The sequence below is a fragment of the Heteronotia binoei genome, chromosome 11, assembly GCF_032191835.1.
Source record: "Heteronotia binoei isolate CCM8104 ecotype False Entrance Well chromosome 11, APGP_CSIRO_Hbin_v1, whole genome shotgun sequence".
In the NCBI taxonomy this organism is placed as follows: Eukaryota; Metazoa; Chordata; class Lepidosauria; order Squamata; family Gekkonidae; genus Heteronotia; species Heteronotia binoei.
Window position 1 is genome coordinate 33,241,264 of NC_083233.1, and position 62,865 is coordinate 33,304,128.

The following is a 62,865-nucleotide window of genomic DNA, read 5'->3' on the forward strand; positions in this document are numbered from 1 at the left end:
GCAACTGGTGCGCAGTTTCCATTTAACCTTTGTGGAAAATGCCTATCCTTTTTTAAAAAATCTACTTCCCCTTTAAAACCATCAAGCCTAACCATCTTGCCATATAATCAAATCTACTCTCAATCGAATATGCGGACTTAGCATTCTTTAAAGATCCTACACCAGACCAGCCACCTTTCCAGCACGACGGATGGTGTCGTTGAGACGAGTCATGCGGGAGCTATAAGACAGCACACCCGCACTGTACGGGTAGTAGTCACATTCTCAAGGCAAAATCCCCTACGGAGTTACTCCACTCTAAACCTATCTAAACGCAAGATCCCGCGCAGTGACTAGGCACAGAAACTGACTGTGCGTTATTTGCATAAATAATTTCTCTTGTAGTAGGGATTTCTCTTGTAGTACGAATGCATCAGTCAGCGCCGAAGGCGTAGCTGCCACACGTGTACACCTCTGCGTAGCGGCAGCAACCCCGGCCGATCCTTGCTTGCTACCCTTTGCACGCAGCATGCTCGTAACGTGGGTGCAGAAAACCGTCTAGTAAGGAACAGAACTATATCAAATGTGTGAAGAGAGGGAAATGCGAGTCCGTATGCATCGTCATTCTAATGGGACTGGATGAAACGGAGGAATAAAACTCCTGCTCTCCCTCTTCCACAGCTGCAGAAAAGGAACTCCTCGGGGCGTGTGCCGGAGGGCGTACAAATGGGATCCTCGTTTTCTTTCTACCCTCGAAGTCTTACAATAAGGAGAGGGGGGAGGAGATATCCCCATAGCAGCTCTCACCGGGGGAGGGGGGTGCAGCGCCGCCGCCCTACTAAGCTATTAGGTGAAAGACTTGGGTGGGGGGTCACCCTCCCCCCCACCTACGAGTCTGCTCGCCTACCTCTAGCTGCCGCTTAGCCCCCGTATTTGGGCACAGGTCCCCTTTCCAACCCGAGCCGCTCTGGGTTTTGGAACTCACCGCGCTGCCCTCCTTCCGAGAAGGCCCGCTGTCTCCTCCGCCACCAGCTGCCCAGATTGGCTCGGAGAGGTGAGAAAATGGCGGTTCTCCTGGCCTTGGGAACGTCCGACCCGGGCGGAGGAAGAGCGAAGCGCCTCCCTGCGGGCCTGGAGAGCAGCCACAAGCCTCTAGGACAGAGCGACACCCGGTGGCAGAGAAGGGGAACTGCAACTGACCTCCCTTCATCTAGCGCGAGTTTGCGCGGCCAGGTTCACACATCTAGGGGAGATAAGGTGACCTGAATAGGCAGAAAGGAATAGGATGATGGCACCCTTTCAGGCGACAGGGAGAGAACCAGAAGGTTTAGGTCGTAATGGTTTCTTATGTTTAAAAGCCCCGCTGCACTCCTTTTCTGTTTGCACGGATTTGCAATTTGAAGGAAAATTCAAAGATGGAAATATCAACCACCTGCGCTGTGAAGGGGTGGGGGATGGAGAGAGAATCCAAACATGGAACTGACTTCTGAGTAGACCTGTTTATTGTATTTTTCCCAAGATTCATTTTATTATCTCTTAGATTTGCCATCTCATTCTCCTGCCACCAGATACAATACAATCCTAAACAGAGTTGTGCCTAAATTCTTTGAAGAACATAGGCTTAGAAGGGTGCCACTCTGTTTATGATTGTTCTGCCATGCTCTAAAGGTGATGTGTGCGTATGTTGCAGCTAGCCTTCTTGGGGGGGGGGGGGGGGGTTTACATATACAAAGGAAAGAGGTAGTAGAATGATCCTTTGCATTTTTTAAAAAAAACCTCCATGCAATCAAGCAGCTGACCAGAGAGGAAGTTTTTATCTGCTTTTGTTTGTTTGCTGTGCTGTTTTTTTGTACTCACAGGGAGTTTCTGATGTCTTGAAGCTTTCAAAATGTGACTCTTTCTCCCCCCTGTGTCTGAAGTCCATTCTGTCACCTCATTCCCAGCATGCACTCCTGCATGTCTGAATCTGACCTGACAATTCTAAACACAATTATTTACTTAGGAATTTGTCATGTACAGTAAATGGTCAATGCTTTAACTTGGTCTGAGAACCTTCAGTGAAAGGAGAGTCAAATGGAATTCTACCATTAAGAGTGGCAGTTAAGAATGACGGTTGACAGAGAAGGAGAGTTAAGCAGAGGGAAAGGGATGAAGAAGGATCCTGACTCTGAGTTAGGGAAGTGGAACGAGTGGCTGTTTCTAGGGAAACAGCTCCTAAGTAATGGAGGTGATCCCTATCAAATTATAAGAAGGGTTATTGGAACTTGTCTGAATGTTCCTGCCTTCACCAGTTTAAGTATATTTGAGACAAACTTATGCTTGTTCATTTAAGTAGAAACTGCCAAGAAAACTCTCTCCTCAGTTTTAAAGACCTGTCTATATAACAAAACAGCTACATGTTTATGACAAACTATCAATTGGTTATATTTATATGAAGCTACCTCATCAGGCCCGTAGCTACAGGGGGTCCTGTGGGGGCCCTGCCCCCTGACTTCCTGTTGGGCACCCCGTCTCAGGTGCCCCTGACCTTCCCCCTCCCCCACCATGGGTGTAAAAGCTGAGAGAGTGGGGGCTCCCCCTCCTCCCCATGATTTAAATTGCATGGGAGAGGTACCTAGGAGCAGCCGCTGCTCTCCCCAGGCCTTTAAATGGTGTGGAGGGATGTTAATCCCATTGGCTGCCGCTTGGTACCTCTCCCATGTAATTTAAATAACTGGGGAGGGAGGAGATAGCCCCCAGCTTTCACCTCTGCTAGCCCCCAGGTGGTTGCAATGGTGGGGAGGGGGCAGAAGGGAAGGTGACTGTGTTGGGTGCCCTGGGTCAGAGCCATGGTGGCCAGGGGAGGGGAGCTGTTAAGTGCCCCCTGACTTTTTAATATGCCCCCCAACTTTTAAAATCCTGACTACGGGCCTGTACCTCATTCCTTTTGCTTGTTCACCTAATAAGTTCTAGACCTGATGGGGGTCATTTTGTAGAAAAAGAGGTGCCGATGCTCATTAGCACAACTTATTTGCATATGCCACACACCCGACATCACCGGAAGGTATATTAAATGATATCAGCTCAGCATCTACCTTAAAATGCTTCTTGAATTACAATTGTCATAATAAAACCTTATTCCCATCATACTTTTAAAATTACTTTCTCTTATGTGGCCACAGTGGCATGAAGATTTCCATCTGTCTGCTTTATATGTTTTGGTTATTTTCCCATTTTTGGTGGGGGAAAATATTAGAAAGTTTGGCAAATCCTAGAGTTCAACAAAATTCTCAAAGGGGGTTTGAACAATGAAGCTCAGAAGCAAGTGGGGGAGGGGAGAGAATGAAAGAGCACAATAAAATTTACAGGTTCCAGAGCTCCGATCCTATGAGCTCCTGCCCAAAATGAGGCCTACCGGATCATTTCCCCTCAAAAGTGAAATAAAGCAGTTTGTTAATTTTGAATTACCATCAGTCTCTTGTATGCCATTATCAAATAAAGACAAATTAAGAATTTTAGTTGGTCCCTCAGTTCCCTACGTAGGGTCAGCGTCTATCGAAATACATTTAATCAACTGGGTGGGCAGACAGAGAAACAAAGAAGAAAGAAGAGGGGCTGCTCAGCAAAGAAAAGGATAAAGAGAACCAAAAAAGAAGGAAATTGTTATAGAAGTCAATCCTATTTATCATCAATGTCTCTAAAAAGATGGTTAGGAGGATCAGGGCTGCATAATAGCAAGGAGGGGAAAAGGTGTATGTGGAAGCCTAAGGTACCACCCCTTCCCACCTCCCATATTTTTATAGGGGTGTGCAGGGGACTACCTTTTATGTGTGTATTCCCCTTCCTTCCCACAGCAATTGAAGTCTGATCCTAACTTTGTTTTCTTGGATGTTAATCCCATTGGTTTTCAATTAGATTGATGTCTAAAACAAATGAATTAGGACTACAGCCTTCATGCAGTTTGTATGCTATGTTGATTTCAGCCATATTCAGAATAGGATTAGCTGTGAATCTTGCAATCCTGTGCACACTTGCACTGTTGCACAAGTTGCATTTAGTGCACTCCAAAGTGCACAGGATTGGCTGCACAGGGATCAAAATCAGAGAATAGTATCCATTGTCTGTTGTGGTAGTTTTCAAAATGTATTGTATTCAGGAAATCCTTTTCTGCTTCAGCCTCTTTGGTGTGCCATATGTTTGCTGTGCAGTATTCTGGAGAGTATTCTAAGGTGCATGCTAATGAGTCCCTTCTCATATTATCTTTGCAGTATGACTCTTTCCCATGTTGCAAAGCTAACATCAGAAGCCTGGGGTCACACAGGAACAGACAAGGTTGTTCCAAGGCCCATAGCTACGATGGGGGCTGAGGGGCTAGGCCACTCCATTCAACTCCATTCCAGCTCTATGGTCCCTCCATTGAAGGGCCTCCAATCTGTCCCAGCATTGGTGAAGGAGTGAGAGAAAAAGACTTCTTCACCCAAAGGGTGATTAACATGTGGAATTCACTGCCACAGGAGGTGGTGGCGGCCACAAGTATAGCCACCTTCAAGAAGGGTTTAGATAAATATATGGAGCACAGGTCCATCAGTGGCTATTAGCCACAGTGTATGTGTGTATATAAAATTTTTTGCCACTGTGTGACACAGAGTGTTGGACTTGATGGGCCGTTGGCCTGATCCAACATGGCTTCTCTTATGTTCTTATGTTCTTAAGACCGCAGCAAGGGCATGAAGCGAGAGTGAGATGCTCCTATGCTAGTTTCTAGAAGAAGCAATACTTTGTAAGGTTGTTGTGAGGGTAAAAGAGTGCTGTGGGAACACGTATTCCATCCTGAGCTCATTTGGAAAGAATGTGGTATAAATAAATAACCAGGGCAGTCTCCCAATTAATGGAATCATACTTGTCTAAGGCTACAGTCCTAAGAATGCTTTCCTGGAGGGAAATCCAAATGAATATAATGGGACTTACTTCTGGGTAGACTAGTTTAGGATTGCTCTCTAACCATTTGTTTAATTCAGCTTTGGTAGACAACCTCCAGGTAGAACCAGGAGATTTCCCACAATCACAACTGATTTCCAGATGATGGAGGTAAGAACTTGCAGGAAATGGCTGCTTTGGAAGGTGGAATCTATGGCATACCCCACTGAGGTCCCTCCCCTCCCTAAACTTTGCTGCCTTCCAGCCTCTGCCCCCAAATCTCCAGGAGTTTCTCAACCCAGAGTCTACCAATCAATGGAAGTGGCATATATTTTTATAGAGGAAAGAAAATGTTTCAAATGGTGGGAAGCATACTAACACTTTATTTTCAGCTGATGAACACAGAAGAATGAGGTGGCAGAGACCTGAAGCAACAGGTCTTGCCACACTTCAGACTGCAGGGGGAGGGTCATGGGGTTTACATGTTGGAATGCTCCCTTGTGTTAAAAACTCCGTGCAATTGGAAAAACAGAACAGCAAGAAAAGGTGTGCTAGTTTTCTATTTCAGTGGCAATTTGTGTGTGAAGAAACAGGCAACACTGGAACCCACCATTTGCAGTCTACAGCAGTGCAGTCCTTTGGACATATGGACATATGAAGATGCCTTATACTGAATCAGACCCTTGGTCCATCAAAGTCTGTATTGTCTACTCAGACTGGCAGCGGCTCTCCAGGGTCTCAAGCTGAGTTGCCTGGACCCTTTTTTGGAGATGCCAGGGATTGAACCTGGGACCTTCTGCTTACCAAGCAGATGCTCTACCACTGAGCCACCATCCCTCACCGTCCTTTCCTTTCTAGCACTGCAGGCCTCTGCCTTCAGCATGTGTGAACCAGGCCTTATAAAAATGAGGCAGGCAAGTGTTGTAGCAAGCTTCCTGCGATTCACACATTCAAGGGGAAGGAAGTGGCAGAGTCCTGCCCTGTTAGAATGGGATGCTGTGGTGAACAGGAGGCTGTCCTGCCCCTGAAGGGGAAAAAAGCTACTCTGCTGAGCCTATGGGAGTGCTGCCCCAGCATCCAATCACCTGTCAGAAGGGGATGGAATGTTGGAAGGAGGCACAAGGAGAGTTGAGGTCTGCCTCACAAAAAGCGCATGGCAGAGAAGTCTGCCTCACAAAAAAGAGTGCGGCAGAGTAGTTCAGCTCTACCTCTGGGAGAGTACCCAATTGTTAGGCCTGTCTCTGGCAATGAGCTGACCTTGTGCCATTTAGGCTGACTCTTGGGAACGGACAGGCTGGTGTGGGTAGAATTCTGTGTGTGATAGAAATCCAGCCTAGTGGCTAGTCAGTAAAAGCTTGTTAGTGCTTGTAAGCATTAAAGAAAATGCATACCACACTCTGAAGCCACAACTGTGAATCACAGGGAACTTGCTACAACACCTGCATGCATCATCTTTATAAAGTCTGGCTCACACATACTGGAGGTAAAGGCCTGCAGACTCGACGGCATAACTGGCTTTTTGTGCCTCGGCCAGGTTTCTCCTTTGACCATCTGGAGACCTGTACTGCTGATGGAAATCAACCTGGAAATAAATAAATCTTCTTTGTATAACTCCTGCCCCAGTGATCCCTATGTTCTGCTTGCTCATCACATACCTTACTTTACAGCAAAGAACCCAGAGCCTTTGGACTTGCTGCCTTAACAACATCTGGTAACTGAGGGGAAGGCTTACACTTTAAAATCTGGTCCACCAAAATTCAAGGAGGCTCTGTGGGTCCCCTCAGTTGGCAGAAAAGGCCTGTCACAGGTGCACCAGCTCAACTGGTGGGTGAGAGACCACATCTGAACATAGTCCCCTGTGAAAACAGCCATAACCCTTAGCACAGCAAACAAAAAGAGGGGACAGGCAACTCTTTCCTACTGTGGTCGTTCTCCTCTTTGTCCGGAAAAGTTATATGTAGGGAGACATTCAAAACTGCAATCTGAAGCAGTCCATTTTCTGAATACCCTGCGGGTGGTGGTTGGGGGCAGGGCTATTTTTGTAGGAAAGGTCCAGCAGGAAATATTTGCATATTAGGCCATGCCCCTTGACATCACCATTGTTTCACATAGGGCTTTTTTGTAGAAAAAGCCCAACAGGGATATGTTTGCATATTAGGCCACACCCCTGACACCAAGTCAGCCAGAACTGCGTTCCTGCTCCCAAAAAAGCACTGGTTGGGGGCATATGTGGAGACTTTGGTCTCTGTGCCCTGCTTAGAGCGCTTCTGGAGTATTTGGTTGGCCACTGTGGGGAACAGGAGCCGGAACGCGGCAGCTCTTCAGTGCTGAAGCCCACGCTGCCGGCTGCCGGGCTTCCCCCTCCCTCCGCCCTGCTTGCAGCAAGCCCCAAGCAGAGCCATCCCCCAGACGCAGCCGAGAGGCGGCCTCTTTCAAGATGGCGCTCTTCGCCTCCGCGGCTTAGGCGACCGCTGGTTCTCGTCTTCCCGTCAGGCTCCGCGCGGCCTGCCCGTCGTCCCCTCTGACCTCAGGCCTGCCGTTCGCGCATCCGGGCTCTCAGCGCCACACAGGGAAGATGGCGGCGGCGACGGTGGCGGCGGCGCTCCCTGACGAGTGGATAAAGAACTGGGAGAAATCGGGCAAAAGCGAGTTGTGAGTGCGGGGCTCGGGAAGCAGGACGGCGGGCGGAAGGAATCGGGGTCGCCCGTGAAAAGAGGGCTCGTGCGGGGGAGGGGGGCGACCGAGTGGGGGGCTGCGAAGGGGTCGGGCCCATCTCCAGTAACGGATCCTTCCTACCCCTAGCCAAACGCCTCTAGGCACGGGACCGAGCCCCCATCTCCCTCTTCCCCCCCTGGCCAGTATTAGGCCCTGAGGTGACTCTTGGTTTCTCGTCTCTCCCCCCGCCCTCCATCCCCATCTAGGGTTGATCTTTAATCGATCGAGGCTTTCTCGCATTCTGATCCACCCGTCGTAGAATGTCGAACCCTTTTGAAAGAATGCCTTTTTTCTCCCCCCGCCATGAAAGCTGCGTTCCCTTTCCCCATTGCCATCTCTTTTTTTAAATGAACCATTTCCATTTCATGACCGATGTTTGTCAAAATCTGTCAAGTTTACCGAAAACTGGATGGCAGGATTTTGCCCTCGTCCCATACCGTTTGCCCGGTCCCTTTTGCCTTGTTCCCCGAACTCTAGCCCCTCTTCGAAGCTGCTCAGCTTTGTTACAAGTTTAAGGCTGCAGTTCTGTGCTTGAGAGTAAAATTGGTGGTAGGGGGGAGGCTTTGTTGTGGAGTAAGCTTGCCACTCCAGGAATTGTGGTCCTTAAGGTAATTCTGTGCATGTTTACTCAGGAGTGAGACATCAGCAGTTATGTGGGTTTTCTGGGGTGGAAATTCCCATTCAAATGTAACGAAATAAATAAAATATTTTGGTAACAGTGGGGAAATGTAAATAATGCTATCTTTTAGCATTTAAATAATGCACCAGTAAAAGGACTGGAGTTTGTCCATTCTTTGTATCTTGCATAAATGCATCTGACGTGATTGATTTGCCGCAAAAGAGCCCTGACAACTGTAGATAAACAGACTGTGTTTACATATGTGGGGTGGAAAAAATTTCCTAAGAAAAAATATAGCATTTATTTTTCCACATAACTGGACTGTATTAAGTGTAGGGCAATCCTACTTAACGAGAGAGTGAGTCCCATTGAACTTGGTAGGATTTACTGAGAGCCAGCATGGTGTAATAGCTAAAGTTCCAGATTAGGATGTGCAAGACCCAGGTGTGAATCCCCGCTGTGCCATGGAACCTTGTGCGTAAAACTGACTACAGTTTATAGCCTGATCTTTAGTACCTGCTTGGCCCTGTTTATGATAGTGTAATGTAATGCTGATTTAGGATTGTAGTCTGAAGGCTGAGCAATACTTACTAGAAAGTAAGTCCCATTGAACTCTGTGGGATTTGTTTCTAAAGACTGTGGGACAAGACAGTAGGATGGCAATCCTGTTGTACGCTTGGTTGGAAATAAATTGTCTTAAACTGAGTGGCACTTATTTATGAATAAACATTTATAGTTGAAAATCAACAGATAAATCACTTGGAATGGAAACTTTGAAACAATCACAGTAGCACTTCTGTGAATGTTCTTCATGGGCAGCTAACTTTAGAAAAGTGATTTATGACATTTTTATAGGTGTGGCTTTGTTCCTTAGTGTGCTGTGCACTGTTGATCTCTTTGGACTGAAAGCAGTGCTTGTGTTTAACAGATTAAGTTGATACCATAGTGATCACCCTGCTCTGATTTCTTTGACATCAAGGTTAAGTACCATTTACACTTCCCTTCCCTGTCCTGTCCCCTCACCTGCATACTTATAATTGGGTCCAGAAACAAGAGCTGCAGACTTATCTGAGTTTGTAGATCGCAGGGAGTATCATTCAAACCTCCTGAGAAGCTAGTTCAAGGCTAGCATTAAAAAAATGTGTGTTTGTGGCAGCCTGTAATTCTGTATTGGCCCAAACCCAGCATTGTCTGCATATGGCTCCACGAAGAGTAGCACCATGAAAGCCAGTCTCCAGATGCTTGTTTTGTAGATGATAATGTTCCTAACTAATTTAAGGCTGACTTTAAACTATTTCTTGTGTATGTTGTCCTTCTGCCTACATACACAGCTACTGCTGTTCCCCTGAGGATGTTTTTTATCCACTTTTTACTGGACATTTTAAGTGCAGATTTTAAACACTGAAGCTTAAATTAAATCACAAGCCAATGTAATGCCATTTTTTAAAAATGGAGTTCTTTCAGGAAAGTTCAAGCCTAAAACAGTGTCCCAGATAAATTGATAGAAAGGATTATTGAAGATAAAATTATTAAGCATATAGATTGAAGAACGAGCCTTGTTAAATGGGAAGCCCTTCCTCTCTAATCTGTAATTGTGTCTTACCCAGGCCTTAGATTCAGTGGGAGCTCACAGGAGCACAGCTCCTGCACCTTTCTGAGAGTTTCACCTCCTCCTTCTGAGAGTTCCACCTCCTTGTCCATTGAATAGTATATGCAGCTGCATAACAATCCCTGGAAAAGCTCCATCACCTATTTTTCTACAAAATGACCTCTGGTCTTACCAAATTTATAAGTAGAGGAGATCAGGTTATATAGCTGGAGTTTTAAAAAGTTTGACAGTCTCCTCCGAGGTTCAGAGAAAACATCATTTTTTAAAAAAGATTCTAATGGAAGAAATAGTTTTCATAATAGTAATTAGAAGCAGGGTTCTTTAAGGATCTGTGTAAGCAAGTTTGTTGACAACACCAAATTATACTGTGTGACAAAAGCCCAGCCAGTCTATGAAGAGCTCTAAAACAATTTCTCCACAAACTGCAGAAATTAACAACATTGTGGCAAATGAGATTCACCTGTATTTTATGCTGGTTTTTTTTTTAATTTTTAAATCTCAGCTTTCTCATTGCACCTAAAGAACTGGCTGTATTTAGTGAGGAGAAAGATATTAAGATCACAATGGATAGTTCAATAAAAACATCATCTGATTAGTGACAGGAGCTGAAAAAAGCAAGCTGCATGTTGGGAATTATTAGCCACTTTATTTTCATAATGCATTTATATAAATCTGTGGTGTGGCTGTACCTGCACTACTGAACTAAAAAATGTTACTGCTAGAACAGTAGCCAGAACAATTAAGGGATTAGAATACTTCTTCTGTGAGGAAAAGGATTTGCGTGGTGGTGGTAGTGGTGGACTTTTTATCTTAAAAAAAATAAGGGAGTAAATAATAGGGGTTAGAACAATAAATGATGTCAAAAACAAAGTGGCTGGAGATTTTTCATCCTTACAGAACTTGGGAATGCCAAATGAAATTGCTGGGTGGGAGTTTCAGGTCAGCAAAAGCAGAATGCTACTTTATACAAAGTATAATTAAGATGCAGTTGATGTTAGAAGACTGGTAATAATCACTGGTTTAGATAGCTGGTGGGGGGGGGAGGATTAGACAGAATCATGGAGGATAAGTATATCAACAGCTATTAGTCTTTACAGCTAAATGGAGCTTCCATGTTACCATAACTGCTTGAGGACATGCAAGGGTGAGGGACTGTTGTTTTTATATCCTGTACATTTCTTCTTAGAATAATCTTACTGGCTCCTATACTGAACAAGAAAGTGCTGGACCAACAGAGATGGAGGTTTTCTAGCAAAATTAGAATCAGATTTTGGGGGAATTATCCAGTGTCTTAAATAAAGCTTATTCTAATTTAACATGTTGATTTAATCTTACATGGGTAAGATAATAGTAATAATAAAATACTAAAAGGTAATAATAAGAATCTCATTAGCTTTATTTCCTAATAATGCTTGTAAAGTTCAAAGACAATATATCATATATTCCTTTACATTATTTAAGGCACTGAAAATAGTTAACATATTAGTTTTGGTACACCCCCCAAAAAACTGTGTGGTATGTCTTGGGAATGTTTGTCCACTTGTGTATTTCAACAGAATTTAACTCTTGTTCAGAGGTCATTGGGGCATCTCATTACTTGATGTTACTTGTTAGTTCCATATGAGAGTGGTGATTACAGTATCTCTTCTGCTATGTGAGAGGAGACATACAAGTAATAATTTTGACTTTGATTTTGTTTGGAGCTGCATATCAATCAGGTGAATTTATAACTTGATTGTTTGTGTTTATTTATTTGTGGTATCATCTCACCACCCATGGTTTACAAATCAATGAAACATATACTATTGCTAAAGACGATAACCTAAAACAATTCTAGTTTTAAAACTGTTAAATTTGCCCAATGTGCTTTTGGCAATGACATCCATTCACTGATGTCAATTTTATGAAAAAATGAATCTGTGGAATGCAGGAAATAATTTTTTGAACCACATGTGGGTTAGATGCATTTTGGTATGCAGGGATTCTTACTCTTTCTCTCCCTAAATTGTCATTCAAGGATTCTTCTATCCTTGCACCCTTGGTGTTTTAGAGATTTTAAAGCTGAGTAAGGTCTGAATGTGTAGATGATGGGTTGATGAAAATGAACAAACAGCTTTGGAGTTAAGCTAGTACATTGTGACATGAGTATTTAACACCTCAATTCTGATCCAAAACCCATAGTGACTGTAAGCTGGAGTCAGGCTGCTAGATGTAGTACAGAATGGACTGGCCCAAGTTCAGGCCTCACAATTAACTCCTTAAACTAGAAGAAAATTATATTATTCCAGCATGTAATTTGGGAAACTGAAATAGGTTAAAATACCATCCTTGTCATCAGTTAATTAGATCATGTTAGCAAATAACATCCTTTCATACCAGGATGGTTTAAGTTGCTAATCAGGTGTTAATGCTTAAATTTGGTTCAGTTCTGATTGATTGCCTATATTCTTGGGATGGGTAGAGCTTGGGTTAGGTCACCCAAACAATTTTAAAGTTCAGATCAGGTTTGGATTGCAAGTTACTCTTGTAAGGGAGTTGTTTCTAATCGATTGCCACAAGTGTTTCATTTTTGATAAGTTACGTATAGCAAACACAGTATCTTCGAAAAGATCAGCAAAACAGTTTTATAGTGTATATGAAATAACACTATTTGAAATAACACTATTTGAAATGCTATATGAAATAACACTATTTCATATCAAGCACTTTTGAGTAGTTACTAAGAATAATTGTGGACTCATACAGATGGAAGGGGCTAGACAAGCCATCTAGTCCAAACTTTCACTCAATGCTGGATCAGTTTAAGGATCCCTGACAAGTTTTCATCCAATTGCTACTTGAAGACTGTCAGTGAAGGGGAACTCACTATCTTCTTAGGCAGCGAGTTCCACTGCTAAACTACTCATACCATAATTCCTCCCCCCCTCCCAATATCCAGTTGGTATCTTCTGCCCATAATTTAAAACCATTATTGTGAGTCCTGTCCTGCAGCCAACAGGAATAGCTGTCTGTCCTCCTATGAGGGACAGCCTTTCAGATACTTAAAGAGAGCAGTCATATCACCCCTCAACCTTCTGTTCTCCAGACAGAACATTCTCACGTCCCTTAGTCTTTCCAGGCCTTTGTCGCTTTCTTCTGTGGCATTCTGTCCACATCCTTTTTGAAGTGAGACTTCCAGAACTGCACACAGTGGTCCAGATGTAACCTGACCAATGTGGTATACAGTGGGACTATGACATCTTGTGATTTGGATGTTATATCTCTGTTGATTCACTCCAAGACTGCATTAGCCATTTTTTTTCTGCGGCATCATACTTACTGATCATATTTAGCTTACAGCCAGTTCACACATTTGGACATATTAACTTATAACTGAGATACTGTTATCCTATGTCAAGTCTACTATGTCAGTTGTAATATAGAATTTGCCTGCCTGCTGCTGAAAGGTCGCAGTTACCATATTCACTTTTCCTCAAGAATTTTATTTCTTACAATTATTTTGGTTTTGTGGTCCATGTAATTGCTTTTTAGCAACCTGTATAGGTTAAATAAATGAAGATGTAACAGAATTTAATATTTATTAGCTTTGTTTATATCCTGTCTTTCTCCCAATGGGAACCAAAGTGACTTAAATCATTCTTTCCTTCATTTTATATTCACATCAACCCTATACGATAGGTTAGACTGACAGTGCGCAGTTGGCCGGAGGTTACCCAGCAAGCTTCCATGGCAGAATACAGATTTGAACCTGGATGTGATGGACAGGTTAGGTGCCGCCTCTCTCTAAGAGCAACCAATGAGAACTGACAGAATGTTGGGAGAAGGAGACTTAAGAGACAGGGAGCTGATAAGGACAGTTTGGATTTAGTAGCAAAGAAGTTGTTAACTTGGGAGCTGAAAAGGGGAAAAAAGAAGATATCTGACAGAGTGGAGCTGTGCAGAAGAGCAGACTGAAGATAGTAAATTTGTAACTAAAAGATCCCAGTTGTAGGAATAGGACTTTTATTTCAGAAGTTCAGTGGAAGTGAAACATTGTTTCATAAATACAAGTTTTCTTGTTTTAATTAACACTGTGGGTTGTGTGTCTAAGAGAAAAAAGCACACACACAACTTAATAGCTCCATCTATATACATATATTAGAGAACATGAATGAATGGTGGCAGCCAGTGATTGGAACATTGTGTGAACTCCAACCCAAATAGTTCTCTGGGAGTAAGGGGCTTATTAAAGGGAGCTGGGCTACCCTGTCTGTGGATGTCTCTGGGAGTGAGAGAAAGGACATGAGAAACAAGAAGGTTAGCTTGTGACATCCTGACCTAGGTATAACCAATAACCTTAGAGACAGATTTAAGAGGGTGTTAGGCCCTATGTGTGAGGGAAAAGGACATCATGCTAGGTCTCCCAGATCCTAGTCTAATACTCCAACCATTTGTTCATTAATTTTGGTAGCTTATTGTCTATTTTTTCCCCTGGTACCGCCTTTGGGTTTGCCTCTGTTTTCTTTATTAAAACAGTCTTAAGCATAGTTTCTTGATAATAATTTAGATAGTAATAATTCTTTTACTATCTAAATGAGTCTTTTAGATTATTTGTCATACTACTGCTACTACTAATCATAATAATATTCTTCCTGTTTGTAAAATAAATGGAATGCAATGGCTTTAGAATTTAATAAATTAGCAGAATATATGCTTGTTTGGGTTCAGATATTTTGAATTTGGCAAATTCATCTGATTAGGCATCTTTATCCATTGAGACTGTCAAAATCAGCCGGTTTATATGTTTGAATGCATTAACCTGTAGCTCACTTCATTTTCCTATGTCAGTTCCACTACAAAAAGCTTATTTGTGAAGTTTGTAAGATTTGATTGTTAAAGACGACATCATTACAGTGATTAACTGCAATCCTAAAAACACTTTCCTGGGAGTAAGTCCCATTGAGCAGATTTTAGTAGAATTCTGAGTAGACCTGCTTAGGATTGCACTGTAAATGGTTCAAATTGGTACTTGTATTGTAAATGGTTCAAATTGCTTTTGTGCAATAGATAACATTTTCATTTAGCTGTGGATTCATCCTCCAGTATTTGCAAAAACACCCTGAAAGTGTTAACCCGCTGGCCAAGAATGAGACGCAGTTATGATTCCTGATTCGTTGCAAATGTTTATCACCAGCATTGCCTTAGGATATGCACAGAGTATTCTTTGGGGAATGCACTTGGTACTATTTCCCAGATTCCTTGATTTAATTCTAAAGTGGCCACTGCTGGGTTTTCGTTTGGATTACAGCTAGGGGAATGGCACTAGAACACTGGGCTTAACCCTTTCTCCATCATCATTTCCCAGGTACAGATTTGTCTCTCCATCCTTAGCTGCTTTGTGAACACAGGCATCTGTATTTCGAGGGAAGTGGCTTCTATTAAAACTAATAGTGATATAGAAGCAACAGCAGAAAGGATTACTCTCCCCCATGTGCTGTTTTAAAATAAAAATAAAGACATCAGAAAATCTGTTTCAGATTGCTAGCATCTTATGTGGAGGCATCCTGAGCTAACCCTGTTTTCATGAATCACTAAAGCAGGAGAGTAGAAATGAATTCCTCTTAGTTTCTTCAACCTTCCAGCAAACTGCACATGAGTGTGCCCAGTGAGTTTCAGTCACCAGATATTTTTGTTTTACTTTTAAAGACCATTTGCCATGATTAAGACTGAAAAGAAGAAAATACATCATTAGAAAGAAACGAGTTAGACCATCCCACTTATTTATCCATCACATGTATTGTTTCCTATCTTTGGAGCAGCATACTTTTCCTGCAGTGTACATTTAATGGCAAAAAACCACAACATTTTTTCAAAATATATTTTGAAATTTCCCCAGGTCAAGCTGTGTTTATATTTCTCTCTTGATTTATTAGTTATGTTTATGCTTTGTATTCCAGCATGTTTTGACCCAGTTACTTTTCAAAGTCATCTGTCAATTGATGGAGCAGCTGTGTTGCTTGGATTAGATGGCAGCTGTTATATGTAGTGACTGGTTATGATTATTATGTGAAATTGTTATGGACAAATTGCCATCAGTCAGTTTAGAATTTCTCTCTAGAATTAAATAGTACTGTGTATCAGAGAAATAGGTGGGAATATAAACATACACTAGTTTTCATTTTCTCTTGGATAGTGGGGCAGAATATGTTTGCTTTTTGTAAAAACAAAGTCTTTCCAGTCTCCTAAATATTTAGCCCCCATATTTCAAACTGCTGCTTAGAGGCAACCTGCTTCCATCATGATTCTGTAGCAAAGATAATGCTGGATCTTGATGTTCCGCTAGAACCTCTCTTTGGTCATAGTTTTGCCCAGCCTGTCTCAAGCAGGTATTGACTTACTTGGGCCTGATAACTTGTATGGAAAGAGAGACCACCAATGGCTAGACCAAGCCTAAAAGCAAAACTTTGGATAGAGTTCTGCAGTCTTAGTCTTCCTTGTAGTAACCAGTCATTCAAGAATGTAATCCTACCAAAAAAATCTGCAATGAGAAATTAGGGAGTAATTCTTCTGACTACCCCTGGACATTTATATATTTGTAAATAACTTTCTTCCCACCCCCTCCAACCCTGGTCTTTCTCTGTTAGTGTGAATCTTCAGTGCATTATAAATTTACAAAACCTACCTTTCTGCCCTCATAAGGGTAACCAAGGCAACAGGAGTTCATCCATTTTTATTCAGGTTTTGTGAATGACCAGATGGTGAAGAATCTTGGTAACATCTGGCAAGTGGCTCCATTCTTCATAAAATAAGAAAAGCCATATTTGTAAAGGAGGTTCTTCTCTATTCAACCTAAAATCAAGTTATTCAGCAGATACATGTACCATGTACCATGTATCTGAAGAGTAGAGCACAAAGTACAAGAAATGGAGCAAATATTCAAAATGTTTTTTGATATTTTCTTGTGGGAAACTAACTTAAACGTTATTTTCAGTTTGGTGTTCATGCAGTGTATGTGTCCTGACAACTTAAATTGTAAGAATGCACAACTAAAGTGACTGTTTACACAAAATAACTTATTTGAAGTGTGAACTTCATCACAAGCTGCAGTTAATGAAGAAACTAAATGTTTTTTTTTCTTAATTTTAGTTTACAGTTATGTCGTTCTCTCTGTGAAAATAAAAGCCATGATAATATGACTTTGAGAGGTAAGTAACCATTGTGTGTCTCTGTTAAAGAAATGTTTCATTACCTTCAGGGCAGTATTGATTTTATCACACTTGCTAGAACATCTGTTTCAGACTGATTCCAGATGCCAAGGTAGCTTTGAATGTGTTTCTGTGACAGCAGCTCTCCCATGGGGTGTGTGTGTGTGTGTGTGAGACCAGTCACATTTGAAATGAAAAGCAGGTTGTCATTATATGAGAGTCTTATTCATAGGAAGAAAGTAAATAATCCCATAGGGTATATGAAAGCCCTTGGGCTTGTCTGAAGTAGCATTGGATGATCCTAGACTGTTTTGGTTAAGGAAACTTTATATCTGTATATAAAGGGAGAGTCTTTTTAAGGCTTCATAGGAGCTGGTCAAGTAACTCTTTTTTTGAGTTATTTTATTTTAGTCAGGTAACACTTAATTAACAGCATTTTATGCAGAGAAAATAAGGAATTATATGGACTTTATTACTTGTGAGTTGAGCAGTTTCATTCTCAAATACACACTAAGTATATTTAATTTGTTTTCTTCCTCCTGTGGTGAAGGAAATGTGGGATGTAGTTTGTAAACTGAAGACAGTCTGATTTCCCCAAGGTTAGAACCTTGAGGTATATTTTCTGAAGGGGATCGTTGTGACCAAAGGTCATGACTTCTTCCAAATGGGGATCTTTCTCTACATGGAATGCAGCCCTTTATATGGTTTTCTTTCCTTGCCAAGCTGAGCTGTACCTTTATGGGTTGATTTCTGGGCCATACAAACCTATGGAGGAGGGTGAGGGTGACAGCAGCAATGAACAGCACAAGGATCAGGTGTAGGGATGTTGTTCCCATGTCACCTGCTGCTGTTCACCTCAGTGTAGGTGTAGCCTATATGTCCTGAATGAATTAAGTGAATTACTGTGTGAAAAATCATAACTATTAGGAGTCAGATTTAATTTTCAGAGTTAGGTAGAGATTTATTGAAAAAAATAGCTATGATTTTTTTTAAGGATCTCATACTGTATAGCAGATGTAATTGCTGGTTTTTAAAATCACAATTCTTAAATAAATATATAGTTAATGAAGAAGTTTGGATAAATAAGTAAATATGAACTGAGAGGGAAATCTAACTTTTAAATAATAGGATTTTTTAAATATGGTGAAATAAAGGTAAATATTTTCTTGGTATAAATATGTTATAAAAATTCCCTCTTTCATCTTAGTTAACAGTGATATCATTTTAGTGCATTTTTATTACGTTCTACAGGTATTCAGCAGATTCTGTATGAACTTGCTTACCATGTTGTAAAAGGAAACCTAAAACACGATCAAGCATCAAATGTTCTCAGTGATGTTATAGTAAGTATATATTTGTAATATTGGTTAAACACATAGTACTTAACCTTGCTTGGTGAGCCTGCTGGATGAGGATCTGCTCTTTCCACTGTTTAGAGGCTGCTTTTAAATTTACTAATAAAATTGAACAAGTTGGTGATCAGCTTCTGTACAGTGTGACAGAATGTTCTATGTGGGTGGTTTGAATGTTAGTATTGCAGTATTCTAGCTTGTTAAATCGGGAGCTGTTTCTGATTCATGTGTATTCGGAAGTCATGGCATTGTTTTAGCTAGAAAAGCAGCAGTGGTTTATGATTAAAATTTCATGGCTGTGCTTTAATTAGCAGGTTGCTCTGTGTAGTGCCTTTAAATGGCATTTCTTGGTTTATTCATTTAGTTCATATGCAGCCCACATTTTTACTGAAAATCTAGGTGGATTACAAAATCTAAAAACAATCAGATAGCATAAGACATCCAATAAACAGTGCAGTAGTACTAGAATTACAGAGTTAGAACAAATGCAAGCAGAAAACTGGCTAAGGAGAAGCTTCGTATAGTTGCAGGCATAGTCTTTAATTCCATGTTTTATAATAGATTACACCTAGTTACCTCTACATTATACTGCAAACGTAGTCTGGCACTTATGTGATATAACATGAGTACTGCTGTATGTCAGCTGTTGCATGGAGACTTATCCACATTTGCAAAAAAGCTGTACTAATCAGGCAACTTTTGCCTTTTTAGGAATTGCGAGATGATATGCCCTCCATCCTAGCTGATGTCTTCTGCATATTAGGTAGGTTCCTTCTTGCTTTTACTGATATTGTCACTTTTCATATCAATCATCCACATGGAAGACAGCCTAGGAGAGGCCTGGTGTTTTAAAGGTTTCGTCTGAAGATGCTGCCATACATAATAATCCATACTGCTCTTCAGATAATATCATAGTTTGATTTCAACAGAATTTATTTAATTGATTTTTAGAAGCCAAGCATTTTGTTTACATAAGTACATTGTACAGAAAAGTAGTCCAAAATGTTATGTTTCCTAATATGGAGCAAACAGATCTGATCTTAAGCAGTCTTTGAAATATTATGAAAAGTTCAATTTCTCTCAATGTTATCACAGTGTCCAAACCCTTGTTTACAGATAGAAATCATTCAGCTGAATAATACTAGAGATTATTTTTTTTAAATGTCATGTGAAAGACGTAGAATGGTATATTCATTGGATTAAGAATTCTGCAAAATCAGTTTTTATCATGGAATGGTCAGACCAACAAAATACCATGTCAGTCATATAAACTAGGTGTGCTAAACTCATTTGTTATATGGGCCGGATCTGACATAAATGAGACTTTGTTGGGCCGGGCCATGTGTGTCATAAAATGTATTGCCAAGTAGCAGAGATATAAACTTTATAACAGACACAGACAAACACAATTAAAGATTTTGAATCTCTCCTGAGTGATCAAGGGAACTGTGCAAAGGGCACTCTAGCTCTTTCCCTCCCTCCCCAGGGGATGAGGGGGCAGAGCCTCAGCCAATAGAAGGAAAAGAGGCTTGGCTCAGTAGCTCTGCTGTGCAATTGAGAGAGCCTGGCAAAGCAAGCCCTCCCTCCCCCCCTTCCTCCCCAAGGGAGGAGCCTCAGCCAGTGGAGAAAATAAAGGCTTTGCTTTGTAGCTCCTTTGCAGTTAAGCAAGCCTTAAAAAGCAAGCTGTGATGCAAAAGGAAGAAAGAGAGGTTGAAGAAAGCAGACTTGGGGCCTGATAGGAACCCTCCAGGGGCCTAATCCAGCCCCTTGGCTGCACATTTGACACCCCTGATATAAACAGTATCTTTTATTATGCCATGGTTCTAATACATGGATAAGCTAAATGACTGTCAGGTTTAAATGCTTCTTATCATGCAGCCAGATGACTGGGTCTTTCTGCATTCATGGCAAATCAGAATTTTCTTGTGATTTCTTTCCATTCAACTCGGTGATCACTGGGACTTTTAAGCAATTAATGGAAAGCTACCTATGTTTATGCAATTGCTTTAGAATGTTTCCCTATTACTAAAATGGAACCCAGAAAGTCTAGCAACCCTATATGTAACCTATCCATCTTCATTGCTCAGTAGCCTAGAAGTCACAGCACTTGGAGAAGCACAATTCTATCTAAGTAGGGAGAAAATCAGCTCCTATCTGAGTTTTAAAAATTCAGGGTAGCTTAAAAGTGCTATGGTGAATGGGTAAAATGCAATTAAGGCAATGATTTCATTCGGAGTTTGGAATACCAGCATATCTACCTGACAAGACTGCAGATGGTAAAGTGTTAAGATGCATTTATATTTAGGATGTGTTAAATCACAACAATACATTGGAATACTGGTAGGGGAATGCCAACTGTGAAGGTTAAGCAAATTCTTCTTGACCCTACTGGTGTACTTTTATAATCCAGATGTTTCAAATTAATTTCAATCAGAAGTCTTAGCTCATTGACATTTACTCTCACCATCAATTCTTTTGAAAGTCCTAGGCATGTTATTGTATAATTCACCAATTTATCCCAGGTGTTTTCATGATTGTCTAATTTAATAAGACCAAGCAAACTTAACTCTGGATCAGATTGCAGGAACTTTAAGCTTTAAATTAAATGCCCTCCTCCATGTTCTAGCTTTGTAAGAGATTTCATCCACCCCAGCACTTAGAACAATACTGGCCATAGGTTTGCCCCCCCTCCGTATACTGTGAAAAAACTTAGCCTTCGATCATTATCCTCAGTAACAGCTTCTATCCATATGCCAGCCACATGTAAAAAATGACCAGCTACCTTGCAGTTAAATACTCTTTCCCAGTGCTATTTGCAGCTGTTATTACTGAAGTCACATGAATTCTTCACAAAAGATCAGCACTGAACAGTACTCCCATGTATTTAAACTGAGTGACCTGTTGCATAGGCAGACTAGCCACAGTCCATTTTTAACCCCTTAGTTTCTGTTTTCTTTAAAAATGACAACCTTAGATTTCGCTACACTAATTACTAAACCTTCCCTACAGCAGTATTTAGAAAATAGATAAGTTCATGAGTTGGGCTTGATTTAAATAATTCAGAGGAGACCAGGTCAGTGGCAGGAGCTTTACCTAACTTCATTTCTGTTATTAAAGTTTTAGCTTCTTCAGCTGAGATAGGAGGCCATGCATTGGTGCCAGAAGATAAAGCCAGCTGAGCTTTTGAGTCAGTCACAGATGAATCAGAAAACAGAGTTCTAAAATGTTCTTTCCAGCAGTCAGCAGACATATGTTATGAAACCAGAAGCCTAGCATTTTTTTTTCTCCATAGTACTCAAAACGCATTTACTGTCTTTCTACTTAACATCCCAAAGTAAACGGGCCCACTCCAGACACAGGGCCTTCTTTTTTTTAAGTTTTACAACAGCTTTGTATTCCCACTTCAGGAAGAGTAGATCCTACAGCATTTCGGTTGAGTTACAGGTTTTAAACTCGCAGTGCATATAATGTATTGCACACTTGAATGCTCTGTAGTTTGCATCAAATCACAAGCTTCCTGATCTGGCTCCAGTGCAAAGGACTAAGCTTACCATGAGTTTGCCTAAACTGCTCTTGGGATAGATAATTAGCTTTACCTGGGACCAAAGAGACTATTTCTAAAGGGAGATGATCACCCCCCAGATGCTCAGTTCTGAGAAATTCAATTAAGCCAAAAAATTCAAAGGAAATAATAAAATAATAATGCTGGCACTGCAGTGGTTTACACGGGTATTATCTCCACAGTTATTAACTTGATGGCAACTGTTGACAATCTTCAAACTGTTATTAGCTGTTAGGGAAGCTAATTTTTGCCTTGCTCCATTTATCTTAACGTCCTTTGACTTTCTTACCCTGACAGGGAAATTAGCTGCAGATTGGTCACCAGAGCTTTTAAGGAAAAGCCCCAGTGCATGCATTCAAGTTGCCTTCAGTGGCTATTAGCCAAGGTTTATTGTTGGAACTCTCTGTCTGGGAACGCTCTGTATTCTTGTGCTGGGGCGGAGCACAGTGGAAGAGCTTCTAGCCCCACTGGTGGACTTCTTGATGGCACTTGGAGTTCTTTTTGCCACTGTGTAACACAGAGTGTTGGACTAGATGTGATCCAACATGACTTCTCTTATGTTCTTATGCTTGTCAACACAAACATAGCCCCCAATGTAAAGAATATACTGAAAGTATTCATTGAATTTACTTCAGTATTTATGCAGAACTGTTTTATCCACATCAGGAGTGATATAGGGATTAATCACTATAAATGAGAGATGTTGAAAATTCAAGTAGAAGGCTGTTGTATGGGGGGATAATTAGGTAATAATGTAATTTCTATAACTAGTTTGTTGAGATAAGAGAAGCAATGCCAACCAAGGGACATCCCTTTTCTTGTGTTTTATGACCTCAAGAGAATAGGTGAAATAGCCTGAAATATATATTTTTTTCTACTGACAGAGTTTCCTGTATTAAGATCATATAGTTTTTAAGGAGTTTCCATGTTCCCTTCATACTCATTGTGATTGTTGTTTCACAGAATGGAGGGCTGAAAATTAGGAAAATGCTACTGTGATGTCATGCCAAGTTTTTTTTCTCATTTGTTTTTTAATAGATATTGAAACTAGTTGTTTAGAAGAAAAAAACAAGAGAGATCAATTCATGCAGCTGGTGTTAGCATGTTTGGTAAGTTTTATTTCCCTCCCCCCATTTAAAAGATAATTTCTGTATTGGTATGCTATGAATTGTTGCTCCCTTTTTGTTGGTTACTCTCTTGTTTTATAGTCCACGTTTAATGTGTTCATGCTGGATTTCATTCTTATCAAATAGACTAAATCATCCATTTGTGTTTAATAACACTCCTTTATCACCCCTCCTGGTTTCTTGAAGCTCAGTCTCACTGAGAAAGTAAAACTATTTAAGCTTTTGATGGTACCTACAAGATTGAATGCTTCTGTCTCTGATACAATTTTTTGAAGACTTGCATGTCAGTCTATGCTGGGAAATCTTCTCTCTTACATTTAGTTTTCTCTGTAGTAGATAAAAAAAATGAAGTGCATTGATGAATTTGAGTGCCCCTAGCACATGATCTAAAGTGGCCCGTTCCAGACCCTTTTATGCAACCATGAAGAGAACTCAGTAAAGAGACATAGTCTCTTTAATTTAGGCTGCACTTTTTTGTTGGTAAGCTAATCAGATGCTGCTGCCCATAATTAATACCTGTGCTATTCTTTTTTTTCCTAACTTAGTACTTAGTTTCAGACACTATACTAAAAGAGCGGCTGGACCCAGAAACATTAGAATCGTTAGGACTTATCAAGCAGTCTCAGCAGTTTAATCAGAAGTCTGTGAAAATCAAGACAAAACTTTTGTAAGTACAAAGTAAAATCTGTTCTAGTCAAGTCTGTTTCTGTGGTAGTTTTTAATATTTTAAACATGGGTCAAATAGTATATTTTTACATTGTTAAAGAATTTTTGGCTGAACATTAGACATATTCTGCTTTGAGCAAGGCATGTTACATAAATATCCCTGATGTTTTTAGTTGAGCATTTGAAGCAGATATATTCTTAATGGCTTAACGTTATAAAAACTGAATCAGCACTTGAAAAGAGGGGTAAGTCTCACATTTGCTTAGGCATAATGCAAAAAAATTCCAGATACATTGATGAAGAGATTACTGGTTTTGAATTGCAGCAAATGCTAACCTTTCATAGTGCACATTTGTCTTTGTTCTTTATCTAACTGTAGTTATAAGCAACAAAAATTCAATTTATTAAGAGAAGAGAATGAAGGTTATGCAAAGCTGATTGCTGAACTGGGTCAAGATTTATCTGGAAATATCACTAGTGAACTGATCCTAGAAAATATCAAGTCATTAATAGGTAAGGCATTTTTACCATGAGAAATGTATCTGAATCCTCCTCCCCCATACAGTTATAAGTTACAGAGGCACCTCAATATTACCTTTAATTCATGAAGCATATCTTAAAAGTTTTGTATAGTTTTTACACACTGATCCTAATAGAAATACAAGTTATGTCTCCTGTTTCCACCTTCTGGTATTTAGTCTAATAAAGATTCTGTATTTGTTACAAAATGCAAACCTGTAGGTTTGCTGATATTGGTATCCTGGCTTATTGAGAAGTTTTGATTAACTCACATTTCAGACTCAGAATATAAAATTATGAGTGCTCTCATGTACTTGATATGTTTATTTGTCTTCAGCAAAGGTAACTGTTTAACTCTGACCTTTATTATTTTAATAGGGTGTTTTAACCTGGATCCTAACAGAGTGTTGGATATTATCTTAGAAGTCTATGAATGTAGACCAGAATATGATGAATTCTTTGTACCTTTGATAGAATCCTACATGTATATGTGTGAACCACAAACACTCTGTCATATCCTTGGATTCAAATTCAAGTTCTATCAGGTAAAATAGATTTCTGCAGCTTAAAACTGCAGATATTTGCAGTTTAAAAAGCTATAGTGGTATTTCTGGTTACTTGGCATTTCAATATGAAATGATAGTCTTGTTTGCTCTAAGTGTACAAAATAAAGTTGACCTTTATCATTCTGATGGTGTTAGCTTTTGGCATTTTATAAAATGTATACTATTCAACACTGTTGTATTACAGCAGCGTTGGTTTGTGGAGGTTCAAAATAATAGAAGGGAAACAATCCTAACATTTCTGTTGTTTTTCTGATCTTATTTTGAGTCCCTTATTGGGGTTTTCAGTATTTTGAGAAGATGGATATAACCCATACAGGTGCTAAAGGTCGCTTGGAAATATACAACAAAATTGGAAAGTCACAGATTGGTTTCCAAATCCATGACCTTTTCAGTGACATGGATATGGTAGATAACAGGCCACCAACGGAAGAAGAAACATGTTTCACTTTAAGTTGGCTGTCACATATTGCTGGTCTCAAATGGTTAAAATTCTGTTTCTGTCTTATGACATCCATAAGATTAGAGAACAATAGAACCTGAAGCTGCTTTAATTTATGTCTACTGGAATTTTTCAGACATGGTCCTCTAGTATGTTCAGAGACACTGGTATAATGGTAAGTGTGTCAGTCTAGGATCTTGAAGTGGTGGTAGCAAGTGTCATCAAGTCACAGCTGATTTATGGTGACCCTGTAGGGTCTTCAAGGACAGAAACATTCAAGGGTGGTTTTCCGTTGACTGTCTTCGTGTTGAGACCCTTTTATTCCTTGGTGGTCTCACATCCATTTACTAGCCATTTACCAGGGCTGACCCTGCTTAGCTTTTGAGATTTGATGAAATTACGCTAGCCTGGACTATTCAGATCAAGGCAGGATCTTAAAGACCCAGGTTCAGATCCTTACCCTGCCATTGAAGCTTGCTAGGTGACCCTGGAACAGTCACTTACTTGAATCTACCTCAAAGAGTTCTTATTAAAATGGGAAAATGGAAAATGTTATAAGCCACTTTGGGTCTCTATTGGGAAGAAAACTAGGGCTTAAATTAAGCACATACTAAAATGATTGTGGAAAAAATGGAAATCTCAGTTGAACACATGGGATGGACATGTATGCACACCTCCTTTGGCAGGACTGGACAGGCTACCCTTTAACTTCTGTGCTCAAGTCAGACAATTCCAGTACTCAAGGGCAGCTGTCATTACCTGAACCCATGGAGCTAGAAGAACATAACAAGTGTAAAATATGTCCTTCTCTTTGCTTTGTTATTCCTGTTCTTCCCTGCAGAAGTATTCCACACATACCTAGAACAGTTGTACAAAGCTGATTTGAAAGAGTGCAAATAATTTTAGAAAATTAAGGAGAATTGCCGTATGGGAAAATATTTAAATATGTCATGCTTAATCTTTATTATTAATAACTTAATCTGTTACACTGTTGTAGGAGCTTTCATTTTAGATGCTTTTTTTGTCTGTGTCAAATTCAGCTTTTTTGTGTTTTTCACAATGGTAGCATTTACCAAATGGCTTTTCTGAAAATTATACTTTTCTCTTAGGAGCCAAATGGAGAGACTCCAGTGTCTTTATACAGAGTTGCTGCAGTTCTTTTACAACATAATCTAATAGATTTGGAAGATCTTTATGTTCATGTAAGTTGTTAAAAGCAAATCAAGAATAAAAATGCTCTTGAAATTATTATTATAGTAACTTAGAATAAGGTTTTATCTCATTGCTAGTTTCTGTGTGTGTGTGTGTGTTCATTCTGGGTTTCCTTATGTCATCAGTTATGCTAGGCTTACTATAATTTTGTCTCTGTTCAGATCAGGTATTCTCATATTAACTATATTTAAGAAAATGTTGTCGGAGCAGGCTTATGTATAACATGCAGTTTTAAATAATGCTATCTGTAGTGCTCATTTCACATAAATAGGTTAACATCAAAGAAGGGCTCCTTGATATATGGTCTTCATGGGAAAGGTCCCAGGAAAGTGGAAGGTTGTTGGGAAAAAAGGGGTTGCACCATTTGCTCATGACTAAGTACCTTTCACCAGCAGCAGAAAAAGATACTAGATTTATATCCATCCCTCCACTCCGAATCTCAGAGTCTCAGAGCGGCTCACAATCTCCTTTATCTTCCTCCCCCACAGCAGGCACCTTGTGAGTTGGGTGTGACTGAGAGGACACTCACAGCAGCTGCCCTTTCAAGGACAACCTCTGCCAGAGCCAAGGCTGACTCAAGGCCATTCCAGCAGGTGCAAGTGGAGGAGTAGGGAATCAAACCAAGTTCTCCCAGATAAGAGTCTGCACACTTAACCACTATACCAAACTGGCTCTGAAGTGATGTGCCGGTTGTGACCCATCTGGGACAAAGATAGCCTTGCCAGATGCCCTTTGGACTGGATTACTGTACTGCTAGGAAACTTCATCTGTTTCAGAGTACTGATCATTAAGTTGGGGTGCATTAGCTGTTCGAAATGTATCCATTTAGTTTTAAAACAGCTCTAGTGATTTTCACTTGTTTCCGAGCTCAATTAAAACTGACATTTTTTTTCACTCAAAGCTCTGTGCTGCTTGCAATCCAAATATCCAAAGGATTGCGTGTTCCCATGCCAGTCTTTTCTGGGGCCTTCCATCATCAGAGACTGAGTGGTGCTTTGAGATGGGGCCTCTTCTGTGATGACACCATGTTTATGTGGCTTCCCTAGAAATCGACACAACTGACGACACAGCTTTGGTTGCCTGATTAAGGCTATTTTATTCATCTGTGCTTTTAATGCATGACAGGTCAGATTGCCTCTGTTTGATTCTGATGCTGTTTTATTGGGTTGGTAGTCTTGTAGTTGAGTAAAGTCCTAAGCAGAGTTGCATTGTTTCAAGTACATTAATTTCAGTTGACTTAAAAGGGTGTAACTCTGCTCAAGATTGCAACCATATTTGAAATCCTGTATTGAAAGGTAGGGTGTTAAAACTTTGAATGACTAACGCTCTCAGTAAACTTAATAGGGGCAATTTGTTACCATGCTCCTGTAAGTTGGAATGTAAAGGGATCAAGAAGGGAGTTGCTTCCCCACTCCTCCTCATGCACCTGCTAATGTGATCTTGAGTCAGCAACAAGTTCTCTCAAGGATGTTCTGCTCAAGAACAGTTCTGGCAGAGCTCTCTCAGCCCCACTTACCTCACAGGGTGTCTGTGGTGGGGAGGGGAAGGGAAAGGAGATTGCAAGTCACTCTGAGACTCCTTTGGGTAGTGAAGGGCAAGGTATAAATCCAATCTCTTCTTCTGCCCTTGTTTCCCAAGGAGGTACCTCTCAAATGGGGGATCATGTAGATAGCTGAAGGTGTGCATTGGGGGCTCTTAAAGACAAGCATCTTTGATGTGTAAAGTGTGCAAAAGAATGAATTACATGGGCCATTGAATAAGGGGGTGGTGAAAGAAAACTCATGCAAATCAAATCAGAGACAAATTCTTGATTTGGGGTTATTTAAAAAAAAAACATAAAGGCTGAGATGTCAGAGAACCTGACAGACTGATTGTTGTAATGGTGACACATCACGTTAAATGTTGGGATTTAAGCAACCTGTCAAAATAATAAAAGCAGCAACATTTACCTAACATGAAATATGCAGGCTTCATTAATTGGGAATAAAATTTTAATTACCACAGCTAGTAAATTCCACAAATTTTAAGCTGTTTTTTCTGATTCATGAATAGGCCAAGAAGCTTTATTGAATGTCACAATTTCATTTATTAAGAAGGAAATTAAAGACTTTTAAAATATGGCACTGTGGTTCAGTGACGAAATAATCTTTTTCTGCAGATTTCTCAATAACTTGTATTTAAGTGGATTCATTAGTGAATGAATCTTTGCCAGACATCATTGAACTTAATTTTTGTTAATTTTGTAAATGAGAAAAATATCTAATATTTGAATAATTCCCTTATTGTATCCAATAATAAAGTGATCAGTCCCATGCCACTGACAAAAGCAGGAAATCCAGGCCACCAGTGGTCAAGGGAAGGGCGTTTACATAATCAGGGGATATTCCCCACTTTATAAATTATCCAAAAGGAATGAAGACACCCCCTCCCCCCGGCCTGATGAAGGCAGAGCATGCTCCAGCACCATTGATTGTTTAGAAAACAGCTGAGAGTTGGTTAAAGGAAGGAAAAATCAGGGAAATCAGCTTGCTCAGAGCCCTGGAACTTACAGTGGATGCCTTAAGGCAATTTTCCTGGGAGTAAGCCACATTGAGTAGGATTCTGAACACCTGCTTTGGGTGGCACTGTTAAGGATTCTCAGAGGGGAAGCTGTAGGAGTATGTTTGTGATGTAGCACTTTTAAAATTATCCCCCTCCTTCCTGTGATACCTTGTGGGTTTCCAGTTTCTTCCCTCTATTAACAAAGTGCATGGTATAGTGTCTGTAGCAAAAGCTGGAAAAGCATCCTGTGTCCGTGCAGATGGGGCAAGGAGAAAGGTCTGCATTCTTAAAGACTTCTTAAGTATGCAGAAGTTGAATTCTTTGAATGTTGAGAGATTTTGAGAAGTTGAATTCTTTGAATGTTGAGAGATTTTGAGAAGTCGCTTGTGTTTGTATGTGGGGGGAAATTGGCCTCAGCCTCCTAAGATGGTGTCCTGGAGGGGAACTATCTGGGCCTCCAACTTCTGTTTCAGATATTAACACTGTGATATCTGGGTATCTGTGATAAACAATGAACTCTAGAAAAGAGAGCATTTATAGGTTAGTAAATCTCCAAACTGCCTTTATAGCTCCTTCCAGCAGACAATACTATTCTTGAAGAACACAAACGAGAAATCGGAGAAGCGAAGCAGATCGTAAGGAAACTTACAATGGTTGTATTGTCTTCCGAAAAGACGGAGGAGAAGGAGAAAGAAAAGGAGAAGGAAGAGGAGAAGACAGAAAAGGTACATCTAGAATCCAGACAGTAGACTGTCTGGAATCGTAACTCAGGTCTGAGATGCTGCTGTCAGGCAGACTGGAAAAATCTGACACTTCAATCAGGCAGGCCCTTGCATGGCTGGGCAGTTCTGAGATCAATATAAATCTCATTTGGATCAAAGAGGGGAGATTCATATGGGAAAACAGGAATGTGCAGTAAGTCTAGAGATTTTCAACAGTCAGCAAGTTAAGTGCTAATGATCAGATCCAATTTCTGCTGATAACAAGAGGGAGGGAGGCCACTGATTGACCCCCAAAAGGTTGTGCCAGGCATCATGGGGATTGAGTATATAGAAAGCCAGGTGGTCTAGATATTGCAGTGAGAAATAGAATTGAAATGGTTACCCTTCCTTCTTTTGTTGGTGGAAAGCTGGTAGGATTCACCCATATATATTTTTCTTGAGTTATTTAATTCAGACCAATATTTCCTTCTGGAAAAGGGATAACTTCTAATTTATGCTTTAAAAGCTTTTCATACCACATCAGTCCACATACTGAGTGTTGTAAGTATCAAAACCGAGGGTAATTTCCTTTTTCAGTTCTTTTAGCAATTTTCAGATCCCCCCCCCAATAGATAACTATTTAATATCCAGTCAAGTTTACTCAGAACATCAGTTGGAGATAATTGGATAGAAGGTGGAGCATGATCAGTGTAAATTACTGCACTTATTTTGACCCTCTTCAAATATTTCAGCAAACAAGGATTCCAGCATTATAGTCTCACAGGGACAGAGGGGAAATGAAGCCTTCATGATTAGAATAAAATTGTAAATGGATAGCTACTAATTTTTCTCATTGCAACCACTGCTGGAAATTTCTCAGTTCTGTTCAGAACTGCTGTCCACCCTCCTTTGGAGACAGGTTCTCCTCTGGAAGGGATCACCTCAAGAGCAATTTAGCTGGACCTGCTGAGCTCTTTCAATTTGCCCACCCCAACACAACCAGAGGGAAAAGGGTGAACAGGCAGCAGGTGCAAATCAGCAGCTACCACCACTCATCAAAGTGGGTCTCTCCAGACTGCCTCTTCTAGTTTCTAAAACCGTTTTTTAATTCAGATTCTAATATATGTAGATTAATACAGTGACTTAACATTTCTTTAATAGAGTGAAAGTCCTAATATTTTTGATGTGCTTTCTTCCCGCTCTCTAGGAATAAACCCAAGATACAATACAACATATGGGGGGGGGGGGACAATTCCTGTGTTAAAAATGTTTTCTCCTGATTATGTCATCTTTTTCAGCCGCCTGATAACCAGAAACTGGGTTTATTAGAAGCAATGTTAAAAATCGGTGATTGGCAGCACGCCCAGAGCATTATGGATCAAATGCCTCCATTCTATGCGACTTCACACAAGCCTATCGCTGTCGCTCTCTGTCAGCTTCTTCATGTGATGATTGAACCTCTCTACAGGAGGTAAAGTGAACTGTGGCTATGGCAGAGAGATTATACAGAATAGCTGCAGCGTGCCTTACTTGGAAACTGACTGTTCATAGATCTGGCTTCACTTGAGCACTCCCTAGATGTTGGCTCAGGTGCTGAACTTTTCACTGAATGCTTACAAACATTCCAGCTGCCCAGAAGGTTTTTTAAAAAAGAAACCTATGGTCAAAAGTCAGGGTGCAGATGGGAACTGCATACCATTCGGCATTGCCAGTTCTGGCAAAGCCCAGTGCAGAGGCTGTACATTCTAAGATGTTTAGTTTTGTAATAATAATGCTAAGAAAGAAAACAGCCTTTGACTTTGGCTTTCTAGAACATGTCTCAAAAGATAAACCTGTTGCTAGTTTTTGGCAACCTTATTGCTTTGTAGAGAAGGATTAATCAGCAGAGGTGCATTTTTGCTTACATATGTGAATTTCCACTTGCGTTAAAGTAAGGATTTTAAAACTGCATTCTGTACACGTAGCTTCTCAGTTGTAGAGAAATAAAATTCATGGTCTGTAGGGATCTAAATTAATACTCTTTGCCAGGGCTTTTTTTGGTAGAAAAAGCACAGCAGGAACTCATTTGCATATTAGGCCATACCCCCGATGTCATCATTGTTTCACATAGGGCTTTTTTGTAGAACAAGCCCAGCAGGAATTCATGTCCATATTAGTCCACATCCCCTGACAGCAAGCCAGCCAGAACTGTGTTCCTGCTCCCTTTACTATATAATTCACTTCTCTTTTACATGGCTTATCAAAATTAATAGGTTCAGTAGTCCTGTTCTGGCTGATTGTGAATTGTGTGGAAGAGTTTCTGAGATGCAAGGATGTAGGCAAAACACAAATCCTATCGATTAAAGTAGTTTGAGACATTAAAGTGTGCTAAATGTAAGTGTTATGTAAACTGTAAAACTTGTGTCTTTTCTCTCTCCCAGAGTTGGAGTGCCCAAAGGTGCTAAAGGAACACCAATTCCTCCTTTACAAAACAAGAGAGCACCAAAGCAAGTAGAAAGCTTTGAAGATTTAAGGAAGGAAGTGTTTAACATGCTTTGTTACCTGGGGCCTCATCTCTCCCATGATCCCATTTTATTTGCGAAGGTGGTGCGTCTTGGCAAAGCTTTTATGAAAGAGGTTGGTGAGCTAGACCATTGAGCAAAGAAAAAAAATGCAATGGCTCTTTCTGTATCCAACAGAAATCTCCAGGGTGATGGGGTCTTCAGTGTATCATTTATGTGCAGAAGGGTGGCAGAGGAGCACAACCTGTGGAAAGACAGCTTTTCTCTTTCAGGAGGGTGGATGCAGGAAAGTTTTTCTTCATGGCTTTGATTCAGTAGGTAACAGGATGGTTTTTGAAGAAGCAAATCTGTGCTGATGACTGTATACAGTTAAGTGCTTGTAAGATGGAAGGATAGTAGTGTTAATAATTAACCACAGTGAAGATACTGAGAGAGATTTCTCCTGTTACTAGGAGAGTACTGTTGACTTATTTAGTCTTGGTCTTGCTTATGGCAAGGTAATTAACTGCAGGATTACACTTTTGGGATTCACATTTGCACTCTCATTTGCCTGGCAGCCTCCTGCGGAGCTCTGTCCTATGTGAAAGGGCTAATAAAGCCCGTGAGAAAAAGAAGCGTTTTCCTTTCTTAGGATTCCCTGACTTGATGAATCCCCTCCTCCAGGCTTTACCCCTGAATTATGCAGCCATTATAACCACTGAAGAGAATTGTTCAGTAGGAAGTAGAATACAGAACTAGAGATGTATATTTAATATGTAGCACAGTGTAGTGATTAGAGTATCAGGCTAGGATCCAGGAGACCCATGTTCAAAACCCTACTCAGCCATGGAAGCTCACATACTCTCAGTCTAACCACCTTCAGAGGGTTGTCGTGAAGATAAAACAAAGAATGTTGTTAAGCTGCTTTGGCTTTCCACTGGAGAGAAATGGAGGCTATAAATGAAATGAATAAATATCTTTAGCATACTATAGCCTAAATATTGTGTTGTAGTATTCTCAATGCATTCATCTTTGATGGTGATAGTTTGCCTAGTGAACTCTAGCTCAGATATGAAGTGCCACTGGAGGGAAGCATTTTGACATCTTCATGCCAATGTTTAAATTATTTTAAGGATCCATATTAAACATAAGAAGGGAGATGTTTCACTGTGTGAGGCAAGGAAGAAAAGCAGTAACTTTATCTGAATATCAAGTTTTAACGATGCTGTCGGCAACCTAGCAGCCAGCCTTGTTTTTACGCTACAAGTGTCTTCTTATTTTCCTTGAAATGTCTCTGTAGATAACTGAAAATGTTATGGCAGGAATACTGGTATGAAAGGTACCAGTTTAGAAGTCTGGAGTACAGGAAATGCTAAGCCCTCAGTAGTTTATTGCAGCCATCACTTCTTTCTTCTTCCATTCTGTTTTTACTCTCCAGTCTCTAGCATTTGTCTTTTAAATTGCAAGCAGGCTGTTTGGAAGGCAGGTGGCTAAAGAGGAAAGGCAGTTAACAAACATTTCCAGGGTCTTAAAATGCTAATCCAGACAATGAATAACATGAATGCATAAACAAGAGATAGTGATGGAAGCTATAATGGGAGTCTTCATAGCGAGGTGTTTCTTCAGGAATAGAATTACAATTGTATTGTGGTTGCATGTACAGATACTGTGCAATAAATAAATCTCTGTTGTTGCTTTGGAAGAAAAAATTACAACCCTTTTTGTGCAGCAAAGCATTCCATGTAATTTCACCGTTAAATATCTGACAGCCACAGTAGTTTTCCCGTTAGGTACAATGAAATTAGTCTTCTGACAATTACAAGTTGTTAACAGATGCTTAAGTACTTGGGTAAGCACTTGTAAATCTAAGCTGGAATTTGGCAGTTCTCTGACAAACGTCTCTGTAAATATCACCTTTATAATATAGTATGTTTTGCTGAAAAGCATCTGATGTAGCACTATGGAGACCTGATGGTAGTAAATTTGAACACTTGTTTCTAGATCTGCTTTTTGGCCTCTGAAGGAATCTCTACATCTGCCTATAGTAATTGCTGGCTTCAGCAGGTGCCTACAACAAGGCGAGAGCTGGTACTGCTCCTCAATCAGTTCTTCACTTTCTCTAAAACAGCAGAGAGGCCCAAACAATTGATTTTTTTTGCCAGGGTGTTTTGCTTCCTTGTTTGCTTTAGTTGCTTCTCTCAGTTGTGCCCTTGGTCTGAAACAATTATATTTGAACAGTGGTTTTGTTTTACTTCTGTAGTACCAATCTGATGGCAACAAGCAAGAGGATAAAGAGAAAATGGTGAGCTACGTTGAACTTTTTACATAATAGCTATACTTTTCCAGCACTGCTACCTTTGTCAAAAATACTCCCCAACATTTAGCCTAAAGCTGGAATAGGCATCATGAAAGCTGGGAACCCACTGAAGCGATCCTGTTAAATGCTACTCTCTTTGTCTTGAGAGCCAAGAATCATGGCAGAAGCAAATTGTACAATCTTTGTGACTCCCAAAGTAGAAGTCTAATAATTCAGATCCTGAGAACTGTATTCGTGTGTGCGTGCACATGGGCACATGCATCACTACACTCCCCTCCCCCAAGCAGGTCTGTCTATTCATTCAACTGGATAATTGGCTCTGGGGAGGAGTGCACTGCTCACAATTCAGTGTCCATGATTATAATTCCATCTCACTTGCATTATTTTTATTTTACTAGCAATCTTTGTTGTTAGGTTCAAATGTTGAAACATTTTCTAATCTGTTTACTGTCTGAGAACTCTTTGTCATACTTGTAATCTGCCTAGAGTCCCACTGAGATGGGTGGATGAAAATAACAACTTGAGGACTTCTGGGTTTTTCCCATAGCCTTCCCCATCATCAGCTCTTAGTAAAGATCACTTAAGCCGCCTGGTGCTACTGCAGCTGCTCCTCTGCCTGATATAGAGCATAGTGTTTTGGTGGGTGAGATTCACACAAACCTATCATGTAGGAAGTACATCATGACATTCTTGTGTGAACATAACCCACCAAAACACTACTCTCTGTACTGTTCACAGGGAGGACTGCAGTACATCCCATTTCCATTTGCCTGTGTTAAGGATTACAGAATTATCAGCTACATGGAGTTAGTGTGGTGTAGAGAGCTTAGTTTAACAAGAACTTAGTTTAATAAACTTGTAGAATTCTTGAGTAAGCAAGATAAATAGCTGTTCTTTGGATTTGTCCTTGGAATGGGATTTGTTTATTTTGTGTGTTGCAGTTGGTCTATATTTTTTTTGTTTTTATTTTGTTTTTCATCCCCCTCAGGAAGTATTATTCAGTTGTTTGCTGAGTATTACAGATCAGGTCTTGCTCCCGTCTCTTACCTTGATGGACTGTAATGCGTGCATGTCAGAAGAACTCTGGGGGATGTTTAAAACATTTCCATACCAGTACCGGTGAGTACTTGCTTGAAAAAGATGTATTTGGAAAATTATTTTTACAGAACTGTCTAAATCACAGTGTGTGTGTGTTTGTTTTTTATTTGCTTCTTACAATATCCGATAGGTACCGTCTCTATGGCCAGTGGAAGAATGAAACATATAATAGCCACCCACTGCTCGTGAAAGTTAAAGCTCAGACAATTGATAGAGCCAAATATATAATGAAGTAAGTCGGTTTTAAGTTTGTTCTTTTACTGGAGACTGTAGGTGAGATTCTAAAGTGGCTTTCTGTTTGCACAAACAGTTGATTATTAATAAAAATATATATATATTTATTTTTGTATAAAATAAATATATTTATTTTTTGTAAAACAAGGCATACCCTTATGGATTTATTATGCTTTCTTCAGTGCTTTTGCATTAGTAAAATGTTCAGGCATGATCCAGAAAAATTAAGCATTCTAAGTGACATTGCTTTGGGGCGAAAGGTTTAAGCATGCATTTACTCCCTCATTCAAATCAGCGGTACTTCAGATCACTTTGTCTGGATAGTACATGTAATAAAATCATTGCACAGGGCTGTATTCCTCATACATTATTGTAGCTCAGCAGGTCCCCTGTGACTGTAGTTCAGCCATGCTCTCTCATTGCTCATTCTGCTACATTCTTTGGCCACTAACACCCGAGTACTAGCACACAGTCGTGTATGTGTGTATATGCATGTGCAAGGTTATAGGGAAGTGTGATAGTCAGACCTGGGATGGAGTTCATCAGTGTAGGGAGAAATGGGAATGCTGTGCATGCATTGATCTCAAAGCAGCAACTTAGAAGCTGGGACAAGGCTACTTTAATTGTACTAGCCTACATGATAAGACAACATATACTTGAAGTAGTTCACATTTTACACCAAACTACAGATATTACATTAGTAAACCAGACATTTGCCATCCCTTGTGGTATGATGTACTGTAACTTTTGAACAGACAGACTGGTTTGTGCCTGATGAGTCAGAAACCCTGATAATGACGTTGGTTTGCCAGTAAGGCTTGACAGAAACAAAGACAAAAACCCTCATAGTCCATATGAACCTCTTCTCCCTGCCACAGCACATTGCGCATTGTGTCAATGAAGTCCCTGGGCTATTGTCACTTGTTCACCTATTTTGTCCTTTTTCTTGTGCCAGTTCAAAATAGTAAAGGATTGTATATGAAACTGTATATGGTTCCTCCCACCAGCAAGGAAGGAAAAAGTAGACTTACTCCCCATTTACAGGGAAATAGATGCACATGTAGTTGAGAGTGGAAATACGAAACAATGTATGAGGGAACTGAGTTGTTTTGATGTCTCCCATAGGCGACTAACCAAGGAAAATGTAAAGCCTTCTGGAAGACAAATTGGGAAACTGAGCCACAGCAATCCAACCATTTTATTTGATTATGTATGTGACAGATAAGTATGATGCTACATTGCTCTTTCAAAACCCCATTAAAGTTACCAGAGTTGACAAAATAAGCTGTGTATTTTTAAACATGTTATTGAATGCAAAATAGATTGCTTTTTAAAAGTGTGCATGGTGTGATATTTGACTTTTAAAAAGTCTGTAAACAGTATAAGTGGTCTCTGTAAGTATCTTGGGAGGAACTAATTTTTATTTGGTTTTTTCAGATTTTGTCTCAGATACAGAAGTACGATAATTTAATAACACCAGTGGTTGATTCGTTGAAATACCTCACTTCACTGAATTACGATGTCTTGGCATGTATCCTTTTGTCAATCTCATAGCTGTCTGCCTTCATTGGCCCCTGCTAGTCTTCAGTTTCACCCTCTGGTTGCTGCTGACAGTTTTTTATTGTTATGTTGAAGCCAAGGTAGAGGCTGATCGTAGCCCTTCCAAGTTTAATATGATAGTGCTGATTGTTGAAAGGCTTATCTTGTACCTTAATGAGGAGCTTGCAGTTTTCTTTAGGACATCTGGTCTCATTACTGTGGTGAAATAGCTGTAAACATTTCAAAAGATAATGTTATATTTCTAAATTTTCAGACAAGTGAACTGTGATTAGGGGTATCATTTAACAAGAACTCAGTCCCAGATTTCACTTGAGTGGTACATTTCAATCTGGTTGGCCTTTCCTTGTATGGGACTATTGCTTCTCCCAGAGCAATTCCTTAGGGTGTTGTTTGTTCTTGATGTAAGGATGGTGGAATACTTTTCCTGAAGGTACAGGCTGTATGAGCAAGTGAGTGAAAAAGAAGTTGTAAATGCTTCAAAATGACAGATCTTTTCTTGAGGTGGCAGCCATTCCAGGTTTATTTTGCTCTGATATCACGTCGCTTCCTGTGTGCAAATGTGGCAGTCCATTTATTTAAAAAATGGTGTTGAATAATTCATCCCTGCTGTATATAACTCATTTTGAGGGTGAATCTTGCTTAACTTAAAAAAAAAAAGATTGCATTATTGAAGCGTTGGCCAATCCTGAAAAGGAGAGGATGAAACACGATGACACTACAATCTCCAGTTGGCTGCAAAGTTAGTATTTTTAAAAAATAATCCAAATCTCTGTTTCATTGCCTGGGGCTAGCTGGAGCTAGCATTGCCTGTTGCTGTTAGCAGCTTGGAGCTGCTGCCCTGCATTTTCCTTCCCTTCTGCTTCAGTAATGTTTGCTTTCAGGGAAATGTACAGTTAGAGCCACATCACCAAATTGCTGCTCATGAGTCAGGAAGGAAAGCAGTGATCTCAATAAATTACCTTTAAAGTTGTAAGGATACCTGTATCCAGGCCTTGAATTCAGTAGGAGCTCACAGGAGCACAGTTCCTGAACCTTTCTGAGGGTTCCCTTCCTCCCCACCACCTACCTACCTTGTCCATTGAATAGTAGTTGCAGCTGCATAACAATCCTTGGATGAGCTCCACCACCTATTTTTCTACAAAATGACCCCTGCCTCTATCTTGCTTGCAACACTGAAGAAGCAGGTTTTTAAAATGCAGTGACCAAATTCACATACAGTACTTAAAAGCTGATTTTTACAGTGATCACACTTGGATATAAGCTGTGTCTTTTCTCCCCACCTGCTCTAGGCTTAGCTAGCTTCTGTGGTGCAGTTTTTCGAAAATACCCTATTGAACTTGCTGGTCTACTCCAGTATGTGGCAAATCAACTAAAGGCTGGGAAAAGGCAAGTAGACAGTCGTATGTCTTTGTTGCAGAAGTATGCTTTGTTGCAGATGTATTGATGAAATAATGTTTGCTTGCCATTGTGAAATGTAGGGCTAGCGATGTTTCAGTACAGTGGTCTTCAGCCTACAGATCAGGACCCTCAGGATGATTGTGCAGCCCCACCTGCTGGACTGTTTCCATAGAGCCAGTTTCCTTTTGGAAGGACCTGATGCATGCTGTGCAGGCATAAAAAGCAGACAAGTCCTCCTGCCTTACTTTAGAAGAAGAAAATTGAATTCATATCCCATCCTTCACTACCTAAAGGAGTCTCAGTTGTAAGGAGGAGAAGGGAAAGGAGATTGTAAACTGCTCTGAGATTCCTTTGGTTAGTGAAGAGGGGGGTATAAATCCAATCTCTTCCTCCTCCTCCTCCTTCCTCTTCCTCTTCCTTCTCCTCCTTACTATGGATAATTTCCTGATGCTTGGTTTGTCCTTAGTCCTCTTGGTCTGTTCTCTGTGGTCCTGACCTTGACCACTGGCATGTCATAAATCTGGCTGCCCCTCGTACTCACATTCTTGTAGCTTGGTGGGCTCCATGCTTTGGGGATCCTGACCTTGGAAAAGTTGAGGATACTTTTTTAGTGGATATATTCTGGCGTGGTTGCATCCCACAACTCAAGCAAGGTGTAGACGGAATACCTACTACAGTTGTGCAGATCTAGATGCAAACCTGCATGTTCAGCCACATTGCAGTGCATGCCATTTTCATCAGCTCTGCACTGTGTGGATGCTGCTGTTCAAGAGAGTTACCCAGCTGCTACTGATTGCATGCAGCAGCTTCTTGCCCTTGGCCATGTCATCTGTGCTTCATCTGTAAGAAATTTTGGGAGGATGTTGGTTCTTTTTTTTTTTACAAAGCCCCCTGAAAGAACACTGTGCAATAACTACATTTTCAAAAGCATGCATGCTAAAAACCCAGCCACATGCTTCCAGTCTATGATAATTAGCACCTTTAAATGTCTTGATACTACTTAACTGAGATTACAGTACCGTGAATTACCGTTTGCGGTGCTCACACTTCAGTCCTTTTTAATGGTTCTCATTTTTTCTCCATAGTTTCGACCTACTTATTTTGAAAGAGGTAGTACAAAAAATGGCAGGGATAGAAATCACTGAGGAGATGACCATGGAGCAGCTAGAAGCCATGACTGGGGGAGAACAACTCAAAGCAGAGGTGTGTTGGCAGTTAATTTTTTTGATGACTTTGGCAAAAGTGCAGTAATAGAAGTTTGGAATGTTTCACTTGTGAGTGTGTCTGTGTTTAAAAAATTATTGATTGACTCAACAACAGAAGGAAAAAAAATACTGGTAACTAAAGTTTCTTCAAAGCAAATAGAATAAACATGTATACTCATGACTAGTCATCTTGTATACAGCCAATCTTGAGGCAGTTGCACTGGTTGCCAATTTGTTTCCACATTAGGTTCAACTGGTTATAACTGTTAAAGCTCTAAATGGCCTGGGACCAGCATACCTTGAAGGACCACCTCTCCTGATATAACCCTCCATGCTGCTTATGCTTATCATTGCACAGTTTTTCAGGAAGTCTGTTTTACATACGCCAAGGTGAGGGCTTTTCCCATCATGGCTCCACCCTGAACGAGTGCTTTATCAGAGGAAGCACGTGCCCTGCGGGACCTGTCAGGATTCCACAGGGTGTGCAAGGCAGAATTGTTCCAGCAGGCCTTCAGGACCGCCTCTCCTCATATGAACCCCCCTGGGCTCTGAGGTCTGCTGCTCAATATCTTCTCATAGTCCCTGGTCCTAAGGACGCCCAGCTGGCTTCAGCGGGGGCCACGGCCTTTTTGGTCTGGACCCCTACCTGGTGGAATGAGCTCCCGTTGGAGATCCGGGCCCTGCGGGACTTATCAAGGTTTCGCAGGGCCTGTAAGACGGAGCTCTTCCGCCAGGCTTTTAATTAATCCAGCGGGCATCTTTGAAAGTCATCACTTCCCCCAGCATTTCACCATTATGGTGTTATGTTATTCTGTTAACCATCAGCTACATGCTGTTTACCATCTATGTCTGTAAGATTGTTTACTGTGCTGCTCCTGTTTTGTAATGTCTATTTTTATGATATTATTTTAACTTTGTTATTTAATTGTTGTAAGCTGCCCTGAGCCCACTTGTGGGATAGGGAGGATATAAACCTAAATATTAAATTAATACTTCTGTTTTTAACTGTTACTGTTTTGCCAGATGTTTTCTCTTTTGAATCGTTTCTAGGTTCTGGTAGAATGTCAGTTGTTTTAACTGTTTTGATGATGGCGCTTATAATTTTGTTGAATTTTTAAAAATACCGTGAGCCAGCCTGAGCCCCACATTGCAAGAGAGGGATGGGATATAAATCTCAAAATAGTATACGCATAATAGTCCCAGTCCCTTAACAACAACAAAAGAATTTATTTGCTAAATTTATACGCTACTCTTCTCCCCATTGGGGATCCAAAGTGGCTTACAACATTTTTCCCTCCTCCATTTTATCTTCACAGCAAACCTGTGAGGAAGGTAGGCTGAGACTAGGGTTGCCAGCCCCCAGGTCTGAGTAGGAATCCCCACTTTTGGGATCTTCTCCCCACCGCTGACCAGGTGATATCCCTGTTGTGATGTCATGCAGGCGTGACATCATCACGCTGTGGACTTTGTGTGGGGATGCCCTGGTTTGAAGGCAATTTTGCCATAGAAGTTTGCCCTCAAACCAGAGCACCTTTCACGTGATGTTATGTTGGAGACATTGCTGTTTGGAGCAGAGCCTTTCCCCCCTTCCAGAAGGCTCACTCACTCCTCCCCCCCCCCCCCAGTGGCAAAAGGTGAGAACCTGGCAACCCTAGCTGAGACTGGTCCAAGGTCTCCCAGCAGTGTAGCAGAGTGGAGATTTGAACGAAGGCCTTCCCAATCCTACTTTGACACTCAATCATTATACCACATTAACCCTGATATTGGGAGGGTGTGCAAATTTGTGCTGAAGCAGGGAGAGTATTTAGAGTTCTCCTAATGAAAAGAATCTGTAGGTAGTCAAAGGAATAGCCAAAAAGTTGTCTGCTCCTACAGGTTCATCTTCCTTGTGCATCTTGTGATATTTTAGGGTGAGGGATAAATTTTGGTTTTTACTAATTTATTTCACTTGTTTGGTCAGGGTGGATATTTTGGCCAGATCAGAAACACTAAGAAGTCTTCACAGCGGTTAAAAGATGCACTTTTGGATCATGATCTTGCTCTTCCACTGTGCCTTCTCATGGCTCAGCAGAGAAATGGTGTGATCTTTCAAGAAGGAGGAGAGAAACATTTGAAACTTGTGGGGAAATTATATGACCAGGCAAGTAAAAACTGTTTTGGTGTTCTCCATATCCTTCAAGGGAGGCAAGGTGGCATGATATAGCCTGATCTTATCAGATCTAGGAAGTCAGGGCCAGAAGGGAGACCACCAAGAAGGACTGCAGAGAAAGGCCATGGCAAACCACCTCTACTTTTCACTTGCCTTGAAAGTCCCTTACTGGGTTGCCCTAATTTGGCTGTAACTTGATGGTACTTTGCACACACACACATCTGTAAGGAATCCAGAGAGCAGAATCTGTGTTACATGGTGCAGAATTTAATTAGTTGGCTGTCATGACAAGCACAGATGCAGAATAGTCACAAAGATTGGGGGGGGGGGGGTGATAGTTCAACCCACAGATATGTTGGGCTCAAGCATTCATCCCAAACCTGTCAGCCAGGAATCCTTTGGGTAGGAAGGCCCCAGGTCAGAACTACCTGAGATGATGTTTGCTGGCCTGGTTTCTTTCAAGGAATTTGCACCCATGTAACCAACCGTCTCTTGAACACCCACTTCTTCCTGGGAACTTCATCTCCTTTACTGAGCAGAACTGACCCTTGGAGGTTTCTACCTATGAAGGAAGTGGAGGGGGTGACCAGGCGAAGAATGAGTGAAGGGGCTTCACTTTGGCTTTTATGAGACATACAGGACAGGGCTGTACCCCAGAGCAGCATTGAATACATACAGCTGGTCTGCATGGCTCACCAGACACAGAAATGACTGCACACTTATTTGGCTATGCAGGATTGTCCTGTTTGAAACATTTTCAGTAATCAGGTGAAACACTGCCATTTATCATGTCATTATGCACTGAGGAAGGCATCCACATTCTGTTATTGGCACTTGTACATAGCAGTAATATATCAGCTGTATTCTTAGTTTTGAAGAATGTTGAGTGTTGTTTAAATTGGATCTCATTCCATGGAAAGCATCCATTGATGCTTTTTGTGCTTCTCTTTTCAGTGTCATGACACTCTGGTACAATTTGGTGGATTTTTAGCATCCAATTTAAGCACAGAGGATTATATTAAGCGAGTGCCTTCTATCGATGTTCTCTGTAACGAGTTTCATACCCCTCATGATGCTGCATTTTTCCTTTCGAGGCCTATGTATGCACACCATATTTCGGTAAGTACAAACATTCAGTTCATCTTCATTCTAGATATGCAGTCCTGACAGTTCTGTTGGCAGCTGAAACTTGATCATTCCATAGATCCATTTGGGGACCTCACAAAGATCTGCAGTGTGCTGTATTCAGTGGATAGCTCTGTTCAGACATCTCACTAAACCATGGTTAAGGAAGCTTAACTCTGGTTTAGTAGGGTGTCTGAATTGACAATTTATGATATGCAGATGGCCAGCAAACCAGAATCAGAAACTGGTGTGAAGTAGAATTGCAGGCTTCAATTTGTGCTGCCCAGAATTTTTTTCGGACATGTTTTGATAAAGTGGTAGGGACTCTGGGGTGTTCTTTAGTATGTACTGCCTGTTGCTGTAAGGACGATCCTGCTATGTAATTCCTGCGCTGTTTAATGTGTAATGCTAATGCTTATGCTTTGTTTCAGCTTGAGTTCAGCTCTGTTTTCAGATTTCTGCAATCCAGACTTCTCTTTTATTGTTTATGGAATGTCCCATTCCTGTTGATTTAAATTGTCTTACACTTTGTAATTATCCTTGTTTTCTATGTGTGTGTGTGAGTACAATGCATGATTGATTGTGTGTGCATGTCTTTTTTTAATTAGTCAAAATATGATGAACTGAAAAAAGCTGAGAAGGGGAATAAACAGCAGCAAAAAGTTCACAAATACATTACATCATGTGAACTTGTGATGGCTCCTGTTCATGAAGCGGTGATCTCCTTGCACCTTCCCAAGGTTTGGGATGACATCAGTCCGCAGTTCTATGCTACGTTCTGGTCACTGACAATGTATGACCTCGCCGTACCTCATAGCAGCTATGAGAGGGAAGTCAATAAACTCAAAGTCCAAATGAAAGCAATTGAAGAAAATCTGGAAATGGTATGTAATATTCTTGCTGTTGCTTTCTGTGCTTGGTTACCATGAAATTTTACAATCATTCCAGTTCATGACATTTAAATATATATATCATATATATATATATGATACAGGGAATCTGATAGGTTTAAAATAAATAGCATATTTTGGTACAAGGTCTTTGGTATGTGTCAATCATAGTAACCTCCAAGCATACTTAATTTCTATAAGACCACTCTTCTACCAGGCAGCAGAAAATGTATGATGCATTTCTAGAGGCCTAATTCTTATGGACCCAGCATGGTTGTGGGCTGAATATCAAATTCATTTGCAGCGTTCTGGGTTTTTTTTAGCCTCTAAATAAAAAGAAAAAAGAAAAAGAGCGCTGCACTGCCCTTCAGGATAAACTTCTAGAAGAAGAGAAGAAACAATCTGAGCACACTGAAAGAGTGCTACAGAGACTGAAGTTGGAAAAGGATAATTGGCTTCTTGCAAGTAAGTAGGGTGGGACTTTTTCGTGTGACCCATAAACACGCACATCAACTGCTTAAATAGAATTATAACATTCTGAGTACAGATGCATTTTTGTGCATTGTGTTAAGCATGCCAGCTCTTCTGTGCTGAGTCCTATGGTCTGTTGATACTTTAATTTTTTGTGAAGTTTCATTTCAGAAGTATAGATAGGAGCCAGATGTTTCCCAACCCAGAGTTGATTCCCATGGTTTGTAAATATCTTAGTGAAGGTACAGTTGGCAATAATAGTTTAATCTAGTATAAGGCACTATTGTTTTGTCATTTAAATTCAATAATTGCTTGTGAGATCAGTTGAATTTTCCTGAGTATGCCTGCATTTTCAGCTTTATGCTCTAATGCTTAAGCTTTGGTGCTGATATCTAATTGCCACATTTCTGTAAGATCCTTACAGCAGCAATGTAATCAGTGTTGCTGTGTCCCAGCTGGCTTGATCAGTAATTTCAATCTATGTACGTTTTTATGACTGAAAATAAAATGGACTCAAAATTGACATTCTGGTGACAATAATAACCTTTTTTAAAAAACCCTGCTTTGTACAGAGTCTACCAAAAATGAGACCATAACAAAATTTCTACAGTTGTGTATATTTCCTCGCTGCATTTTCTCTGCCATTGATGCCGTCTACTGTGCCTCCTTTGTGGAACTGGTGCATCAACAGAAAACGCCAAATTTTTCCACGCTTCTTTGTTATGATAGAGTAAGTACTGGGTCACTCTGTCCTTCAGTTGATTTTGTTTTGTGCTCTGTAGAGGCAACAGGTGAACCTTTCTTCCAAGGAAAGGTGATCCAGCATATCTGCTGAATTTCACAATCTTTCATTATCTGTAATCTAGTTTGATAACTTCAGTTAGTCCTCCAATTAATAGGTCCAGTTAATAGGTCATTAGCTCCAGTTAATCTCTTTGATAAGGCTGGCTATTTTGGAAGTGGTCTGAAAGACTATGGGTATGAACAACAGAAATTTCTGGATTCCACTGCTAACTTGACAGTATAAAAGTTTAAAGCTTGATAGGGTTTTTTTTTTTTTTAAATTGGAAAGTTACTTTTTAGCATAAAGTTATTTGGGGGTTATACAATCACCTTAGTTTCAGTAGTACCCAGATAATTTGACATGAATCTATAAATAATATGTGAAAAAAAACTTCAAATTGGACAGGAGGATTGGGTTTTTGCTTTTAAATACTCAAAATTTTATTAAAACAAAGCAATGATGTGTTTAAAGCATGGAGCCTAACTTTATTTTCAGTGCATTCTTATTGTGTGGGTGTCTGTGTTTTAATTTCCCTCAGGTATTCTCTGATATAATCTATACAGTAGCAAGCTGTACAGAAAATGAAGCTAGTCGCTATGGAAGGTTTCTGTGCTGTATGCTCAAAACTGTAACACGGTGGCACAGCAGTAGAACCATATATGAAAAGGTATGTCAATCACACAGAATGCTCCCCTGAAAGTCTGCCATACTTAATGCTTCTCTACATAATTCCTTTTTAATGCTTCTAGTGAAGGAAGTGGATACTATTGCTGGCCCAAGCAAGAATGACTACACCATAGACATAGACATCCATGCACCTGTCATCAGAAGAATTCAGATTTTCAACACATTCCCCTGCTCCCAGAAAGTTGATTAGTGGGATTGCTGGACTCATGTGAACAGTCAGAAAGCTGCAGTGAGGAGGAGGAAGGGGTGCATTCAGTAGAACACATTATCTTGGAAGGGGATGCTAAGTTGAGTTTACAAGCAATGGAGGGTGTGTGCAGGACTGCTGCCTCTTCTCCATCTGACAGCTTCCTCAGTGGCAGGAGGGAAAACCGTCTCCCACCTAAATCTAGGCAACAGTGGAGGTGTGCCTTCCCCCTGACATGACTATAATCTTGAGATGCTGGTTTTCAGTAGCAGGCAGATTAACCTTTTGGCGTTTCCAGAATTGCAAGATATCCATCTCTCTGAGTACTTTGAAATGTGTACATTTATTCTTTATCACCTGCTTGAATAAAGCAAACTCCCCCTCCCCCTTTCTCCATTCCTAGGACTGTGGCAACTATCCAGGTTTCCTCACTATATTACGAGCAACTGGTTTTGATGGTGGGAACAAAGCTGACCAATTAGATTATGAAAATTTTCGACATGTGGTACACAAGTGGCATTATAAATTAACCAAGGTAAGCAAGGAATGTTCACAAGCTATAATAGTTCTGCTGTTGATGGATCACACCTTGACTATATCTTTCCTTGTTCATTCTAGGCTTCTGTACACTGCCTCGAAACGGGTGAATATACACACATCAGAAACATCCTGATTGTGCTGACCAAAATCTTGCCATGGTATCCCAAAGTTGTGAATCTGGGCCAGGCCTTGGAAAGAAGAGTTGACAAAATCTGTAAAGAGGAGAAAGAGAAGAGACCCGATCTCTATGCATTAGCTATGGGGTAACAAAACCTTCCTTTAAAAAATGGCTAAACAAGAAACACTTCCAAACGCCTATGAATGTTTTTAGCCTTTCTTACAACTCTAGGTTGACTTTGCCCCACCTTGGAAGATAGTGCCCCATCTGTCCAGAGTCTGGTGTGAGTGTGGTTTCAAGTGTTTGTTTTAGGTGATACATGTGAACAACAAACCTTCCTAGGCAAACCGAATCAGGATTGCTCTTCTATTCTTTTCTGCCCCTTCCCCCCATTCACCTTGTGTAGGTTTTGATAGCAGGACATGTTAACAAGTAAGAGAGACAAGGGCAACCAAAAGAAATACTAGTACAGGATTATTAATATGGGATAGAAATATTTATTCTGCAGATATATATAAAACTTGTACATTTTTAAATTAAGGTCTTCTATATAAAATCACACCTGTGTTTGCTTTGGCATCATGTTTTTGTTGCTTGTTTTTTTTAATGAAAGCTAATCTCCTTTCTGTGTTCCAGAAAGACTTTAAAGCAGTACCGTGCTATTTCTTAATAGCACCAAAGGTTTGCTTGCTTATTCTTTTCAGTACAGGGGGTGAGATATGTTTGATGGCAGAGATATTGAGGATTAAGGTCTCCTAAGTAAGTGAGATGAAGAGCGTTATTTGATTCAAATGTATGGAATTAGCTTGGATGGGAAAACCTTAAGCAACTTGCCTTCAGAAAGGAAATGGATCTTCCCAAGCGTCTGCTCTCTTGTCTTTGGTTGTATCGCAGTTGTAGTTGTTTGTGCATATTTAACACTTTGTGCGACTTTCAGCTATTTTGGACAGTTGAAAGCTAGAAAACCTTGCTTGGTCCCTGAAAATGATTTCCACCACAAGGACCCACCCACCAGGAATGCGGTACCTACAACAGTGCAGAACGGGCCAGGTGGAGCTGGGCTGCCTCCTTCGCTGACAGTAAACGCAGCTAAACTGGAAGAAAGCACTGCTGAGGAGACCGGTATGGCAGTAGTGAAAATCCCGCCCCCCCCCCCAAAAAAAAAAACAGCCAGAAAAACATAGGTCTGGTTCACACATGCCTTTTTTGTTGACTCAATAATCAGTGTCTTTGATGGAATTAAAGGGGTGTTGTGGCAGACAAATTCAAGGAAGCTCTGTCAATAAGTGGTGATAAGGCATGTTGGCTAAACAGAACCTCCATGTCCAGAGGTAGTATATCTCTGTATACCAGTTGGGCAGTAGCAATGCCAGGTGGAGGCTTTGGCATCTGTGCTCTGTTCATAGGCCTTCCAGAACCATCTGGTTTGCCACTGATGGAAACAGGTTGCTGGACTAGAAGGATCACCAGGGCTTTTTTTGTAGGAGGAACTCCTTTGCATATTAGGCCACACACCCCTGATGTAGCCAGTGGTCCTGGAGCTTACAGTAGGCCCTGTACTAAGAGTCCTGTAAGCTCTTGGAGGATTGGCTATATCGGGGTGTGTGGCTTAATATGCAAAGGAGTTCCTGCTACAAAAGAAGCCCTGATCACGAAGTCTGATTTGACAGGACTGATTTTACAGATTGGAGCTATGTTGATTCTATAACCCCAGGGGTGGCCAACAGTAGCATGGCCAATGGCTGGGGCTGATGGGAGTTGTAGGCAAAAAACATCTGGAGAGCTTCCATTGGCCAGCCATGCAAGTATTTGATAAGAGGCAGTTAGCTGTAGTGGCTCACACACACTGGATGCTCTGGTTATTTAGGTTTTGCTCATGCATGTGTAAACCAACCCTCATTATTAACCCATTGGGCAAGATTCAGTATGCTAAATATGTTGTATTTATTTGTAGATAAAAATTAGGCCTCTCTCTCTTTCTTTTCCCCTCAAGTAACTACAATATGAGTAAATTTGTGGAAGTAGTACCTGCATTTTCATTATCAGCATTGCTTATTAAAAAGAACTGGATTCACTTGGTTATTTAAGTAGAATATAATTGGTCAATAAGTCTTTATATGCCACTGAGCCACTAAGACCAATATCTGTATCTTTGTTGTAATTATTTTCACAGACAAATTAAAGGAGAAATCTCAGGGTGCTGTAAAAGTAATTAATAAAGCTGCCAATGCCACACCGAAAGTGACTGCGAGTAATGGGAACAGTGCTTCTAACAGGTGAATAAGTTGTCTGCCTGTCCCTCTTTAGAATTTAGCTAACATTAGGAAAAGACCCATTTGTGTGTAGGAGGACAAAAGTTCCAAAGTGCAAAAAAAGAAAAGAAAAAAGCCTTTTATACTAGCAACTATCTGAGGAGAATTTTTTTTTCTGTTTGGACTTAGAAGCCAGCAGAAGGACAGCATAATGAGACTGAATTTGGCCAGAGAGAAGGTTTTCGTTCAGAGAGGAGGTTTTGAAAATGCACATTGGATGTCTGTGGTCACTCGTTCATGGTATCAGGAAGTTGTTGTACTAAAGTAGCACTTATCTCCCCCTTAGTGATGCGGGTTAAATGAGTGGGAAGAATGTTTTAAGCCACTGGGTGCTCATGGAGGAGCAGAAAGAGAAAGGAGGGGAACAAAAAATGAATTAAGAACCTGTAAGGTTAAATACTGGTTAAGCTGGTTCAGTTAGCTGGCTTGAGGTTGACTCAGCCTTCCATCCTTCCAAGGTCGGTAAAATGAGTACCCAACTTGCTGAGGGGAAAGTGTAGATTACTGGGGAAGGCAATGGCAAACCACCCCATAAAAAGTCTGCCATGAGAACATTGTGAAAGCAACGTCACCCCAGAGTCGAAAACAACTGGTGCTTGCCCAGGGGACTATTTTTACCTTTTTAAGGTTAAATACAAACCTGTGAGCCAATCCCCAAAAACAAGAAATGTAAAATGTAAACATAAATAATGAAAAATTATCAGAAATATGTGTATTTATTATGGGATAATTTAAAAACAGTTACGGACCCAACTGTAGCTTCAATACAGCTAAAATCATACAATATACACAAATGAAACCTAATGTGACCCAATACGTTTCAGCCTAACTGGCCTTCTTCCGTGGTCAAGCATAGACAGTGCACTTAGGCTCAATATTGCTGTAATAATACAAATAGAAATAGTTAATCAGTGTAGTGCACTACATACCATTACAGTACGTTGGCTCTGAATTGCTTTTGTGACTGTATCTTCTGGAGCAAAATAGGAAGGGATATACTTGAAACACTACCCAGGTTATATGCACCTGATCCTGACACAAGGCGATATTATATGAGGCCTCCATAATACTCCTGTGCCTTATGACATTGATTAACTATTTGTTTTAATATTGCAATATTGAACCTAAGTGTACTATCTATACTTGACCACTGAAGGTAGCCAGTTAGGCCAAAACGTGTCAGGTCATGTTAGGTTTCATCGGTGTACATTGTACAATGTTATTTATTCAATTTATTTGTTCACTGCTCAGGGATGTCTTTTGGGCTGGTGCTCATCAGTAGATTGTTCTCTGCAGAGCACAGCAATCTTTTGGGGGGGGGTGTACCAGAGGAGACAGTCCCTAAGGTATGTGGATCCCTGACCAAGGTTTTGAAGGTCAATACAAAGGCCTTGAACCTTACTCAATATTCCACTGCAAGCCAGTGTAGCTGACACAGCAGAGGTTGAATATGTGTAGTCTGTGACGTTCTAGTCAGGACCCACACCACAGCACTCTGAACCAGTTGGGAGTTTCTGGATTAGTCTCAAGGGTAGGTCAGCACAGAGCAAGTTACATTAGTCCAATCTGAAGGTGACCATTGCATAAATTACTGTGGCTATATTGGGTGAGACAGGAAGGGGGGCGGTTGTTTTGCCTGGCATAGCTGGAAAGATGCCAGTTTGGCAACATTTGTGCCACTGATAAAGAGGCATCCAGAATCACACCCAAACTCCTGACAGATTGCGCCAGTATTAAGGGCATGCCATCCAGCCAAGAACCTCCGTCTTAGTTGAGTTCAGTCTCAGCCAGCTTTTTTCAGCCATCGCACTGAGGCTTCTGGCTCATCGGCCAGATTTTGTGGGGTAGCATCTGTGTGGCCCCCCATCAACATATTCAGATACTCTTCCTCATGGAGGAGCCCTATTGGGGGGAAGCAGGATATAAATGGAACAACTACAAATAAATAAAAGAACTTATATTTCTCCATAATGTTCACAGGCAAAAAATATTACCACTCTCATGAGCCTGTCCAGGACAGCTGCTGGTCCTGTAAACACCACCAGGATGAGGCACAGCTCCTATATCATTAATGCCCACCGCTGGATTTTTGGGGTGGGGTGGGGAATCTTTCTAAATTCGTCCACCACTGACACTTGGACTAAGAGTACTAGAATATCACCACTCCCATGTGTCTTCACTCAACAAGTAACTAATGGCGCAGTTCACTGCTAGTAGACATTGTGATAGTCACAAGGCTTTGAATGGGAGTTAGATTCACAGAGGAACCTCCACATCCACGATCAGTAAATATATGAACACTTACTGTGTGCTAGGAGGCAACATCAGGGGAAGGCATTGGTTTCTGTGCCTTAAGGGCAACTGGTTGTCCACTGCAAAAAATAGGATGCTGGATTAGATAGACCACTGGTCTGATTCAGTAGGGCTTTTCTTGTATTCTTATCTTGGATTCCCATAAGCGCTGCAGGCAGAAAACTGGTGCGATTCCCTTTGTTTCTAGTACTGTGTTCTTTTGTCAGGAAGGCTGATAATTATTTAAACACCCATATTTATTGCTGTTTCTCTAAAATTTCCCATGACATTTAGTGACAACAGAACCTAAAGGATTGTTAAGTTTGAGACTGGCTGTTTGTTTTTGTTCTGTTTTTAATTGGGAATGTTAAAATTGCCTCTGGTTACTAATATATAGTACCCGTTAATTCCATGCAGCAAAGTTATTAAAGAAAAAGAAGACAAAGATAAATGTGGGAAGGAAAAAGACAAGGAGAAAAAAGAGAAGACTCCAGCTGCCACTCCCGAGGCCAAAACACTTGGAAAGGATGGGAAAGAGAAACCAAAGGAAGATCGGGCAAACAAAGACGATAAAGCCAGAGATACCAAGGAGAAGACTCCCAAGTCGGATAAAGAGAAGGAAAAAGCCAAGAGAGAGGAAAAATCCTCCAAGGATGAAAAATCCAAGATAATTGTTACCAACGCTGAGTCAAAATCAACGGCAGACAAGGAAAGAGAGAAGGAACCATCCAGAGAGAGAGATGTAACCAAGGATATGAAATCCAAGGAAAATATTAGAGGGGGAGGAGGAGGAGGAGGAGAGAAGATGCCTGTTGCTGGGTCCTTGAAGTCACCTGTTCCCCGATCAGAAGCATCAGATTCTGAAAGGGGTAAGTTCACCTTTCTCATTTCTTCTTTAAAAGCAGGCATTCCATATAGCATAATGCCTAGCATCAGTATGGTGTAGTGTTGATGGGGAAGCAACCTCTGGCCCATGTGCTAATCAGCAGCACACCAGAACAAGTGGCCTGGCAACCAGGTCAAGCCCTTAAGGTGCTGGCAGTGCTGCTGTCACTGCGTCTTGCACCTGCATAGCAGCCAGCCAGGGTTAGAGGGGACCCTGGAGGGGCTGGCAGCAAGACTGGGTCTCCAGTTGCTTCCACTGTGTCTGGTCAAATACAGCCTTCTTCAGTCTCCCCACGCCCCATTTTGTTTTACTATACACCTCTTCCCAGGTAGCAGTTTTGGCACTCAGACTGAAAAGATCGTCTACCCTAGACTAGTATCTCTGAAGCCTGGATTAAAGTCCCTCCTCTTCATGAAGATTGCTAGGTATCCTTGAATTGGTCAAACACATTCTCAGTCTATTTCACGGGGATGTTTTCACATTAAATTGGGGAAGGAAGGAACAATTTATGCCATCCTGAACTCTGTGAAAGGAGAGCAGAATAAATTTGTACTGTAGGTAGGAGGGCATAGGAATTTATTTTGCGTTCATACGAACAGGGATAAGTGTTAAGGAATTACTTTTCTTTTAGGTTTGTTGCAGTTCTAAGGACATTCAGGTATCTAGGTGGAAGGCGAGAATCCTAAAGCTCAATAATCTGATGAGGCTGCGGATTGTATCGTTTAATAACTGAAAACATTTCTCTCTTTCAGAACTAAAACGCCGCAAAGTTGATACCCATTCTTCTCCATCGCATTCCTCAACTGTAAAGGTTAGTATAGCCTGAGGAAGGCAGCGCCCATTTTAGGCTCACGTGTTTGGAATGGCAGTGTCCGACTTCCTTCAAGTTTTGTGCCAAGTGGAGCCATTGGAGGCTTTTTTTGTATTGCATTACAAAATGCATTCCTTTTCTTGGTTGGTGGACTCTTTTTTCATTAAAATAAAAAATAAAACAAGTATTTTTTTAAGTAGAAAAAAAGAGAAAGCTTCAAGGACCTAGCACAATTTTTTTGTAAATATAAGTTTGGATGTGTCAAGAGAATTGTTTTTTTAACCAAAAAAAAGTGCCTCACTGTTTTTAAACAGTCAGATATATTTTTGGAGTGCAGTGGTAGCTACAAGCAAATGAGTCTTGCAGCCAGCAGAGTGGAGCATATTTTTCTGCACTAATATTGAAGAATCTGTAGCACTGAAGAGTTCCCGGAGGATTATGGGATACGCGATACCTCTGAATTCATCAGGCTTCTTGATGAGCATCCTACCGCTGTGTGCCTTCCCAGGAGGAGCCTTCAAAAAGGAGTCCCGTTTTAAAAGTCTCCTTGGTGATCAGTTCTCCTGTAGTTGTGTATATTCAGTGAGCAGGCAGCTTCTGTTGCACCCGCCCTGCGAGGTTTGTTTATATTCCAGTGGGTTCCCACCCTCTTGAGCTCTGCGTTCCACTTAACCCAGATGCGGCAGCCAAAACCTTCCACCCAGGAAAGAGAAAACCCCCAGCAGTCAAGTGCAGCACAAAAACCATGGCTGTAGCCTTCTTGAAGACTCAGGGTAGCAATTCCTTGCTCCATGTTTGTAATTTTATTTCTGAGCCATCTAAGCTCATGGAATCTTTGAGTTTGCAGTACGTTGAAGCTTTAAAACTGTAAGTTACCAATACTTCATCCGAGCACTGGGATGGATTGTGTGGGGGTGTCACCCTCTTGCCAGCCTTTAAAATAACCTTTTCTCTCTCTCCTGTATGTATGAGAGAGGGGTTGGCTTGAGGCTTAGAACAGCCAGAGAAATAAAACTACCATAATCACTTTTGAGTAAAATAGTTGATTGTAAGGCTGCAGGCCTCTGTCCACCTTTACTTGGAAGCAAGTCCCGTTTACATCAGTCAGAGTTGCTTCTGTGTAAGTGTGTAGTGAGGGCAGCAGCCTTCTGGGCATGGTCTTTGCATTTTTTTTAAAGTAATGCCATATTATACCCATTAAGGGGAATATCATCCATGCATTTAATGTTAAGAAGAAAGATAATTTCCCCCCAGTTGCTTAGTCAAGCAAGAATTTTGACATTGTTCTTTAAATAGTGTGGGGTGGGTTTGCTGTTGTTGTTTTTTAAAACTAATTTAATTCATTGCAAAGTGAGATTTTTTCTAGCCTTCATATAATTTAGCTTATTATATGGACATATCTGTTTTTCTTTGAGAAATATTAACATTGGACTTATTCCCAGAAGGTGTAGCTGTTTTTTGTTTCGAGGGTATGATCCTGCTGTCCCAGTTTCCCAAGATTTCTGAGAACTGTGCGAGCTTATGTGTCATCTCCATTCATTTTCTACAGGACAACCTCAGCGAACTCAAGGACTCTTCAGCAAAGGTTTGAATCTTTCAGTTGCCCATAGCATGATATATATGTTAGTTTTCATGGTTACAGCAGATAATTTATTATGTGTTTTAAAGGGCTATTAATAAGCATGTCAGGGCAGCAGGAATTATTATGAGCAGAGCATGAATGTGCATTGGGAGTAGGTCACTAGGCAACAGCAACAGTCTGAACTATATTAATTTGGTCTATCAAACTATTTGTGGTAATCGTGAGCAAACTTCACTGAGTAGTTTTTTGCTTGCTAGTCCTCTTCCCTTTTGCTGTACAGCTGCAGGAAGAATGTCAGCCATGTCGGCAACTCTCTTCGTTCAAACATGGCAACAATGATTAATGCCACCCATGAACATTTGTACGTCCCCAATTTTTTTGCAATAGGGCTTAGATTCAGGGGTTCCTTGGCAACTATTACAATATGTAAGCCATCTGGAAGGTCTTCTATAGTGTATCAGTTTTCCAAATGTGCATGATTTGTTTTGTTTGATTTTTTTTTGGGGGGGGGGAGTACGTGGCCTGGTCCTCTTCTGGCCCAGCAATTCCAGAGTTCTTACTGAGCTTCTGGAATGACTAGGGAGAATCACAGTGTATTTGCTTCATTTATATCCCACATCTCCTCAGTGGGAACCTAAAGTGGCTGACAATATCTCCCCCCCCCCCCCCCCCCGCTTTTAATGTTATCCTCACAGCTATGCTGTGAGATGGCACAAGCAGTCATCCATGACAGAATGGAGATTCCAATCTGAGTCTCCCAGATCCAAGTCTGACAGTCTAACCACTATACTGTGCTGACTATTCTTTTCCAGCATAGTTGTGTGTGGTATTCTGTGGCCTTCCGACTGCTAGACAAATGTGTATATTCTTTTATTTTCACTGTACCTCTATACAATACAGTTTTTATTGATTTGTACATGCAGTGGTTTCCTGCCCATGCACCAGCTGAAACTTAAACCAGCCTAACAACGTTGGCAGAGCTAGTTGATTGAGGAGCACCTAAAGGCTGCAAACCTGAATGGCCAAGAGCCCCTGAACTCAGCGATTTTCTTATCCTTCTGCCAATCCACATGGCTAGTATAGACTTGGCATCAGTCACCCCCATCATATCCCGCTCATGACTACAGCTAGACACCGAACAAAATAGCAAGACAACAGAGGCCCTGGATGTGCTGGAGAGAGTTCAGTGTCATCAGCCCACTGATGGCACTCAACTCCCAAATGATCTCATGGCACAACTTCAGAAGAGCGTTGAAGACAATGGGGAATATACCTGTGCTGAAGGCAGTCACTAAGGAGCATCGGAAATGTTTGGGGCATCTACTTGTGTGGGTGGGAGGGGCGCAGGGAGTGGTTGCAGCAGGAATCACAAACTTGCTTTTGGATAGATCCAAGATTACATTGTGCTACAAAGAAAATAAGTAGTGTATTTTAAAGGTATGGAAGTTCTTTGTGCTTCATGGTAAGGGGGCTCCTGAGAAATAATCACACAGTCAAAAATCAGAGCTGCTGTCCGAGCGGCTCCATTGAGGACCTCTGTCACTGTAAAAAGCTGTAAGTTGGGAAAACCCAGAATGTAATTTTATTCCAAACATCTGTTAATTGCTATGCAAAAGGAATTTAAACTTTAAAAAGTAAATAATAAACAATGCAGACTTCTACCCTGATCTTGTTTTCACAACAAAGGAGCCTCACAAGTTTGGAAAAAGCTAGTGTTTTCCCCCTCTTTCAAAACATTGTAATTGATCGCTTATAAGTTAACAAAAACCAGAAATCAGTTTGCACAGATTCCACATTCCATTGCTTACCCACACTGCTGTTTAGTTATTTTATAAAATCCATAAGAACAAAAGAGAAGCCATGTTGGATCAGACCAGTGGCCCATCCAGTCCAATACTCTCTGTCACACAGTGGCCAGAAAAAACCACAAGTGCCATCAGGAGATTCACAAGTGGGGCTAGAAGCCCTTCCACTTTGCCCCCCCCCCCCCCCCGCACCAAGAATACAGAGCATCACTGCCCCAGACAATTCCAATAATATGTTGTGGCTAATAGCCACTGATGGACCTCTGCTCCATATTTTTATCCAATCCTCTCTTGAAGCTGTCTATGCTTGTAGCCACCGCCACCTCCTGTGGCAGTGAATTCCACATGTTAATCACCCTTTGGGTGAAGAAGTACTTCCTTTTATCCGTTCTAACCCGACTGCTCAGCAATTTCATTGAATGTCCACGAGTTCTTGTATTGTGAGAAAGGGAGAAAAGTACTTCTTTCTCTACTTTCTCCATCCCATGCATAATCTTGTAAACCTCTATCATGTCACCCCACAGTCGACGTTTCTCCAAGCTAAAGAGGCCCAAGCGTTTTTTTAACCTTTCTTCATAGGGAAAGTGTTCCAAACCTTTAATCCTTCTAGTTGCCCTTTTCTGGACTTTCTCCAATGCTATAATATCCTTTTTGAGGTGCAGTGACCAGAATTGTACACAGTATTCCAAATGAGATCGCACCGTCGATTTATATAGGGGCATTATGATACTGGCTGATTTTGTTTTCAATTCCCTTCCTAATAATTCCCAACATGGCGTTGGCCTTTTTTATTGCAATCGCACACTGTCTTGACATTTTCAGTGAGTTATCTACCACGACCCCAAGATCTCTCTCTTGGTCAGTCTCCTCCAGTTCACACGCCATCAGCTTGTATTTGTAGCTGGGAATTTTGGCCCCAATGTGCATTACTTTGCACTTGGCCACATTGAACCTCATCTGCCATGTTGATGCCCACTCAGCCTCAACAGATCCCTTTGGAGTGCCTCACAATCCTCTCTGGTTCTCACCACCCTGAACAATTTAGTGTCATCTGCAAACTTAGCCACTTCACTGTTTACTCCCAACTCCAAATCATTAATGAACAAGTTAAAGAGCATGGAACCCAGTACTGAGCCCTGCGGCAGCAAAATCCACAGCAACAAAATCAAAGGAAATTCTACTCTTTCAGAGAAGTTTAGTGAACTTTAAAGAAATATGTGATATCCATGCCATTACTTCTTTTTTATTTAAACAGCTTACTTGCAGTGTTCCCTCTGAGCTGAGTTAGCATGAGCTAGCTCACAGATTTTTAGCCTCCAGCTCACACAATTTTGTCTTAGCTCAGGAAGAATGACCCCAGAGCACACTTAAGTTATGCAGTAGCTCATAACTTTAATGCCAGTTGGTCACAAAGTAGAAGTTTTGCTCACAAGACTCTGTAGCTTAGAGGGAACATTACTTTCTTGTAATTGTTCTTTTGGCTGAACCTCCATGCTAGAATGATAGATTGCTGTCCTCCCCCGCCACGTCCTTGCCTGACTTCAGTTTTACTGAAATCTAGGGGTTCTGTTTTCATAGCACTATGGTGCATCTTTTCCATGAAAACTAATTTTACATATGTTGTTTTGGGGCAGTCAAGAACTTGTCAAATCAACACACAAAATAAAGAATAGCTCAGGGGCCTCCAGACCTTTAGAAATACATGATGTGCATGACTTTGGTGCAGGAAATAATTACATCAGTGCACCACATCCAGGATGATGCATTAATCCTTGGTAATGTTGCCTTAATTTAACAGCACTACATTAACCACTCAGCTCCAACACTGTCCAAGAGTAAAGAGAGAGAAGTGGAAAAGAAAGATTTGGACAAGTCAAGGGAAAGATCCAGAGAGAGAGAGAAGAAAGATGAAAAGGAGAGAAAAGAACGAAAACGGGTTTGTGATCTCTGAATTCTAGTTTAGATCAGGGATTTTCAGACTATAACTCTGGCCCTAAAGCTGCAATCAGATGTTGAAACAAACTGGAAACTGGAAGAAGTGCAGCTTATTGCTTTGCTCAAGTGCACCCCTCCTTCATTGAGTGGAGTTTGATGCAAAACTTCCCAGCTTGGTTAGATGCAGACTTGCTTCAGTATTTAGGTGTGAGTGCCCAGGCAAACTGGGAGTTCATTTATTTCTAATTAATGGAGATTTTGGATGGATCAACATTTAGAACCCTGGCTTGTGTGGAGTAAAGACACTCCAGTTTACCAAGGTGCCTGCATTTAGATCAGACATAGAAGTTGGACATCAAACATCTGCATTTTGAAGGGAGTCGGGATGAGCAAAGGACATGTGTGTGCACTGTGAGCATGCCTGACTGGAATTGCAGCTGTGACCTCTTAAGTTACTTCTAGTTTTCCTTAAGGCACAGAAAAAGCAGTATGTGACTGGCTTAAGTGGGCAGTTTAAAGGGAAAAAAGACATGAGTGGGATGTGATTCTCACTTTTGTGTCAAGTTGCCAAAGTTCAGCCTAAATATCTACCCAAACAAGCTCATACACAGAGGGGGAGAAATTGTCCTTTAGAAAAAACCTAGGAGTGAAGTACCCTTCTACCATTGCTGCATATAAATGCACTTGGAGTTGTTTAGTGTTAGGAAGTGGGAAAAAAAATACTTCTTGAGTATCATGGCTTTTGGGGGGGGGGGAGTAAAAAGGGAGTTTCCTATGAGCAGTGGCACTGTAAATTGCTCTCAACTGGGAACCCCCCTCCCCACCTCCAATATTTAGTCCATAAGGAGCATGGCATTGTTGATACTAACTAGCAGCAAGCCAAATCTTAAGGATCAGTCAAGATACATACAGAAATCTTAAGGCCAATCAGGAAGGATCTTGAGCTTCCCTTGGCAAATTGCCCTTACTTGTTTTGAGAATGTGCTGATTCTTTGAGAAAAGCGGGCTCTTGGTTTCTTGGTTCAAAGCAGTTAGAAAACTGGTAAAGTCATGTTTACAAAGAGAAGTTATGTCATTACAAGTTATGTCACATTTTTTCTGCTGCTTGAAAAGTCAGTGCTTATCAAACAAATTTTAAATGGTGTTTGAATGGTGTTGATCAGTTTAACAAAGTGTGATGTACACTTAATAGGTAACTAATTTATATTCTGCTCAACGTACATAGTATTTTAGAAATCCATTGATTAAATCTGTTTGTTTTGTATCCGACAAGGATCATTCAAATAGTGACCGAGAGGTCCCCCAGGATTCAACCAAAAGGCGGAAAGAGGAAAACGGAACAAGTATGTCCTTTCTTGATTGTTCTCTTTCAGAATATGCCTAGTTGCTTCCAGGAAAGGTCAGATTTATGCAATTGTGTCTTTCCAGCTGGTTCTTCCAAGCATAGCAAGAGCGAAAGTCCCTCCGATTCCCCTCGCTCAAATGAGAAGGAGAAAAACAAATCAAAATCTTCAAGCAAAGAAAAAGGAGACTCCATCAAAGTGGAAAAGATGGAGAAAAGCTCATCTGCTAGCAAAAAGGTAAAGATGGCCATTTCTGCTTCTTTGTTTCTGGCAAAATTTCTGCAAACTCAAGTTTTCAGTGGGCATCAGAGAGCACAAAGACATATAGAGAAAGAACTACTAGTTTTGGAATTACAGAGTCAGGACCCAGCATATCTGCTTTAAATCCTCTGACCATTTCATAATGTCTCAAAATATAAAAATAAGATTCAGTCCTTGACTTGTTTTTAGAATACCTTGGCTTCTTGTTACCCTGTCAGACAAGAAACAATGGGGACATGTATCAGATAACTGTGTTTTTCTCTTGTATGAATTTTGTGTAGGAGTCCAGGCACGATAAGGAGAAAACAGAGAAAAAAGACAAGCGGGACAGCACTGGGGGCAAAGAAGAAAAGAAACAATATCCTTTCACTAGGTGACATTTTAGTTTTGATGTGAGATTATTTAAAAAAAAATAAATTTCCCTTAATATTTGATCTACTCATAAATCTTCAGACAAGCACAGATAATGAACACTGTTCTGACCAAGGTAAGAATAACTGGGAAGTTTTGTCTCCATTAGAGATGGAAAAGATACTTGTAACATTACTTATGCTGAGAACTGCTGCTTGCCTACAGATTAGTAGACTATATTGTTTGCATGAATGTCACCCCTGCTGTTTGTTTAGAAAATTTATATGCTACCTCTCCATTGGCCTACTAGGAATGTTGAAAGCAACAGTTTTGGGCTCAGGGAGATATAGATGAACTCTTTATTGAACAAGATTCTGTGATAGTTTTGACCTCAGAAAAGCAGGGGGGAGTGGGCACAGTGATGGTGAGAGAGCACCTGAGCATCCCTTCATTCTCATATGGGGGGAGGAGGAGTAAACTGTTTGTGGAAAGAGGATGTGAGTTTGTTTGATGAGCTGCCATTCCCTTATAGGGATTAACTCTGGCATGGATTTATGTAGCCCAATTTAAAAGTCTAATGCCTGTTTTGTAAGAAGCTTTTTCTTGAACTACTCAGCTGTTTCTCTGAAGACATGGTAGACCTAGTGTTCATAACTTGTTTCTCTTAGTCTCCAACATTTGGCTGCAGCTAGTGAGCATTGGGTTTCATACTAGTCACCATGAAAGGCTCTCTTCCAAGAAGATCCATCTGTTGAGCTAGGTACCTACTTTCAAGGCCAAAGTAGACATGACCGTCAATACACAGCTGCTTCAAAAACAGTTCTCACAAGACTAGTTTCCCACCTAGCAGACATTACTCTGGTTCATGATATCACAATGTTCCCCAGTTCTCTTATCAACACCGGCTGATTATAAGGAGCAAGGACAGAAAAGCAATGTCATGATTTCAAGACACTGAGCAAGTTTGTCTAGATCAGGGGTGGCCAAACTTGCTTAACATAAGAGCCACATAGAATATTTGTTCATGTATTGCGGCTCTCAAACATCTGACAATAGAGTGAATGTCAGATGTTTGAGAGCCGCAAGACATGAACAAATGTTACACACACGTCTTTATTAAAACTCTTAATAGTTTCTTTGTATGGAAAGATAAAATACGTATGTATACACTTCACAACACAACCATGCTAAAAGGAGACTTATTTAAAAAATCTGGAAACAACAGTCCCCGTTAAGACCAGCACAGGGAAAGGTTAGGGAATTATTTTTTTGCACCAGCAGGAGAAGGAAACACATATGTACCATATAAGTCACTGACTACCATTTGATACCCAAGATTAGTAAATACAGGTCTTACAAGAGCTGTGAAACTAAGGGGGAGCCCTACACCACCCTCTTCTATTCCGTCCCTCCTTCCAGTGGCTCCCTTGGCTTTTGCGCTTTCTTTCCCTGCCCTAGGTCTCCAGGTGACCTCTGTGGTGGAAGGGCTTGGAAGCCTGTCTATTTTCCCCTCCTTCCCTGCTTCACACATGGCCAAAATAGTCATCTACCTATGGGTAGCCCAGAGGCTGACTGAGTTCCCAATGCTAAGGCACTTAAGAATAAGCCTGCATTAAATTCCTCTTCAACCTCCGAGAGCTGGACAATATGTGTGAAAGCTGTATAGGCTCCTGAGCCACAGTTTGGTCACCCCAGTCTAGATGTTAGAAGGGATTTAGATGCATGGCAGCCATAAATTCACTATGCTTCTGGTGTAACCTGCAGTTCAGTACCAAATGAAAAAAGATGGCATCTTAATAATTAAGTGGAAGGTGAGCAGAAATTGCAAAACTGATGTCAGTTGGAATGTTCAACTGTCCCAAATCTGTCTCCTTAGATATCACACTGTCGTACAGAACTGTATTTTTATTGATATTGTTTATGATGAATGGTCACAAAACAGTTCTGCAGTATCAGCAAGGCTTATGAATATAGTAATGTCAAGCAACATATTTTGGCTAATAGTGATTTAAGAATGGGATAAACTATGTGTCATTCTAAAAGTACATGTATTTGGGCTTTTTTGAAAAATTCGTTATTTATTTTTTTGCTTCTGACCTTGTATGGACATGTTTTTTAGCTGCCTTCTTCACCTCCTCAGTTGCTCCCAGATATTTTGTTAGTATCAAAACAATGCTTAATACAAATGTTTAGATGGGAAAATCCTCTTGAGGACTGATACTCATTTGATCCCTTTACCAGAATACAAAACCGTTCTCTTGTGAGGACCGTTGACACTTATACATAATACCTTAAAAAGTATATCATAAATTCTTAGGTTAATTTGGTTTACATAATTTGTTACTTTTCAATGTGCA

The 62,865-nt window shown here is 40.8% G+C and overlaps 1 protein-coding gene across 1 annotated transcript; it reads left to right on the top strand.

The window, feature by feature from the left end:
• Positions 1-7,343: 7,343 nt before the first annotated feature.
• Positions 7,344-60,650, top strand: THOC2 (THO complex subunit 2). Its single transcript, XM_060250026.1, has 38 exons — positions 7,344-7,527; positions 16,944-17,002; positions 18,254-18,345; positions 19,066-19,117; positions 22,955-23,025; positions 23,589-23,710; positions 24,089-24,222; positions 24,607-24,773; positions 26,343-26,435; positions 29,556-29,711; positions 30,986-31,158; positions 32,108-32,303; positions 34,428-34,469; positions 35,473-35,603; positions 35,713-35,814; positions 36,942-37,026; positions 37,254-37,347; positions 38,035-38,115; positions 38,666-38,762; positions 39,860-39,977; positions 41,940-42,119; positions 43,083-43,247; positions 43,862-44,137; positions 44,467-44,608; positions 45,187-45,344; positions 45,937-46,065; positions 46,676-46,807; positions 46,891-47,075; positions 47,868-48,052; positions 49,104-49,206; positions 51,952-52,403; positions 53,173-53,231; positions 54,781-54,816; positions 58,417-58,554; positions 59,827-59,896; positions 59,982-60,133; positions 60,439-60,515; positions 60,597-60,650. The coding sequence occupies exons 1-38, from the start codon at positions 7,451-7,453 to the stop codon at positions 60,622-60,624; spliced, it is 4,809 nt and encodes a 1,602-aa protein (XP_060106009.1). The 5' UTR covers positions 7,344-7,450; the 3' UTR covers positions 60,625-60,650.
• The last annotated feature ends 2,215 nt before the right edge of the window (positions 60,651-62,865 follow it).

Coding starts and splice junctions, on each gene's coding strand:
- THOC2 (XM_060250026.1), top strand. CDS start 7,451: ATGGCGGCGGCGACGGTGGCGGCGGCGCTCCCTGACGAGTGGATAAAG. Junction 7,528..16,943: donor AAATCGGGCAAAAGCGAGTT/GTGAGTGCGGGG, acceptor TCTTAATTTTAG/TTTACAGTTATGTCGTTCTC. Junction 34,470..35,472: donor AAGAGGATAAAGAGAAAATG/GTGAGCTACGTT, acceptor CATCCCCCTCAG/GAAGTATTATTCAGTTGTTT.